The sequence below is a fragment of the Microtus pennsylvanicus genome, chromosome 1 (assembly GCF_037038515.1).
Source record: "Microtus pennsylvanicus isolate mMicPen1 chromosome 1, mMicPen1.hap1, whole genome shotgun sequence".
Lineage (NCBI taxonomy): Eukaryota > Metazoa > Chordata > Mammalia > Rodentia > Cricetidae > Microtus > Microtus pennsylvanicus.
The window spans coordinates 63,485,770-63,557,020 of NC_134579.1; the positions used below are offsets into that span (position 1 = coordinate 63,485,770).

General features: G+C 49.0%; 1 protein-coding gene and 1 non-coding gene across 4 annotated transcripts; both read right to left on the reverse strand.

The window, feature by feature from the left end:
- Positions 1 to 4,531: 4,531 nt before the first annotated feature.
- LOC142842883 (U12 minor spliceosomal RNA) lies at positions 4,532 to 4,680 on the reverse strand. Its single transcript, XR_012909529.1, has one exon. It is a non-coding gene; the product is annotated as a U12 minor spliceosomal RNA (small nuclear RNA).
- Positions 4,681 to 10,938: 6,258 nt separating this feature from the next.
- Positions 10,939 to 49,689, reverse strand: Bdh1 (3-hydroxybutyrate dehydrogenase 1). Of its 3 annotated transcripts, none has more exons than XM_075967362.1 (7): positions 49,550 to 49,689; positions 36,279 to 36,401; positions 24,920 to 24,992; positions 23,853 to 23,963; positions 21,111 to 21,252; positions 14,702 to 14,854; positions 10,939 to 13,141 (listed from the first exon to the last, which is right to left on the reverse strand). In XM_075967362.1, the coding sequence occupies exons 2-7, from the start codon at positions 36,359 to 36,361 to the stop codon at positions 12,672 to 12,674; spliced, it is 1,032 nt and encodes a 343-aa protein (XP_075823477.1). In that variant the 5' UTR covers positions 36,362 to 36,401; positions 49,550 to 49,689; the 3' UTR covers positions 10,939 to 12,671. The 3 variants fall into 3 exon arrangements, with proteins under 3 accessions (XP_075823477.1, XP_075823468.1, XP_075823485.1); XM_075967353.1 differs by lacking the exon at positions 49,550 to 49,689 and adding an exon at positions 45,239 to 45,445; XM_075967370.1 differs by lacking the exon at positions 49,550 to 49,689 and adding an exon at positions 43,999 to 44,129.
- Positions 49,690 to 71,251: the final 21,562 nt, after the last annotated feature.

Genomic DNA, 71,251 nt, shown 5'->3' on the forward strand with positions numbered 1-71,251 from the left:
AAATAGCTATCATATAGAGGCCCCAGAACTGCAGCTGGTTCATGGCCTTGTGCCTCCTGGTACTTGTTGTGCTTTTCCTAAAGAATCTGCACACTGGTCATCTGTTTGAGAGCTTTCCCACTTCCAGCGGTGCACACTAAGGCATAAGGCATGAGAGGAAATCGCGGGAGTCAGAGTGCACCCACCATGCTTCCCGATGCCTCAGAGAGGACGTCAGAGCAGGAAAGACAGTCAGGCCATCGTGTCTCCTGCGTGGTCTCAGACATCAATGGGCCACAGGGAAAAACCTCACAGCGTGGTTCCCACGGTGTCTCAACTCCCAGAGCTGATCCCCAGGCCTGTGGTGAAGACCCAGGTTTGTGTGTATTTCCAGGTGAGCCTTACTTATATGGCTTGTTCAGGATTAGTGACCTTTCATCCTTCATCACTTCCCACTGAAGAGGAAACTGAGACTTCAAAAGAAATATTCTTCTGACCAAAGACTCCCGTGCCCTGCTCCACCCCAGCCGAGAAGCGGTTGCCTAGCCCGACACTAATTCAGGCTTCTTGGACTCCCGCTTTTCTTGAATGTCTGGGGCTGCTGGCAGCACAAAGAATATTTTTTCCCAAGCCATAATGTGACTTTTTGTATCTGTGATGGTTGATTTTTATTGTTGTTGTTGAACTTGACGCAAACTGGAGTCATCTGGAAAGAGGGAACCTCAGTTGAAATTGCCTCAATCAGATTGGCTTGCGGGCATTTTAGTTAATGATTGATGTGGGAGGGCCCAGCCCACTCTGGACAATATCATCTCTTGGAAGTTGGTCCTGGGTGATAGAAGAAAGCAGACTGAGCTAGGTATAGTGTAGTGTGCTGTTAATTCCAGCACTCAGGAGACAGAGGCAGGTCTCTGTGAGTTTGACACCAGCCTGGTCTACAGAAAGACTTCCAGGATGGTCAGAGCTATATAGGAAGATCCTGTCTTGAAAAAAAAAGGAAGAAAAGGAAAGAAAGAAAGAAAGAAAGAAAGAAAGAAAGAAAGAAAGAAAGAAAGAAAGAAAGTAGGCGGGCTGGAGAGATGGCTCAGAGGTTAAGAGCATTGCCTGTTCTTCCAAAGGTCCTGAGTTCAATTCCCAGCAACCACATGGTGGCTCACAACCATCTGTAATGGGGTCTGGTGCCCCCTTCTGGCCTGCAGGCATACACACAGACAGAATATTGTATACATAACAAATAAATAAACATTTTTAAAAAAAGAAAGAAAGAAAGCAGGCTGAGCAAGCCACAAGGAACAAGCCAGTAAACAGTGTTCCTCCATGATCTCTCATTCAGTTTCTGCCTCCAGGTTCCTGCCTTTAGGTCCTGTCCTGGCTTCCTTCTATGATGGGCTGTGATGTGGAAGGAAGCAAATAATTTTCTTCCCAGGGTGTTTGGTCATGGTGTTCATTGCATCAACACGAAACACACTAGACCTGTGGCTGAACAGGGCATTCCTTTTCCTGGTTGTAAGAGGACAGCTTGTCACAGGGACTCCAAGAACTGAGGATGGCCATGCCACTCTTGACTGGGCCACAGAGGCTCTGTTGTTTTTTTTTTTTTAAATATTTATTTACTTATTATGTATACAATGTTCTGTCTGTGAGTATGCTTGCAGGCCAGAAGAGGGCACCAGACCTCATTACAGATGGTTGTGAGCCACCATGTGGTTGCTGGGAATTGAACTCAGGACCTCTGGAAGAGCAGGCAATGCTCTTAACTGCTGAGCCATCTCTCCAGCCCAGAAATAAATTGAGCCCCGCACGTGGGCACCTCTCACTATTTTTTTTTTTTTTGGTTTTTCGAGACAAGGTTTCTCTGTAGCTTTTGGTTCCTGTCCTGGAACTAGCTCTTGTAGTCCAGGCTGGCCTTGAACTCACAGAGATCCGCCCGCCTCTGCCTCCCGAGTGCTGGGATTAAAGGCGTGCGCCACCACCGCCGGCTCTCAGAGGCTCTGTTTAATTACTCTGTTTAAATCATGTGCTGACACCTGGCCCAAGCCCCTTCCTCTCTTTGAGCACGTTCTCCCGTCTGTAAAGAGAAGAGGGTAATTCCATGGTAGGTGAGCTGTGTTGAACGAGCAGGTGCAGGAGTCGGCGGTGGGGGCTTGTCACTCTTGCAAGTTCCTTACCAATTTCTCATGGGTGTCAGGGCAAGAAAGGCCTGCAAAGGCCTGAAATGGTCCCAACTCCAGGAGGCAGGAGAGCTCTGAAGACTGACTTAACCCTAGCTGGGGCTGTTTCAAGGGAGATGCCTCCCCCTTTTGATTTCCCATCTCCCTCCCTCGGCTGCAGATGGAGGAGAGAAGATGTGTCTGACCTGGGAATCGGAATCGAGGTGGTTAAATCTAACAATGAACTTTTAGTAGGAGACTCATAAAAATTCTGACACAGAAGTTCCTTTATTATACAGACTGTTTTGGCTATCCTGGGCTTGGGAGTACAATCTTGTACATCTGCTTGGGAAATCAGTATGGTGGTTTCTCAGAAAATAGGGAATCAATCTACCTCAAGACCCAGCAATACCACTCTTGGGTATATGCCCAAAGGATGCACCCTCACACCACAAGGACATCTGTTCAACTATGTTCATAGCAGCATTATTCATAATAGCCAGAACCTGGAAACAACCTAGACGCCCCTCAACTAAAGAATGGATAAAGAAAATGTGGCACGTTTATACAATGAAGTAGTACTCAGCAGTAAAAACAGTGACATCTTGAAATTTGTAGGCAAATGGACAGAACGAGAAAAAGCCATCCTGAGTGAGGTAACCCAGACCTACAAAGACAACAAAGACAAATATAATGTGTACTCACTCGTCTCAAAGTCCAAATCAGGAGCAGAAGGAGAGAGAGTACGAGCATGGAACTCAGGACCGCGAGGGGTGCACCCACATACTGAGACAATGGGGATGTTCTTTCGGGAACTCACCAAGGCCAGCTGGCCTGGGTCTGAAAAAGCACGGGATAAAACCGGACTCGCTGAACATAGCGGACAATGAGGACTACTGAGAACTCAAGAACAATGGCAGTGGGTTTTTGATCCTACTGCACATACTGGCTTTGTGGGAGCCTAGGCAGTTTGGATGCTCACCTTACTAGACCTGGATGGAGGTGGGTGGTCCTTGGACTTCCCACAGGGCAGGGAACCCTGATTGCTTTATGGGCTGATGAGGGAAGGGGACTTGATTGGGGGAGGGGGAGGGAAATGGAAGGAGGTGGCGGGGAAGAGACAGAAATCTTTAATAAATAAATAAACGGAAAAAAATAAATAAAAAAAATTAAAAAAAAAGAAAATAGACATAAAATAAAGAAAACCAGCCGAAAGACCACAATCTCAGAGAACCTAGGTAACAAAGAGGACCCTAAGAGAGACATTCATGGGTCTACCTAGGCAGGGGGAAAAAAGGACAAGATCTCCTGAGTAAATTGAGAGGGGGGCAGGGGGAAGGTGGAAGGAAAGAGGGATGGGGGAAAAGGGTGGGAGGGAAATGTATAGCACATTTAAAACAATTTAAAAACTAAAAAAAAAAAAGAATTCTGATGCAGTTGTGAAGTCATTTAGGCCAACGTTTTTTAAACAGCTCCTCCTCACTCCTTCCCCTCCTTTCCCTCCCCTTCCTCCCCTCATTCTTTTTAAAGTGGAACCCTTTCTTCCACAAGACCTCAGTATAAGTGAATTTCTTACCAAGCACTTGGGACCAGTCACAGAAGAGTCACTGATTGATTGTGTGCACAGGCAACCAAGGCTCAAAGAAGAGACAGTCGGACCATGACCACAGTCACACAGTAAATCATGACTGAGACAAATGGGAAAACACACTTCAAAGGAGGGCGCGCGTGCTTGTGTATGTGTGTATATACAAAACCCTGTGCCTCAGAGATGGGGAGGTTGCTTCATGTAGAGTTCATTTACACTCCCTAAGGACAGGCTCCCTCCCTGTGGGGCACAGGTAGGAAATGGGGACAACTTGTGGCATTGTTGAATCTCAGCAGGCTTCACTGGAAATGAGATGTCATGAGGACACCACAGGGTGTTTTCTAGGCAGGAACCTGTAGCTGAAGAGCAGAGTGCGTGAAATTGAAGCTCTGGGAGTTCCTCCTGGCTGGCTGGGCCTGAGGCTTCCTCCATGGCTGCTCAGAGCACCCTACCGGGGCAGCCAGATGGTGACAGCAGCCAAAGGAGAGGCTGTCTATCCTCACAGAAGGCTGCAAGTGGCCCCTGACACTTGTGCACAAGCACTTGCGTGACCTCTAAACTCAAAAGAGACACTTGGGCGCTCCAGTGAGCTTCCTGCCAGGTCCCTGAACGCTCTCACAGCATACACAAGAGGGCAAAGGGCCGGGATGCGGCCAAGACTTTTTCTCTCCTTCCATTACTATGCTGGCTAACCCCCCTACACACACACATAGTAGATAAACAAGATTTATTTGGAAGACAACCCCTGCCAAAACAGTCAATGTTGTCGTGAACAGTTTGTCAACTTTCTGACTCTCTTTAGAATGTAGGGGGTTGTGCAGACCACCACACCCAGGCATCCCACAAAGTAGGCAGGTCGCCTTGGGGGGCAACCTTTACCTGCTCAAAACTTCTTCTCACATTAGCAGTGAGGATTCGGGCATCACTCCGGATTGTTGTTTTCCTTACTCATAATACTTGCTAGTTTTCTATCAATGTGACACAAGCTAAAACCATCTGAGAGGAGGGAATATCAGTTAAGAAAATGCCTCCATAGCAGAGACAGGTGGATCTCTGTGAGTTCGAGACCAGCCTGGTCTACAGAGTGAGTTCCAGGACAGCCTCCAAAGCTACAGAGAAACCCTGTCTCAAGCCTCACCCCTTCCCCCCAAAAAAAAAGAAAAAGAGAAAAGAAGAAAGAAAATGCCTCCATAGAATGGGGCTGTAGGCAAGCCTGTAGGGCATTTTCTTATTAGTGATTGGAGTGGGAGAGCCCAGGCTATTGTGGGTTGGGCCATCCTAGGTTGGTGATCCTGGGTTCTATAAGAAAGGAGGTTTGGCAAGCAAGCCAGACAGCTTCTGCATCAGCTCCTGCCTCCAAGATCCTCCCCTGTTTGAGTTCCCTGTTTCTGTGATGGACTACATGTGGAAGCATAAGCTGAATAGAACCTTTCTTCTCCAACTTGCTTTTTGGTCATGATGTTTCATCACAGTAATTGAAACCTTAACTTTGTTATAGTAAGGCCGCTTGTTGGTCCTGGCTGCTTAGCCCTGAAATAAGCACACAGAAACTGTATTAATTAAAACACTGCTTGGCCCATTAGCTCTAGCTTCTTATTGGATAACACTTATATCTTAATTTATCCCATCTTCATTAATCTGTGTATTGCCACATGGCTGTGGCTTACCAGGTAAAATTCCAGCGTCTGGCTCTGGCAGGGCTACATGGCTTCTCTCCTGACTCCACCTCCTTTCTCCCAGCATTCAGTTTAGTTTTCCCTGCCTTGCTATAGGTCCAAAGCTGTTTCTTTATCAATCAATGGTAATCACAGCATACAGAGGGAAACCACACATTGTAACTTTTCTGAGGGAGTCACCTCAGTAACCAGTGTCTCACATCATCAAGCTCAGGACGAGCTGGGAGGACAAGTGTGCCTCCCGTTTGTCTGGTCAAGGGTTAGGGGACATAGAGGAGCAGGAACAGCCTCTCAGAGCAGTCCTCTGTAGGTGCCCATGGCTCCTGCTCACAGTAAGTTCAGGGGTCCAGCTGCTGTGGAGATCCTGGGTGAGTGAGCTTGGGACCTGGGACAGAGGGCAGGAGCTGTACCATCCTGGCCCCAAGGAGCCAAATTCTCTATGTTCCCCAATCTCCTTTTTTGTGTTGTTGTTGTTGACCTATGGAGTTTTTCACCTAGAAAACATGCAGGATTTTCCCCAACAGCTGTGGTGGTTCTCACAGAGTCCATTTCAAACCCAGGACAAGATGCCACTGTCCTTCTCTGTTCAGAGATGTGAAGTTCTGGGTGAGAATAGCTCCCATAGGCTCAAAGATTTGAATGCCCCGTCCCTGGATAGTGGAATTGTTTGGGAAGGATTAGGAGGTGTGGCCTTGTTGGAGGAGGTGTGTCATTGGAGGTGGGGCTCTGACATTTCCAAAGCCCACACCTGGCCTATTGTCTCCCTCTCTGCCTGACGCCATCAGATCAGGACATAAGGGTCTCCGCTACTTTCCCAGCGCTGTCCCGGCTCCCACCATAATGACCATGGAGGAAGCCTCTAAAGCTGTAGAAAAGCCTTCAGTTAATTTCTTTCTTAAGAGTGGCCTTGATCATGGTGTCTCCTACAGCAACAGAACCGTGACTGAGACAAGAGCCTACATTGCTGCCCCTTCCCTGTCAAACCCAGGAACTCTGAGGGATCTCAGAAAGTTCCAGTGTCTAGGCACTGAGAGTTTCAGTGAGCTGCCCTCGAGCACGAGAGGTGTTTCTGGGACACAAAGGGTGGAGCAAGGGCTGGGGTTGAATGTCACCTCCATCCCACCCAAACACACTGCTGGGATCTTTTTTTGTTTTTGTTTTCAAGACAGGGTTCCTCTGTGTACTGACTCATTGGAACCCACTCTGTAGACCAGGTTGGCCTCGAACTCACAAAGCCGCCTGCCTCTGCCTCCTGAGTGCTGAGATCAAAGGCGTGCGCCACCACTGCCTGGCTGCCCCGCTTGGATTTCACTGCAGCAGCATGTTACAGCATCTCTTCTCCTCCAGCCTTCTGTTTTCCAGCTGTGCTTTGGAGTTACCTTGAAGAATTAAAGTCCTGGGCCCACTCTAGCTCCCGACTCTAGGTGTCTTTGTGTGTTTTGTGGTGCTGGGATTTCCCAGGGTTTCCTGTATACTAGGCGTGTGCTCCATCACTGAGCCACATTCCCTGGCCGATCATGACTTTGATTTTCCCCTCTGCTGTATGAACCAGTGTCCCGAGAGATTGCTACACAATTGTTCTTGGAGCCAGGGCCTGGATGGCTTTGGAGATCCTACTTAAACCAGTCTTTGCGTATCTCACCCCACCTATTCCTGGTGCTGCAGTTCTTCCAGACTCCCCAAATTACTGTGCTTTTTCTTTAAAGATGCTGCCTCCCCAAGTTTCAGCACTTGACCTGTCAGATCCGGCCTCTGGAAATCCAGCTTCCCACAGTGGAACACCTACAGCCTGCTTGCCTTCCCCTCCCCGGTACTTCTACACACTGAGCACCCAACAGTTTAGAAAGTGGTGTGGTCTGTCCACCCCATCCCCCACCACGTCAGCCAGCGTGGCTGGGAATAACATCTCACCCTAGATCTCCTGCAGTCAGAGGACAGGTAGCTCTTAATTCTACCCCCTCCACACAGAGTATTGGAGAGACACAGGAAGGGGCCTGTTCTTTGTCCCCTTTCCTTGAAGATGCCCTTGCTGCTCCGTAAATCTCGCTTTTTCTCCTTTAGCATCCTGCTGCTCTTTGCTTCACTTTTCTTCCCTTGCTTTGGAGCCCAGGCTGGCCTTGAGTTCCTGATTGTCTTTCTGCTGGGAAGGCCGGGACGCAGCACAGAGCCTGGCTTCCATCTTTGTTTTTCCTCCCAAGTACTAACAAGGTCTCACTCTGCTTAACTTCCCAGATCAGGCGAGATTGGGGGCATATTCAGGACGATATGGCTGTAGGTCTGTCTTTGTTGCTTATGGTGGGTCCTGCACCACGTCGGACAACTTCGGCCAGACATTCTGAACCAAATATTTTCGGTGGAACACAGCAAAAGGAGGAAAGAGGGGGCTGCAGAGCCACGCATCCCTTACGTGAAGACTACAGCTGAAACCGAGGAAGACGGCCAGTCTGCTCTACTTCTGAGGAGCCCAGTGCGGCTACTCCAGGAGCTGTAATTAAGTTCACCTCTAATTGGATAAGCGAGACCAGCCTGACATGTGAGAGAGTAATTAATTCTCACTGGGGGCAGGACAAAGTCGCTGGGCAGCGGCATCTCCGGAATCCTCATTCATATTCTCTTTCTCCTCCTCCCTCCATCTCTCCCTCCTTCTGATACATGTCCAAGAATGGGAAGGCAGAATGGCCCCAGCCCTGCCTTAGAATCTTTCCTGTCTTTACTCTCTGCCCCTTCGCATCAAGGGCATGGTCATTCGACAATACCTTGGACATGGCAAATGACAAAGAAGGCCGGGCTTCCCCTCTGCTCCGCCTTCTGCAAACTGTGGGCTGGGAAGAGGCTGGCTTTAATGCTACCACATCGCCCACTGTTCCATCTCTGACTTAAGTCTAGCTCAGATCTCGGGTCCCGATGGAGACTACGGGAAGAGGAGGGAGTCCCGGAGACAGAAACTTGAATGCTGCGTTTGCCTTGGCACACTGACTATGATCTCCCATAAATCACATAACCTCCCTGAGGCTCTGGTTTCTTATCTGCAAAATGGGCATAATGTTCCCCATCACTAATAACCAACCCGCTTACCGTGGAAGGAGATGAGAGACGACAGTTGTGAGGGCTCGTGCGAGCAAGCGGCTGTTAGCACCTAGCCAGAGGTGAAAAGTTCTTGGACGCCTGAAGGCAACTCGGCCGGCCTTCCTGCCCGGAACGTGTCATCTGTGTCGTCTGTCCGTGAGGGACGGGGTAACCGCGGCTGAACTCTCCCGTTCACATAGCCAGGGGTATGGGAGCCTTGTCAAAAGAGGGACCTGAGCTCTTGAACTTAACTTAGCCACTACCAAATATCAAGAGGATTGAGATGTCAATTGTTCTGTGGAGGTCTGGGTCAGAGCCAAAGTCATGTGCCCAAGACTTGAGGCTAGACAGTAGAGGCAGGGTTGACTCCGCCTTTGGCTAAATCTTCTAGAATCAAGGAAAGATCCCGGGTACTGAGTCCTCTGTCACTAGCGAGGTTCAAGCTCCAAGGCAGCCTCTGTTAGCCCTTGGCCAAACTACGGTCCCTGGTCTCCATCCTAGATGCTCACACTACGCTTCTGAAGCTGTCACTCACAAATCTCCATCCTCCAAGGACTGTGCAGACCAGAAAGGCTTTGTATGCCTTGGGTAATCTCCACAGCACTCCTGGTGCCTTCATCTCTCTTTGTTCGTGCTCTTTAAACCAAACCAATCCTGTCTGTCCCAAGCCCTGCTCCCATGTCTCTCAAGTCCCTAGGGGTGTGGACTCAAGCGTTTCTAGAACCTGTCCTCTGAAATGCCCACTGGGCACAGTATCGGCCTGCCGCAAGGTGGCTGAAGGATTCCTCTAGCATCGCCTCCCAGGGAGCCCTGCTTAGAATGCCTATGGAGTGGGGGTGGGGGCAGGGGGAGCTGGTTTGTGTGGCCGTGTTCTGGGATGGTTACTGTGCTTGAGCTTAGAGATTCCTCTTACTGTTACATAATCGAGGTATTTTTTTTCCCCTCCTTATTTTAGATCCTGGTACCATCTGTCCTGTTTTTCGTGCTTCGCTGACTCTGGGCTGGAGGTGAGCTCAGGCTTGGCCAGTTGGCTTTGTCCCTCACATGATGAGAGACTTGGGAAAGCCTGTTACCTTATCTGTAAAATGAGATCTTGACCCCGCCCTGTCTACCTGCCAGGGCAGCTGGAAGGATCAGCAGAGAGGTGTAACTGGCTGGGTAAGTGTGTCTGGCGCTGTACACAGGAGTCTGGTTGTTAACCTGGTTCTCCGAGCTGGGCGAAGGTGCTCACTCACCTGTCCTAGGAGAGTGCCCACAGATTTGCAGAGCAGGGTTGAAACACTGGAAGTGAACAGACCTCGCCACGGGAGGCTCAGACTCCCTGCCATAGGTGGCAGGGGCACAGCCCTAGCAGTTTGTGACAGGCAAGGCCAGGTGGTCTCGTCACCTGCTCCCGTGGCCTCTTGGCCTTGCGGTGGCCGTGGAATGTGAAGCTTGGCCCGCGTTGACTTAGCAGACAGAAAAGTCTTGCAAAAACCTCGTCCGTTTCCAGCCATCAAAGGTGGGTTCACGCTAGCTGCAGCAGGCCAGAGGTCCCAGCTGAAGTCCTAGGTGCAGGCTAAGCCCAACCTGAGTCCCATCTTTATCCTCCCCACCCCCACTCAAGGGTTTGTCCGAAATGCTTTCCTTCCTCTTGCCTGTGGAACTAACTGAGGTCCAAAGGCACAACCAAAGGTTTGGGCTGACGGAGCCAGCACACACTGCAAGCCCATCTCCCTACCATAAAGGCCATGGGAAGGAGCCCGTAAGACAAAGAATGCCAGGCTCTTGGCTATACTGGTCAGTTTGGCAGTTATAAAAACATGCCAGCAATTGAGGATTAAGCAATAAAATACGTGTTCACATAACTCTGGAGGCTGGACGTTCTGTCCCCACCCCCTGATGCTGGGCGAGTCACCCTCCTCTTTGGGGCCTGTTATATGACCTATAAAATGGGAATACCCTGTGATCTGCCCACCTCACCTGTCTCGTAAAGATCAAAGGCAGTCCTGTGTCCAAGCTGGATGGTACTTGCAACAAGGGAAAGGGGGGGGGGTTGAATTACCACTGAGATTATCTGGAGGGAAGGTACACTGGGGTTTTCTTTCTGAGACAGGGGTCTTACTGTGTAGTCCAGGCTGGCTTGGAATTTACTATGTAGACCAGGCTTATCTTGAGCTCACAGAGATCAGCTCGCTTCTTCTGCCTAAGGAGTGCTGGGATTAAAAGGGTGTGCGGCCATGCCTGGTAGCCTCAGGCTTTTCAGTTAGGAGAATACAGAGGAAAATGCAGGGCCAGCAAGACAGTCAGCATAATCCTAAGTAAAATAAATCACAAGAGCCTGACCAGGCAGTCCTCTTTCGCAGCTTAAGATGCCGGTGGCGATTCTCTGGCATTCAGCTTATTTCTACTCGGGACTCAAGTATGTGCCACTTCTAATCCCCTTCTAGTTCCCAGTGATGGATGGATGCAGACGTGCAACTCCAGGCCACTCTCCACGTGTTACAACCAATCTCTTTATTAAGCACGAAAACAAATTCTCCAAGATGTAAAAACGCCACCTGAAGGCTCCAGCTGGAAACAGTCACTGCAGTACAAAAGCGGCTTGCTGCCGTGGGCTCGCTGCTGGGAGGGAGCTCTCTGGACCCTGAGGCCCCGCCTCCCTCTTTCCTTCCCTCCCAGGCCCTATCTGTCTTGTCTGAAGACAGGGGCTGGAACTGGGTACCCCTGTTTGAATCCAGAGCGGACCAAAGCCCAAACGGCAAGCTGAATTTGCTCTCTGTGGAACCCTCTTAGCTTCAGCAAGGCTGCACCCGGCAGCCTGGTCTAGCTGCCTAGGTTCCTTTGCTCTCTCCTGGCACTGGGCTCCGGATTCAGGCCAGACAGCTGCTTAGGAGTGTAAGGATCACCGTTTCTAAAGGGGCTTTGCTTCTTTCTTTGTTCCCAGGCAGTGTCCAAGTGGGTGGTCAACCGCTCTTGGAGGACTTCAAGCTTGTGTGGAAGAAAAAAACGCCTGATCAGACTCTAGCCGAGGAGGCAAGGCTCCCTCTGGTGGCAGGTCGGGATTTTGCCGCAAAAGGCACTCCCTAGCTCACGGCTTGACACCACCAGGAAGAAGGCAGTACTTGGTTTGGATCCAAATACCCAGACCCTGATCAACTGCAGGGACAGGCAGCCGTCAAATTCAAACCTTCCTGATGGGCAACACTGACTGCCTAGCAGTGTCTCAGCGTAATTAAAAAATAATGTTTACAGTAGGAAGGAGAGGTGACCACCCTGAAGTCCTGTGGAGCAGGTGTCTGTGTGTGTGTGTGTGTGTCTGTATGCGCGAGTGCGCATGCACCGCATAAGCACATGAGACAGTAGGTACCCAGACCCATTGCTAGGGAGATGTCTCAGTGCCCAGCCTTGGCACTGCTAATCTGTCTACAGCCCCAAGGATAGCACCAATCCTGTCCAAGGCGAAACCAAACCATATTCCTAGGCAAAGAGCACCTCTGCCCAGACCCAACCTGAGTCTTCAAAGATGGTGGAGAAACCTCAGCTGGCAACCTCTAGATCTCCCATCCCTAGCCAGCTGAGAGTCAGTGGCTGCTGGCCACCAGTCGCACAGTGCCGTGGATGGGCAGAGAACACACAGTAGCACCTGGTGTGACTGTCTCAAGAGAAGACACTCTGCTGGTAAGAGGGTTCAAGGATCAATGGGTCCAAGGTGTCCCTGGAACACAATGTGATGAGTTTCACGGCAACGCCCAAGCACGAGCGGGACCACCTGGGTGCAATGGAAGGGGTATTTCATTGCACCCACGTGCCACGGAGCTGCAAATTCTTCCTGCACACAAGAAAAAAAAATCTGTTCTTTTTACTCGTGAAACTAGCTTAAGGATTAAATGGGATAAATATTTTGAACAGATGCTTTGGCTTAGAAATGATTTTGGATACTAGTCTAATAATCTGTTTTTAATAGAAAGATATTTCCCACAAATCTTCGTATAAAATCAACTTGAACTAGATAGAAGCACCATGTTGGCCTTGAGGCTTAGGGTCACCCACCTGTGACCCCCACATCTGTGAAGGCCTACCACCACGTGAACAAGTAAGGTTAATGCTAAGATAAGTCTTCCTACGACCGTGGATGTTCCACAGCGAGTCATCAAAAGGTAACCGTATGAACTCCCTCCCCTCAGCCTTCCCCCTCCCACCAGATCCCGGGCAGAGGACACTGGAGCCTCTTCAGTGTATGTAGATCTTGTCAGAGATGGCTCCCGGCAAGTGCGTCATGATCTGCATTCGCAGCCACCAGTAGTAGTCCATGGGGTGGTAGCGGGTGTAGGGGGTGGCGGCAGTCAGGGCGTGTGTGACAGCATCGATGACAGAGGAGGTGTCTGTGGAGCCGCTGTTGCAGTAGGTCTCCATCTTGGCGATCTTCTCATCGAAGTACTTCTTGCCGTAGTCTTTGCGGACGATCTCGGGAAGCTCGTCCCACATCTTCTTGGCGATGGCCTGGATACGCTCAGGGCTATACAGACTGGTGGCAGCGATGAAATTGCCGGGCTCCACCACACTGACCTTTACGCCCAAAGGGTGCATCTCGTAGCGCAGGCAGTCAGAGAAAGCCTCTACCCCGAACTTGGTGATGCAGTATGGCGAGCGGGCTGGGTTGGCCATGCGGCCCAGCATGCTGCTGATATTAACAACACGGCCTATAGAAGAAGACGGCAAACATCTGCTCAGGGGGCACTGCCCTGTGACGTAGTGGACCGGCGGGGACAGCTTTAGAACCGTCCGGAGGCAGGGGACCTTCTTGGGCCACCCAGCTAACCAGTATTCCCCAGCTTCCCCAAGGGTCCTGCTGTGCCAGGCAGGACCAGGAAAGGGGAACAAATGAGAAACAAGCCTGTGGACCAGGAGGGTGCAGTAGACTAGGCAACACACAACTGGCTGATGGCAGCCAAAGCCTGCCTGGCGGCAATACCGTGGGGTGAAAACACACTGGGCGCCCGTGGGACATGGAATGGCTACGTCTGTGTGGACCTGTAATCGACTCTAAGCAGGGTCTGATGCTGGTCAGGGAGAATAGGAAGCTAAAACTCTTTCTCCCCAGTCAGGTGCACAGAGAAGTAACGTGGCAAGTCCAGGTGGGTACTGACCGCTGGCACAGCTAGGGTTGGAGATAGAGCGCAGAAGACAGAGTGCCCAGAACGAGGTTGGCACAAGAGAGCCTAGAACACCCCAGAAGAGAGGAGGACCTGGGTTGGTGGGCTGTTCCCAACACCAGATCCAGAAAGAAGTGGGCTGGGGCAGGAGAAGGGGCCCGGTTTTTAAAGCTGATTTCAAGGTTGGACATTAGGTGACATTGTGGGACTCAGGCACAGAGAAAATGGTGCCCTCAAAAGCATTCAGTCACAGGCCCAGCATTAACTCCCCATAGGGTTGGGGTAGATCCCTCTCAGCCCAGGCTGACCTGGGTCAGCTTGCCTAAGGCGTGCTCCTAGGAACACCTGCCCGCCCCCCCGCCCCCCCCCCCCCAGTGTGAAGTCACTGAAAGGTTGAGCTTCCTTGCAAAGACTACAGACTGAACCCGTTCATGCCTATGCTGCCAAGACCTTGGGGCAGATCTAGGGATCTGGTACCTTTTGTCACAAGGGCTTGCTGTTCCAGGGGAAAAGTCAGATCTCATGACTTTATAGATGGTTTTGCTCACATTTGGCTATTTTATATGATTTGGGGATTGCGTCTCTTCTCCAAGTTTCTGGTCTTGTTTGAACTGAATAACACGTCTCATTTTTAAGCTACGGAACATGCTAATATTTGTTTAGCATTACACAGCGATGGAACAGCACGTAGAACAGCTGGTGCACATGTGCCGACTTCTGCAGAGTTGGTTCCTAGAGGACAAGCCTCGACGACCCATGAGCCCGGAGTGCACAGACAACTGAACTACCTTTCTTGTGTGTTTTTGAGACAGGGTCTCATTATGTATCACAGGCTGACTTTAACCTCAAGGTCTTCCTGCCTCGGTCACCCAAGTGCTGGGTTTACAGATGTCCACCACCATCCCAGCTCATCTGCTCCACTTCTGAAAGCCACAGACCCCTCTCCCCTGCCTGGCCAAGTACTTCTGCCTGGCTCTGAGATGCCCGAGTTCAGCCTCGCTGTGTTGGACGGTAGCTCTGGCAGGTCTGGGGTTTCCATTCTGAACGGGAATAAAAAGGACAGGTACAGGGAGGGGTGGGCAGGAAGACTCTCTCTTCCCAACTCACCTTTGGCTCTCCGGAGAAGGGGGAGGAAGGATTTTGTCGTGCGTACCGTGCCCCAGAGGTTCACTTCTGCCACCTCCTTATACGTCTCCATGCTGGTGAACTCCACCTCCCCAAATGTTGAAATGCCTGCATTGTTAACCAGGCCCCACATTCCTGCACACGAGAGGACACAGCCAGTCACCATATGGACTCAAACACAAACACTAGTCTGCCCCTCTCTGCTCTGATCTCTTTCTTCCACAACTCCCAGCCTCTCGCCCAAGGCTTCCAGGAAACAATTCTAGAGTCGGCCATCTCTTGAGTGAAAGGGAGAGAGAGAGCCAACACCCTGACTAAATAGACTGTCCCTATGGTAGAACATCCAGGCTTCATGTCAGTGCTGACAGAATCAGTTCTCAGCCCTTCCTGACTGAGCCTTGTAGGGTCTCCGCCTGTGTCTCCTTCCATTCCAGCTCTGTATGGTTCTTATCACCTTGACACGTATCTGGTCGTAGTAATTAAAAAGATGTCTCCATCAGATCGGCTTGTAAGCAATCTGTAGGGCGTTTTCTTGATTTGGAGGGGCCCACTATGGGTGCTCCAAATGCCTTCTTGCCAGGTGGTGTGGAAGAAAGCAATTGAACAACCCATGTAGGGCAAGCCAGGCAGTGGCACTCCTCCATGGCCTCTGCTTCTGTCTTGCCTTCAGGCCCTTGCTTTGAGTTTCTGCCCTGATTTCCTTCAGTGACGAACTATGATGTGAAAGTTTATACACCAAATAAACCCTCTCCCAATGTGCTTGTGGTCATGATGTCTATCACAGCAACAAAAGAGTGAAGGCGACAGGCATTTCTCCTCCACATGAACACCCTGCACCTATTTATCCAACTCAGCCATTGCTTCGAGGGCCCCTCTAGCCAGCAGTCAAGGAAATCTCAGGAACTTTCCAAGCCAAGCTCATAGAAGGGCACACAACCTCAAGGTCACCCATTAAGTTATGGGCTCTGCTGCCAAGCCTTGTTCATGGTCAGGCGCCACCCCACTCCACCTTGGGACTGTTAACAATCTTCTATTCTCTCAAGCTCCTCCTCTGAGCAGGCTGCTGTTTGCTGGTGGTCACACATTAAGGGACCTTGGCTCGGGAGTGTTTCAGTCAGTGTGTCTCTTCTCGCCCTCTCCTGAGACTGTGCGGTGATACAGGCTATGAGAAGATGCCTGTTCTCTCAAGCATTGACTGTTCCCTACGAGAGCAGCTAAGGGACAGCTGGCTTTTGTAGACTCAGACAATGTTGGTTCTGCAAAGTTCCTGGAGTTTGTCTGCTAACTATTTTTGCAGCAAGTCAAGGGAAACCAAAGCTGTCAAGGGAAAAGACAGATTTAAGTCTCATCATTAAGTCGGAGGCAGAGTTGAACCTGAGCCAAGGGAGCACAGCCTGTTTTCCAGGACTCGGTTCGAGTTTGGTTTTTTGGGTGTGAGCACTGGATGGGTCAGAGCCCCAGGGCAGAGTGGGGTCCTGCCTCTTTGGTGTGGAGATCCTCAGCATTTGGTCTCCTTATGGCTTATTCTTTTGCCTCTGAAGGCTCTGTGCTCCTTGCAGGGGCTTCAGCAGACAAGGTGCCTGCTCGCGGCCAGTGAGAATAAGGCCCGGACTCACTCTCCCAGGGCATCATGGGAATGAATGTGTAAATGACAGAGTAATTGGTCTCATGTTGCTTTCCTTCCGTCTTGCCCAAATTAAAGCTTAGTCAGCTGACCTCTGGTGCCTTCTCCTTCAATTACGGGGAATTAAGGGCATTTATTAAGGAGAGGAAATTGCTGGTTAACTAAGTGTCCAAAGAGCTCCCTCCTGCACCAGCTGCCTGCCGGGGCTTCCTGCCCTCAGCTCTCAGGCTGAAGTTGTGACCTTGAGGCACAGCCCACGTGGTCCAAGGCATCGCAGAAATCCACGGCTCCCAGGTCTGTCTTTTGACTTCCCCGAGGCTTCTCTCCTGGAGTCCAGAGGCTAGGCTAACCCCTGGCCTCTACCCATGCTGCCCCGCCCAGAACTGGCAGGCTTTTCTTCCTTTTGGGTACTTCTCCTTTGCCCCAGTTGCCGCCCTTCAACTCCGTCTCTATTAGGAATTCAAGACGTGTGTGTTGATGGCGGATGTCTACAAACCCTACATTTCCACATCCCAAGGAGCCTTCTTAACCATGTCACCTGATCTCCTTCCTTCTGCAGCCAGACTTCTGAGAACATCCTATCCTCTCAATCTGGTCACACCGCTCTGGACTACAACCTTCGTCTCCTGTTCACCACGTTCTCCTACAGCCGGCCGGAGAGGCCACCAAGTAAACCCTGACTCTGTCTCTATTCTCTTCTTAGACACTGTCTACCGATGGCCCTGGACACCAGCTTTCCCCTGGGTTTAGTAACCCTGGGCATCCCAGCGCTTTTCCTCTACCAGCCTCCACCCGTCGCAGACACACCCAGTGTCTCACGCTCAGCCTGACTCTCCTGAATGCTGACACAGTGTCTCCTTGTCTACTAGATGTTTATGGAACCTTCCAGCGGCTTTGTGTTTGATTCAGATGGGACGGTATCACATGACCAAAAATGCATGCGTGCATGCTCAACCTGAAAATGAAACAATTCTATCTGGCACTATTGTCCCATAAAGATGAATTAAACTCGACCTGTGAACGTCTACTGCATGATAGAGCTGGTGACTTGGCAGATATCAGTTAGCCTCAAAGCTCTCCAGAGTCTTTAGCCAAAGCTCCAACAGCGCCCCTGCCAGTCCAGAAGGCAGCTGCTCCCTGAGAAAGATCTCACCATTACCTCCATGTCCAGACAACTCCCATGGACCCCTAAGAGGAACAGCTCCAGAACTCCGCCTTACCGTCCCTTCTATCTGCGCTGCATGGCCCTAACTCACCCTGAGCACAGCGAACACACTCGCTCCTCTAGCTCCTTCACTTCTCCCCTCCGATGTGTCAGCCAGGGCTGGGAAGATGCCTGGTGGTTAGAATGACAGCCACCAGGCCCTGGAGAGGCACTATGATGATGTCACCTGACCCTCATAACTAAGCCACCAGTAGATGCTAAATCAGCCCATAGCTGAATGAGGTAACTGAAGCTCGGTGTCACCAGGACCAGGCGAGGAAGATGCAATTCGGGGACCTAGACGGAGGAGCCTTCAAGCTCAGCCCCACATAGCTGCTGGTTTCCTTTGCTGGGGCAGAGTCAATTCTGTTTCCTTCTGCATTAACTTAGGTCCTGGCTGACCTCTCTGCTGTGCTGTCGGTGAAGACCCAGGTCTCCCTGCCTCAATCTGTATCTTCCTTCTCTACAGGACGTGCAGCCAGGTTAGTCTTTCTCCTTGGGTCCTGTAGCTCTCAATCTGTGGGTAGCACACAAGGCCCTGGCAGACTTCTTCCCACCCCTACACATTCTGCCTCCCTCAGTATGAACAGCTCAGTTGCTCCTCTGGGAAGCCTGCCCCTTGTCACCACAGGGGTGAAGTCGAGACTAATGGGATCGGCTATATGTACTTTACCACTTCACAGATGAGCAAGTTGAGGCCCACGCAGGGCCTGGTTGACATCCAAGTCACATTTCTCTGGAGAGGTGGAGCCCTGGGGAAATCCAGTCCTCCCACTCTGATACCAAGAGACGGGTCTGATGTAAAGGATTCCCTGCCTACGGCATCAAGCCCCCGGGTTGTTTAACTGTTCTCGGAAGGTTTATCCCGAAGCCACTAGGTTGGTGTATAGTTCCAAGCTCCTCCTGCCAGATCAGAGCCCTCCAGGCACCAAGCATAGTCCCAGGCAAACAGCAAGGACTCAGTAAATGCTTACTCAATGGTACAGAATGACTCCGGGGTCAGGCCACACCCACAGCCCATCAACAGCTGTGTGTACGCTTTACTGGAGTTGGGAGGGCTGTTCACAGGCACAGATGTCCAGTCCCTCCGAGTCCTACAAAGCAGGGTAGGTGGGACTAGTGAAAGGTGGCTCTAAGGACACTTCAGCACCTCAGGTGACTTCTCAGACTCCAGGAGTGACTGTCCCATGCAGCCAGAGTGAAAACCAACCTCAAAATGTGCCCAAGATGGGAGTACACCTGTCCTTGTTTTAAACGTTGACTGCTGAGATGTACTGGGAGGGCGCCACCTGGAGGTCAAAGCCAGCACTGCATGTGGGAGCTGTTGCTGATTTACCAGGAAAAGGACCACAGGGCTCAAGGGGGCGAGCAGTGGGAGGTGGGGTGGATAACCGGCAGGGAAGAGGTAGTTGGGGAGAATGGGAAAGAGTGGGAGGCGGGGGGATCCGGCATGCAAATGCCATCTGACTGTTTTATTTTCTGGTTTTGAACCCAAGAGTTCCAAATTATTTCCCCCAAACTGCATTATGGTTACGGTGGGTCACGGCGACGGGAGGAGCCGAGGCTGTGGATCCCAGCTGTGCCCCATTACCATCAAGCCCCACGAGCTGTGATTCCAGACTGCCTGGTGCTGTGCCGTCCCCCTTCCTAGTCTGTGAAGGCAGCACCCTAGCTGCCCAGGGAGGCTGTGGGGACAAAGGGTGACAGGCTATGTGGCTGGCAATCATCCCACTGGGGCCCAGCCGGGGACACCAACCGCTGTTAATCATTAAACAGATTTCAGTGGGCCTGTAACACACTGGGCGCTCCGGGAGAACACAGGGCCCCAGAATGGCCTCCAGGAGGGTAGGGTGGCAGCACGGAGCTGCGGAGGGGACCCCAGTGACAGCCTCCCTAACGGACAGTCTCTCTCATGGCTAGCCGTGTGGCACAAGCTCTTCTCAGAGATGGCAGCGTTTTTCAGCCTGGCGATTTCGGTAATCTACACAGCACAGGTGCAGGTCCCCCGGCCCCCTTCACTGGACCCCACCCGGAAGCTGTGCAGCAGGGAGGTAACTGAGGCAGCCCCCCCTTTCCCTGGCCTGCCAAGGGGCTCAGATCAACAGCACAGGCTGATTCTTCCACAGGGCCTACTGTGTGGCCTAGCTCCTTGCTTTGGGGTCCACTTGAATGGTACCCCACCCCCTCTGAGCTGGAGAGCTGACCCCCTCACACTAAGGTCCTCCACCCAGGCTGAACTCAGGACACCGTGTGCTGAGGCAGCTCTGCAGGATTCGATCCTTGGCCCCTGGCTCTCCATACTTTATACTTCTTTGAGGTACTCCATCCAACCTCTGTGACATCCATCTCTCTCCTCCCTGGGTCCTAACTCCTTGTATCCCCTCTGGACACTCCCCCAGGGTGTCCCATGGGCACTTCCATGCCTTCTTACCTGTCCCTCATCTTTCTCCTGACTTTGAGGACACCAACTATGTAGGACAGACACCTCTTGCCTCTTTTTCATCCCCATATCCAAATCAACTCTGCCAGCTCTGTTCTCTCAGTGCCATTAGCGAGCTCCATCCAGTACCACTGGCGAGCTCCAGTACCACCAGCGAGCTCAGTACCATCGGCAAGCGCCAGCACCACCAGCGAGCTCAGTACCACCGGCGAGCTCCAGAACCACCGGCGAGCGCCAGTACCACGGGCGAGTGCCAGTACCACCGGCGAGCTCAGTACCACCAGCGAGCTCCAGAACCACGGGCGAGCTCAGTATCACCAGCGAGCTCCAGAACCACGGGCGAGCTCAGTACCACCGGCAAGCTCCAGTACCACCGGCGAGCGCCAGTACCACCATGTTTAGGCCTGTACCACCCACACTCCCCTTTAACCCATCTGTCCCCACTCTAATGCAGGCTTCAGAGGGAGCTTTGGAAGTCAAGCCAGGCCATTACCTCAAGACAATCCCTTCACTCTCCAGCACTTTCGGCCCAGAAGCCAGTCCCCTACCTCATCTGCTGCTGCCTCCAGTCTCAACCTTGTGCTGGGACCCTCTGTCACACCCAGCACACCATGGGCTGCTTCCCAGCACCGTTCATGCTCTGCCCCCCCCCCCCAGCATCACCTCCCTGGCTCTCGACCACACTACCCACTCCTCCCATACCTCTGACACTGGGCTCGGTCCCTTTCCTTGCTGTTCTGCCTCTCTTGATGCCCTGATCCCTGATGATGAACTCAGTCCGCCCACTGAACCCCAAGATCCTAAGGGACAGAGAGCGTTTGGGTATCTTTGTGTCCCCGTCACTCAGCCCAGAGTGGGCATTCAAAGAGCATTGGATGAACCGGCCTGAACTAGGAAGTCAATCTGTCACTCCACAGATTTCAAGCTTGCCTCTAGCCCTATTCCACTGCCCTATTACACAGGTATGTTTAATTTAATCCACTTCCTTATACTGAGCAGAAGGAAGAGTTTAAACAATAAAGAGAGGAACCTTTCTCCAGGAGGCCAGCAAACAGAGGGCAGTGTTGGGGAGGATCCCTGGAAGAGCGCCACATACCAACCCTGAGTCTCACGGCACCCTTACCCTTCTCAGGGTCCTTCAGGCCGGAGCGGATGGTCTCCACTGCTTTCTCTATCTCTTCGCTGTTGCAGACATTGAGCTGGACGGTTCTCAGGCGGTCACTCTTTAAACTGTCCAGCTCCTTGACCCCAGCATCACCTTTGTCCTGGGGGAGATAGGGCTGCGGTCACCGCTGTCCTTCCTACACTGGGCAGGTTCTGGACTTAGGACCCAGCCCAGGTAGGGACTGCCTCTAACCCCCTACAAAGCCTGAGGCTTACCCTGACACAAGACTAAGAAAGTTCATGGTAACGTTATTCAAAATAGCCAAACGCCAAGGCAAGTTTTATTAATATTCTGAATGAATGTTTATTTGATTTTTAAGTTTTAAAATGCAGTTTGGGGCTAGAAAGATGGCTCAGCAGTTAAGAGTACTTGCTGCTCTTGCAGAGGACTTGGTTTTGGTTGCCAGCACCTATATAGTGGCGCACAACCATCAACTAGAACTTCAGATCCGGGGAATCTGACACCCTCTTCTGGCCTCTGGAGGCACCAGGCACACATGTGATTTCCATATATGCAGGCAAAACATCCATACGTGGGCTGGAGATATGGCTGAGCAGTTAAGAGCCCTGGCTATTCTTCCAGAGGTGCTGAGCTCAGTTCCCAGCAGCCACATGGTGGCTCACAACCATCTACAGTGGGAGCTGATGCCCTCTTTTGGTATAAAGACGCAAATGGAGATAGAACACTCATTCATAAAATAAATACATCTTTTTTTAAAAAAATCCATATACAAAAAAATAAATCTCTGCCGGGCGGTGGTGGCGCACGCCTTTAATCCCAGCACTCGGGAGGCAGAGGCAGGCGGATCTCTGTGAGTTCGAGACAAGCCTGGTCTACAGAGCTAGTTCCAGGACAGGCTCCAAAACCACAGAGAAACCCTGTCTCGAAAAACCAAAAAAAAAAAAAAAAAAAAATCTCTAAAGATGTTATATAGTTTATCTGGGGTACAAATGAGCAAAGTACTGTAGCATATTCATATAATTAAGTAATATTCTGCAGAGAAAAATGAATTATAACAAATGCCACAATATAGATGGCTCTCAGAAACACGCTGAGGCCAGGTGTGTTGGTGCTGCATTCTTGTCAAGCCCCAAGTCGCCCAGGCCATGACTCCAGGCCGCCTGATGCTGCTGCCTCCCCACTTCCTGGTCTGTGAAGGCAACGCCCTGGCTGCCCAGGGAGGTCTTTCATCCCAGCACTCTGAAGGCAGAGACAAATGGATCTCTGTGAGCTCCTGGCCAGCCAGAGCTGCACAGTGAGACTCTGTCTAAACACAAACAAACACTGTGCTAGGTGAAAGACACACAGTAAAAAGACCCAGTGACTTTGAGTCCAATGTGAGATTCATCCAGAGAAGGCAGGTCTAGGGGGATGGAAATCAGTGGTTGTCCAGGGCTTGAGGTGTGTGTGTTGCGGGGGGCAGGGGGCGAATAACTGAAAAGAACCAAAAGGCAAAATACTGAGCCAAGGAACTATTCTCAAAGTGAACTGTGGAGGTGACACAAGTCTCCGAACTGGGGGACAGTCCCCTAGCTACATGTGCAGCCTCATGTTTTAATACCTCCCTTCGTGGCCCCTAAATGCTGCCTGATGTCCCAAAGCAGCTAGCTCTACACTTCCAAGACTGTCCCTTCTGTCTGTTAATCTCTTCCTTCTCTGCATCCCCACCCCCACCCTGGAACATTCTGGAAAGGGCTTGAGAATGCTTTCACTCTCGTTCTTCGACTGTGTTTGTGCATGGTGTCCTCTCACCACCGGACGGAGAGCTCCGTGGGAGTGCTGGCTAGTTTTATGTCAGTCTGGCCCAGGCAAGAGTTGTCTGAGAGGAGGGAATGCCAACTGAGAAAAAGTCTCCAAAAGATCAAGCTGTAGGCAAGCCCATAGACCATTTTCTTAATTAGTGATAGGTTTGGGAAGGCCCAGGTCATTGTGTGTGATACCACTCCTGGGCTGGGGTCTTGGGTGCTATAAAAAAGCAGGCTGAGCCGGGCGATGGTGGCGCACGCTTTTAATCCCAGCATTTGGGAGGCAGAGGCAGGTGGATTGCTGTGAGTTTGAGGCCAGCCTGGTCTACAAGAGCTAGTTCCAGGACAGGCTCCAAAGCCACAGAGAAACCCTGTCTCGAAAAACAAAAACAAAAAAAGTAGACTGACCAAGCCATGAGGAACAAGCCAGTAAGGAACACTCCTCCACAGCCTCTGCATCAGCTCCTGTCTTCAGGAGCTTGCCCTATTTGAGTTCCTGCCCTCGTTGCCTTCTACAAAGACGTGTGATATGGAAGTGTGGGCAAAAGAAACACTTTACTCCCCAACTTGCTTTTGGTCACAGTATTTATCACAGAAATAGTAACCCTAACTAAGATACTGGATCTTGGACCAGTCTTGTTCCACAACATCTAGCATAGCATCGGGCTCATCACCATCATCTAGTTGGGCCTATCAAGTGGATCGATGGCAGAGCAATGGATGGACAGACATAAGGATTGGTGATGGATGGATGCATGTATATTCTCATACATGCATGCAAAGAGCTACGTAGAACAAAAAAGACCGAAGTGGAAAAGATGTAGGCTATTTTAGCAACACATGTTAGAAAAGCACATGCGTGTGAACATGCACGCACATGTGTGCACGTGTGCACAAGCACACACACAGAATAACTGCTTGGACAATGGTAAAAAAAAAAACAGCCCAGTCTTACCTTCATTAAGCAGCCAGCAAATACAAGGAAACCTTTTGAGTGTAGATGTTTGGCCAAAGAGAACCCAAATCCGGAGTCGCAGCCTGTGATGAGGACAGCCTTGCCGCTCGCCTGTATTAGAGGGTTAGACCCGTTTTAGGAAGCCAGGACCCCACAGCAGAGTAACCAGCCCTCCCCAGCCCTCTTCACAGTAATATTAACGCATGCTGGGTGGCCAAGCCTCATCCTCCTAGCTGGCTCTCGCTGTCGGGAGAACTACAAGCACCACCGAGGTATGCTGGGAGTGGAACTCAGAATCACCCAGTCCCTGCTAGCAACGACTCCTGCTGGCAGGATCTCCGTGTCTTTATCTGCAGTCACCGCGATGCTTACTGTCCTCTTCCTCGGCATCAAAGCCAGGCTTATGCAGTGCTCTCTGGGAGCAAGGAACTGGCTATGGGTTCCATCATGACACATCCCCATCCCCAACCATAACCCCACAGATCAGTGGTTCTCAACCTTCCTAACGCTGCAACAGTTCCTCATGGTGACCCCAGCCATAAAATTAATTTTGTTTCCACTTCATAACTTTAATTTTGCTAGCTATGAATTATAATGCAAATATCTATGTTTTCCAATGGTCTAAAGTGACCCCTGTGAAAGGGTGGTATGACCCCAACCCCCCACAAGAGGTCATGACCCGCAGGTTGAGAACTGCTGCCCTGGAGTCACTGTGATGATTCCATGCCACCATAGAGGAAACAGAGTCACTTTCAAATGACAGGACTGGAGCACAGATGGGGCTGAGAGACCCCAGAGCCTCACGCTGAACCCCAGCTCTCTGCTTCCCGGCAGGTCTCCGACAAGCTCCCTGGCTGGGAGGGGTGGAGTGTGTGTGTTTACCACTCCCACATGCATGGGGAGAGGGTCTTCCTACTGACGGAGGACCTCAAGGAAGGATTAAGCGGAAATGTGGTTCAGAATGTCCTGAGCACTGTTCAGGCCCACGCAGAGGGTAACTTGAGGCCTAGGGTCCCCAGACGGCCCTCCTCGACCCAAGGACTCCCAGGGAGCTGGCTTCCACTCACCTCATTTGCCTCACTGGCATAAGTCCGACGGGTGGTTGCCGTGAAGGAGTCTGGGTAAAACAAGAGTGTGTGTCTGCAAGAAAACAGCAGCCGTGAACGCCAGGTTCCGGTTCCGCTCCAGACCCCACCCCTGGGCAGAAACTGCTTACAACACCCTCAACCACCAGCTAGGCTAAGGTGGCACTGATTTTCTCCCCATCCCAGGCTATGGGGACAGCACTGCTACTGCTTAGAGAACCTTCCCACCGGGAGACAGGCAGGTGGGCAGCGCACCAGCCAGCTCGGCTACTAGACAGGAGATGCCTTCCTGAGAAGAAAGCCAGCCTGATGGCTACTTTTCTTAGGAAGACATGCCAAAACTTGACTGACCCTTGGCCTACTCCAGTGATCCTCATTTTCTGCTTTCCACGGAGACACGGATGGTGGAGTGCTCCGGAGTAATCAAAGCGTGCATATGCTTTCAGAAACCAACTCTTTCAAAGCCTTGTGCAGGCTTAGCGGGTAAAGGTTATTGCTGCCAACCCTGACGGCCTGAGCTCATCACCAGAGTCCACATGAGGCTAGAAAAGAGGACTGATTGCTGCAAGCCGTCCTCTGACCTCCACACACACACACACACACACACATGCGCACACACATGCATGCACGATGTGGGATGCCCCTCTGTATGCTGTGAATATGTCTTATTACCTTTGGTTAATAAAGAAGCTGCTTTGGTCTATGGCAGGGCAGAATATAGCTAGGCAGGAAATCCAAGCAGAGAGACAGGGAGAAAGAAGGCAGAGTTGGGCAGATGCCAGCAGCCACTAGAGAAGCAAGATGTGAGATCACAAGCCTTGTGGTAAAATACAGAATAGTACAAAATTGGTTAATTTAAGTTGTAAGAGCTAGCTAACAATACACCTGAGCTAATAGGTCAAACAGTTGGTAATTAATATTAAGTCTCTGAGTGATTATTCAGGAACTGGCAGGCAGGAGAGAAACTTTCAGTTACACACACACACACACACACACACACACACTTTATTTTCAGTGTTTTAACTCTCCATGAGCTCAGTGCTGCTTTCCTAATCATTGTTTTTAAACTTTTTATTAGAGATAACTACAGATATACACACTGTTTAGAAACGATGCATAGAGCTGGGCTTGGTGGAGGCAGCTAACTGGGAAGATGAAACAGGAGGGTCACAAGTTCAAGGTCATCCTGGGCAACTTTGCGAGGCCCTTGTCATAACAAGTATAAAAATACGGCTGTGGATACAGTTCAGTGTTAGAGTGGTTTTCTATCACACACGCGAAACCCTGGATTTAATCCCCAGTACTAGGAAAGAGAAGGATGGGGAGAGGGAGAAGAGAGAAGGAAAAGGGGAGAGGGGAGAGAAGAGGGGGAAGGGATGGGGAGAGGGAAGAGAAAAGGAGAGAAAAGCAAGCAGAGAGATGTTGGGTACCTCTTGCCCAATGTCCATTAATGATGGACATTACACAACTGCAATGTCACAGCCAGGATGCTGATGAAGATACAGCAACCACGTGGAACATTTCCATTACCTCTTGCATCTTTCTCTCTGGCCTTTCCAGATCCACACCTAGCCCACCCCACCTCTTCAACCACTTCTCTACCACTACAACAACAGTGTTAAGCCAGGTGCCCAACTCTCAGGGTACAGGAAGACTTCTGGGAGTTCCAGGCCAGCCTGGACCACACAGTACAATTCTCTCTTAAAAACACAAAACAATAACAACAAAGAGAACCTTATAAAATGGATTATATGGTGGACAGCCTTCTGGGTCTGGCTTGCTACCCTCAGTGCTGCTCTCTGGAACTCATCCTGGAAATAAACTTCCCCTTTTGTGTCTAAGTCCCCCTATGACTGGGGCAATTGTATAACTAGTTACTTTCTGAAGGTCATCTGGGCTGCTTTCAGGTTGGATTTATTATGAATAAAGCTGCTATGAAGATTCCTGGGCAGGATTCTGTATAAACATATTTCTCTTGGATAAACTCCCAGGAGCGTAACCATTGGGTCCTATGGTCGGTGTGTGCTTGGTTTTTAAGGGACTGGGGAGCTGTTTACAGCTCCAGAGTAGTGGAAGCATACAGCATTTCCAGCAGAGATGTATGGGAGCCCGGTTTCTCCACATAATTCCCAGAATTTGATGATATCACTATTTTAATTTTTTTATTTATTTGTTATCATTGGTTTTTGAGACAGGGAGTCATGTAGTTCAGGCTTGTAGACCAGACTGACTCCAACTGTCCAGCATCCTCCTGTCTCAGCAGGTCAAGTGCTGGGATTACAGATAATGTTGCTTTATTTTACCCATGTCCAAAACTATACACAATTTTCTCACTGTGGCTTTAATTTGCATTTTTCTAATAGCTAAGAATGTTGATCATCTCTTCTATGTTTATCTGGTACCTGTCTCAGGTCAGACAGCTAAACAAGCACCACAGTATGGGTGGCTTACACACAAGGCAGTGGTTTATAAAGGGTGAAGACTTAACAGTTTTGAAAGCTGGGAAGCTCCAGCTCAAGGTATTGGCAGACACGAGAGCACACGTCCTAGATTTTTGTGACTTTGCTTGGTCGGAGTGGATAGGGGGTGTCTTAGACCTCTGTCACTGATGACGGCTTTGCTTCTACGACCCAACACTTCCGAAGACCTGACCTCCTCACACCAGCTGACGTGATCGCTTTTGACTGTCAACTTGACAGAATCTGGAAACAACCTACGAGATACACACTCTGTCTGTGAGGGCTTCCAAAGAGGATTTGGTCCGGGTGGGAGAGCTAGCCTCAGAGGGGTGGGGACTTCTAAAGTGGGGCTCGTATTGCAGAGGACTGAGGGAAACCAGTGCTGCTGGCCTGCGCTTGCATCCTCCTGAGGGGTGCACTCCACGGCCACGATCTGACTGCAGCTTCTTCTGCCTTCCAACGCAGACTGAGAACCAGCGGCGATGAAGGCATCTCCCAGGCCTCCAGTACTAGCTTCAGACCTCCAAGGCATCTAGCTTTAGGTTCTGAGCAGCTTCTGGGGTCCCAGCCTCTCCGATGTGGCCAGCCTCTAGTCTGTAAGCCAAGCTAACACACCCCTTTATAAGTCCTCCTATATTCCACATCACACCAGCAGTACGGGACGTCCTCCTGTATTCTAGAGGATCACATCACACCAGCAGTACGGGACGTCCTCCTGTATTCTAGAGGATCACATCACACCAGCAGTACGGGACGTCCTCCTGTATTCTAGAGGATCACATCACACCAGCAGTACGGGACGTCCTCCTGTATTCCTCTAGAGGATCACATCACACCAGCAGTACAGGACGTCCTCCTGTATTCTAGAGGATCACATCACACCAGCAGTACGGGACGTCCTCCTGTATTCTAGAGAACCACATCACACCAGCAGTACAGGACGTCCTCCTGTATTCTAGAGAACCACATCACACCAGCAGTACGGGATGTCCTCCTGTATTCCTCTAGAGAACCATATCACACCAGCAGTACGGGATGTCCTCCTGTATCCCTCTAGAGAACCACATCACACCAGCAGTACGTGACGTCCTCCTCCTCCTGTATTCTAGAGAACCACATCACACCAGCAGTACGGGACGTCCTCCTGTATTCCTCTAGAGAACCACATCACACCAGCAGTACGGGACATCCTCCTGTATTCTAGAGGATCACATCACACCAGCAGTACGGGACATCCTCCTGTATTCTAGAGGATCACATCACACCAGCAGTACGGGACGTCCTCCTGTATTCTAGAGGATCACATCACACCAGCAGTACGGGACGTCCTCCTGTATCCCTCTAGAGAACCACATCACACCAGCAGTGTGGGGAGCGGGATTTCAGCACACACATTTGGGAGCACACAAGCATTGAGACCAGAGCATGGCAGGCTCATCCTGCGCTTAGCCGCATTCTAGATAGACTTCTTTCACTGCTGAACCTTCAGCATCCGTTAAATGCTCTAGATGCCTTTGCTGCCCATGCAGCATAAAAGTCTCTTCTAATCTATAACATCCTCCTTTAAGTGTTTGTTTTGAGACAGGCTCATTATGTAGCCTTAAGTGACCTGGAACTTGCTATGTAAATAAGGCTAGCCTTAAACTCACAGAGATCTGCCTGCTTCTGCCTCCCACGTGGGGATTAAAAGTGTGCACTACCATACCTGCCCCCTCCTGCTCTCCTCTTAACAGGAACTACTGCAAGGAAATGTGTTTCATTTTAATGAAGTCTAATCAACCCACTTTTCCTCTTATGGGGCACATGTGACTCTTTGCCTAAATTTAACCTTTTATTTTTTTCTAAAAGTTTTTCATTTAAGCTCATGATTCTCCTGAGTTTATTCTTGCATGAGACAACACTTAGGTCAAAGGATTTGGTTTTGCTTATGAGATCCCAGCAGCACTGTTTGCAATGCTATCTTCTGAATCACTGTTGCCAAAAACCGGTCAAGCATATTGCGTGGCCTCTGTCTGACTGCTCTAATCTGTGTCAGTGACCTGTGTACCCTCACCTTATTTCTCTTTTTGAAAAATAAACTATTACTCTATTTCTTTTGCCTTTCCATGTAAATTTTAGAGTAACTTGTATAGTGTAACATGGACAGAACTTAATGAATGACATCTGAGGTCATCCTCTGGCCTCCGTTGTACCCACATTCACACCCACCTGTACCTACATAAATGTGTACACACATATGCACACACACGCACACACATGCATGTAAAGCAAATGAGTGAAGGAAATAAAGAGCTGTCCTTATATCCCTGGAACAAAACCATCTTTTTATGTTTCATAATTTAAAAAGATATTGTTGAATTCTACCTGCTAATAATTTAAGAGTATTCATAAAGGATTGGTCTGACCAGGCAGTGGTGGTACACACACCTTTAATCCCAACACGTGGGAGGCAGAGACAGGCAAATCTCTGAATTTGAGGTTAGCTTGGTCTACAGAGAAAGTTCCAGAAAAGCCAGGGCTACACGGAGAAGCCTCTCTCTCTCTCTCTCTCTCTCTCTCTCTCTCTCTCTCTCTCTCTCTCTCTCTCTCTCCACACACATTGATATTGATCTGTAGCTTCCCTTCCCCGCTTTTTGGTACTGTTTTTGTCTGGCTTGAAGATTGGGGTAATATTAGCTTCATAAATACTTCCATGACTTCATAAAGTCAGAGAAAGCTCAGCCCAGCCCCAGGCCTCCATTGCTGCTTCCCTGGCTGGGAGAGGGAGAGGGCGGTGGTTTCCTTGCTGCTTTGCACACATGAGGGGACATATGATCTCATTACTGATGGGCATGGAGAGTCTCCTCCCATGACTCTGCTTCCTTCCTCCAGAGCAGACACGGTTACCTGAAAATGACAGTCCTGGTCTCTACTTGACTTCCTCTGACTCTCTGGGGTCCTCACCTCCCCGACACACCCTGCCCATTGGGATGAAGTCTAGACTCTGCTGTCTGCTGACCCTCGCTAGCAAACACAGGCTGAGGCCACAGATGTGAGAAGAGCAATCGTGGGCTAATGTTATTTCCCTTGCCAGGGCTGGTTGGTCCTACAGCTGGAGAAAATGGCTTCGGTTGGGATGGTCTGTGTCTGGCTCACCGGTGTTTCCAGGCCACCAGCTTCCTCAGCTCCGAGTCTGGGATACATCAAACAAACAGAAACCCCAAGGCTGTCATTCCTTGGGCCTGAGGTTCTCGCCTCATCTGCTTTCTGTCCACCGGAACGGCCTGCTTGCTTTGTAGAAGATCCAGAAATTGTCACTGTGCTTAGCAAGGGACACGGGCAGGGGAAAAGCATATGCACCCCATCTTTCTGGAAACGGAAGTTCTCTTCTGAAGTGACTGTTGAACCAGCAGCGGCAGGAGGAGGCCAGGGCAGATGAGTGACTATTTTCTGACCTTTGAACTTCGGTACCATATTCATATATTACCTATTTAAATCGAAGCATTAAAATGTATTACCAGTGGTAGCTTGCTTGTCCAAGATGCTTCAGGCCCTAGGTTCCGTCTCTGGGTCCCTATACCTAAAAACCGTGTTATTCACCATTCTTAAGGTGGTGGGTCACTAGACGGAAACAAGGTTGACTTGGAAAATCTGCCTGGGTGATGCTCTGTGCTTTATTGAGTTAAGCTCTCATGTGTAGATGGTTTCAAGCGAGAACAGCAAGGTCAGTTTACCAGAGCTAGCTCAAATGACGTCACCCAAAGAGAAGCACCGTGTGTCCGTGATCCCCAGCGTGACTCTACAAAAACAAACCAGAACCGGAAAGGTGTTTCTAGTGGAACTGAAGTGTGCTTATCTTCTTAAGGGTCCTTAGTACTGTACAGCATTTCTAAATACGTGACATTTTATTTATTGATTACTAGCATTATGACTGGATGTGTGTATGTGCACGCGCGTGCGTGTGCACGGCATGGCACACTCTGCGCAGTCAGTCCTCTCCTACACGGGTTCCGGGGATCAAACTGAGATCACCAGGCTAGCAGGGCAAGTGTCCTACCCATGGAGCCATCTCAGTGGCCCATGGGTGACATCTTAAAAAGTAACAGAAAAGTCACAAGTAAGATAAAGGCTTAGGTCAGAAGTTTGCTGCCAGATTTGTCCGTGACCCACCCTCCCATTCTCAAATCTATCCGGATACAAACGTGGCCATGGCCAAGAAGAATGTGACACCGGGCTCCGCCACCCACACCCAGCTGTTGGTGGTGTATACTTACATTCCCAGAGAACTCACAGCCCCAAACCCTCTGGACCTAACCCTCAAAGGCAGAGCCCTACAGAGTGGTGGTGGTTCAGCCTATGACCAGCAGGGGTCCTGCTGGGCTCTGCCAGGGCTCTCTGCCACCGCCTCTCACCACTGCCAGCCGTGCCTCATCTGCTCTGATTTCAATTGTCTCTGTCCTTCCAGGGTTCCTACATGCCTGTGGCATCCCTGGCCTAGGGCTGTTTCTCACTGTGAAGGGGCTCTTGTTCACGACCTGTTAAAGCAGAATCCCCAGGGCGAGGCAGAAGGAAGCACGCACTCCATGCCAAGGTCTGTGGCAGACACCACTGCTCATCTGAACCCTTGCATCAGGAAACTCCAGGCCACGTAGAAGAGACCGTTCAGAGTAGCGGGGGTATCCATTCTGACTCTTGCCCTGTCTTTTTGGTCAGACTTCCTAACTGTGCTATTGCTCCCATCATGAACCAGAGCTGGTCACCAGTAACTCAGCTTCCCACCAAGGGAGCCACGAGTCAGTGTAGCGGGGCTGCATCCAGGAAGATTAGGTTGAGAAGGCAGGGTGACCCAAGTCCAGTCTCACAATGACCTCTGGGGGAAACAAATTCAGTCAGGAATCTCCAGGGTCACACGGCTGCCAAAAGCGGGCATGCAAACCCAGGGTGGACTTAAAAGAACCAGGCGAAAACGCCAGCACTCACTTCTACACGGCTGGACCGGAGCTAGGGGCTGTTATGTTTCCTATCTGCCAGGGCAGATCACGAGCGTGGGTTATAGGTGCTAGCGTCCAGGGTGGTGCACACTGGCTACCTAGCTGCCAGAGGTACCAGTGGTGTCCGGCACAGACACTCCTAAAACCAAAGGCTAATGAGGCCTTTAAATGGAGCAGTTTGTCAGGTGTCTCGGCAGGGGCGGGAACCCGCCACCCCTTGCGAAGTTTGCACCTGGATGTGTCCGTGAGACTCCTGTTGAGGAGTGACCGGTGGTGGCTGTGCTGTCTGGGTGTCACAGGCCAAGGAAAGACCACTCAGGAGGGAACCACACAGGTGGAATAAAAGGTGACAAGCAGATGGGTACCGGGTGACACGGTGTCCAGAGAGGTGACAGTGTGAATTCTGAGGTGGACTCACAACAAAGGGTGGCCTTTACAGGAGAAAAACGTTCCACCCACTATGAAGAAGGACTGTGTGCCGAGCTGTCCAAAGACATGAGGCTTGCTGGGAGAGGTAATGACCTTCCCATCAATGGACACATTCAACTGCACCAAGACGGAAGGTCACACATCAAGGACGCTAGGATTCACCCTCAGGGATAACTGGAGCATGAAGCCCTTCGTGACTGAGGCCCAAGGGAACTGTTCAGGCTGGTAATTTTCCCTATGACCTTGTGTCTGATCCTCGGCACAGGTCACCCCCATGCTAGCCCCCCTTTGCATCTGCTCTCCTTCTGGACCTCCATGATGTCCCACCCTGGGAATGTAATTCACTCTGATTCAGCTCTGCCCCAACACACTTTGAAATAACTCTTCCCTTACCCATACAGTCAAGAACGTCCCTGTAGGAGGTTTTGTTTCCTCCTCAATAAACCAAGTGCAACTAACAACCCACTCCCCTTGAAGGATAAATGTTTGGTAGAAATATTTTAATTTCCTTTGGGGTTGTTTTGATATAAGAAAATTTCAGAACTCTCTAAATGCCACTTTGGAGACAGGTTGTTCTATTTTGTGTTTTATGTGCTTGAATATTTTGCTTGTGTGCAGTGCCTACTTAGGCCAGAAGAGGGCGCTATATCATCTCTAGCTGGAGCTAGACTGTCAGGCACAGACTCGTGGATGCTCCCCTGGGAGCATCTGGGTGGTTTGGAAGAGCAACTAATTCTCTTAAGCACTGAGCCGTCTTTCTAGGCCCTGTTTTTTTGTTTTGTTCTCTCTCTCTTTCTCTCTCTCCCTCCCCCCCCCCCGTGTGTGTGTGTGTGTGTGTGTGTGTGTGTGTGTGTGTGTTAATGAATCGCTTTAACAAACAGGCAGGCAAATACAGTTACTGCAGTTTCACTATATCCCTCAGCAAGGCCCTAGTACAGCCTGGAGATTCTGCTGACCTGTAATTTCTATAGATTCTCGAGGGAAACTGGGCAGGAGGGGGATCCACAGGACCGAATTGCTGGGTCCCCAAGGCCTGGAGAATGGGGTATCCTAGCCTGCTGGGAATAGAGCATCTAAAAGACAAGCATGTCTAGAAGCCTGGGTGGAAGCCATTTCCCCGGGCGGCAGGCATGGTCTGAAGAGGGAACACAGCTCTTCCTGAAATGTTCAGCACTTCTGCCATAGATGAAAGTGAGTTCTCCTTGGGCAAGGGTTGCGCTTGCATGCAACAAAGCAGGAACCATGCAGTCCTGACAGGAAATTGGACAGAAGCGGCCATCTAAGACGGGCAATGTGTGCCCATGCAAACAGTGGCGTGGTTCCTGCCAGATTCCCAGGCAATTTTCTGCTTAAGCCATTGACACGGAATTTCTGATGTTGTAACATTCAAGGACTTGAACAAATAAAAAACAAATTAGAATGGATTAAAAATAAAGAGGGCAGAAAGACACTTCTCTCTAAAGTCTGTCACACGCCGACAACGGAGAGCTGAAGTCCTGTTTGTAGCTGAGCCTCTTGCTCTGGGTCCCATACAAATGGGTTTCAGAAGAGATCCGCAGCTAACTACTGGGCTGTGCTCCCGGAGCACAACGGAAGAGAGGGAGGAGCGATAACATGAACGAAGGCGTCAAGACCACGAACCTGAGCTAGTGGGAGCTTATTGACCCACATTGATAACTGGGGAACCTGCGTAGGACTGAACTAGGCAACCTGAGTGCAGGGGACAATGGTGGGGCTTGGGCACTCTGTGGAGCCACAGGCAGTGGGGACCAGGATCTAACCCTAAAGCATGAACTGACTTTGTGGAGACCTTTCTCTATGGAGAGACACCTTGCTCAACCTAAGCACGGTGTGTGTGTGTGTGTGTGTGTGTGTGTGTGTGTATACGTGCTTGGTCCAGCCTCAATGAGGTGATGGGACAGATTTAGTTGATTTTCCAAGGGAGGACTTACCCTCTCTGAGGAGCGGGTGGAGGGAAGGTGGGGTGAGTGGGAGGGGGGGGGGAGACTGGGATTAGTATGTAAAAAAATAAATTTTTAAAAGGAGAAAATTCTCAATATCTGTTCTATCTTTTTAAGGCTTATTTATTTATTTATTTATTTATTTATTTATTTATTTATTATGCATGCAGCACTTTGCCTGCATGTATGCCTGCAGGCCAGAAGAGGGCATCAGATCTCATTAAAGATGATTGTGAGCTGCCATGTGGTTGCTGGGAATTAAACTCAGGACCTCTGGAGGAGCACCTAGTGCGCTTAACCGCTAAGCCATCTCTCCAGCCCTCAATGTCTGTTCTAAAGACATGTATGAGCATAGGAAAGACCAAGCATCTTGCTATAGAGACTTAGCATTTAACTTGACTATTGACTCACTTTCCTCAAATATCACCAGGAGAAGTGTGTCTTCTTTTGTAGCAGCAGAGCTATGGAATTCCCCCTGGAACAGGCCAGATCTGCTGAGTGTGGCGACACACACCTAGACCCGGCGTGCACAGGCTAAAGAGGGAAGATCCTTGAAGCAAGGCATTGGAAACCAGCCTGGGCTACATGGTAAGATGTGTCTCCAAAATCCCAAATATTTGTTTGTTTAGTCTCCTTATTTCATAATTCTTCTAAATCACACAGCAGTTCAGGGATGCCTAGGGTATTCTCTTAAAGTGTAAACGTAAACAAACAAACAAAAAAAATAAAAACCCCCAAAGAATTGGTCACAAGGACTCTTGAAGCTTCTTGCCAAACATGCTAATCTGTATTTAACCACAACACCACAATGGCACACACACACAAACCCTACACCCGGACAGACATTCTTCAGAATAGCTGGCGAGTGGCCCTTCAGTATCAAGATCATGACTAAGGTGACGAAGACTTGCTGCTGATGAGAGCAGACTGAGGAGACGCATCAACTAAATGCAATGGTGGTGGCAGGGGCTAAATTATCGACTGTATAAAAGATCCCATCAGTGGGTCACTCAGCGAAGGCTAGACAAGGTCTGCAGCTTGGTTATCAGCATCCTTTCCATGGCACAACGATTTTATATGATGCAAATGGCTAAGGAAGTTGAGTGCGGAGGAAGCTGGGTGTCCTTTGTTTTTGCAATTTTTAGGAAATTTTGAAAGTGTTTCAAATAAGGTGTTTATTTCTTCATTTTTGCAGCCACTGGGGACCATGTGTATACCAGGTTAGTGCTCTACCCTGTGCTACAACCCCAGCACATCAAAGGGGTTTACAAGACAGGAGCTCTCTGCCCTGGGGCTCTACCCCAGCACATCAAAGGGGTTTACAAGACAGGAGCTCTCTGCCCTGGGGCTCTACCCCAGCACATCAAAGGGTTTACAAGGCAGGAGCTCTCTGCCCTGGGAGTCCTGGGAAGGCCTGGCTTCTGAGCACTCCCTGAGGGCCGGCAGGTGTTGAGCACAGTCAGGACCCACCTGGGAAAAGCACAGTCCTCAAGGCCATCTACCTCTTCCTTTAGTGGCTTACCTTGTCACATTGTTTCTGTCACAGACACTTAGAGTTTTTCCTGGGAGCTGCGACAGGGGTCTGAGACGGGCGGCCAGCATCATGTCAGCAAGTAGGAGGGCGATCTGCTTTCTTCTGGTGGTTCTGAAACACAAAAATGCATGCTCAACCGCTTGCCCTCAGACGTTTAGTCAGGAAATTCCACTTTCTGACAAGGCACTGCTCAAGCTAAAGCTTCAGGAGATGGAAAATGGGAAGCCAGGGTGTACCAACATAGGACAACCATGGATGGGTGGTCACCTATGCGTGACAGACAACATTGAACTAGACCAGTGATCCTCCAGGCAGGCTGTACAGAAACTACCAGGTGACCTGACTTGGGGGACATAACCAGGGAATATCTAACCTTGTGACAAGGCAAAATGACCTCATCTGTAAAGTTCATGCTCAAGAACTGTGCAATTGAGTTTTGTTGTTGTTGTTGTTGTTTTTCGAGACAGACCCTCTCTGTATAGCCCTGGTTGTCCTGGAATCACTCTGTAGAGCGGGCTGGCCTTGAACTCACAGAGATCTGCCTGCCTCTGCCTCCCGAGTGCTAGAATTAACGGTGTGTGCCACCACTGCCACAAAAGGTATAATGTTCTAAGTCATTTTAGAATTTTGTGTTGGCTCACATCTGTAGCTGTCCTCAGCTGTATGTGACCTGCAGGCCACAGGTCTGACACACCTGTTGGGGAGTCCTCTGGGAGAGCAGCCACCGGCTGGGGCCGGTCTAACTCAGAAAGCCCTCCCTTGTCCAGGTTTCTGACATCTCGTGAAATATCCATCTGTGGTGATGGAAACCAGCCTTCACCTACAGCGCATCTCCATCCTCTGCGGGTGGCGTGTGCCGTCCCACACCCTGCTCGCACCACAGCGTGTCTCCATACTCTGCGGGTGGCGCGTGCCGTCCCACACCCTGCTCGCACCACAGCGTGTCTCCATACTCTGCGGGTGGCGCATAACGTCCCACACCAATGTCACCCACAGCGCGTCTCCATCCTTGGTGGGTGGCACGTGCTGTCCCACAACATGCACCACTTGGCTCAGGACTCCACCTCCCTCTCACCCCAGCAAACTGGAGGCTCTGAATTAAGGTGAGACTCCTCACATTAAAACACACATATAAAATCCAGACAGGGTAGGACACGCCTGTACTACTTAGCACTTGTAAGCACTTGCTAGGCTGAGGCAGGAGGATTGCAACTTGGAAGTCAGCCTCGACTATAAGGCAAGTTCCCCACCAGCCTGGGCTATAAGACTGCAAAACAAACAAACAAACATCATCGACAACAAAACCTGCACACAGAACAAACAAAGACCACACATATACCCCCTCATCCTTATCCATTTTAGGTTAAGTCAAACTACTACAACTACGTCATACGTCACTTGGTGTCGCCTAAGGCCTCCCCAGCACCGTGGTGATTAAATGTCACGTATACAAACCAGACCCAGACAGGCTTACGCTATGGCGACCGGGCTTGCACTATGGCGACCAAAGCAATGCTCATCACAGGGGCAGCTGAGGCCGTTTTGCTGCTTTAATCTTCAGACAATGAAGAGAAGCAGAGGTCTCCTCAGCTTGCGCTATGCTTCCATTAGTGCCTGTGGCTCAGCATGTGTGTTAGCGCCTGCTCTGGCTAACGGTGACAATGTCTGGCAGAAGGGCTAGGAGGGGACAGTGACAGCTTCTGGCCAAAGGAGGAGAGGCTGGGAGGTTCCACATGGCTGGAGCCCAGGTGATCAGACCTGGATGCGGATGTCTTTCTTCCTGGCCTCTCCTTTGTGAAACGGGCTGTAGATTGCCACATCTTGTTAATAATAAGATCCCAGCAGGGAGAAATCTCTCCCTAGCCCGCCCCAAACACAACTGATGGTCAGCCATGAGGCCAGTACATCAGTCAATTTTCTATGACAATTAATAAAGTACCTGATACCGAGTATATATAAAAGCCAACAGGTTCATTTTTGACCCACATTTTTATTCCAAACTTAAAGGTGTACGTCTAGTTACTGACTTCCAGCTGGCAGAGTCCTAGGTTGTTACGATACATCAAGACATCATAAGTCAGTAGTCAGTAGCAGGAACTAACTCCACATCTTCTGTCTTTCCTTCCTTCCTTCCTTCCTTCCTTCCTTCCTTCCTTCCTTCCTTCCTTCCCATCCTCCTTCCTTCCATTCTTCCCATCCTCCTTCCTTCCCTTTGAGACAGGGTCTCACTATGTAGTCTTGGCTGGCCTGGAACTAAGATGTAGACCAAGCTGGCCTCAAACTCATAAAGATCTGCCTGCCTCTATGAATGCTGGGGTTAAAGGCACACACCACCACACCTGGCACACAGACCTTTTATAGGGCCATCAAGATTCAACTAGGGAGCTCCACCCTGATGGCATTAGCTAATCTGGATCAGCTCCCAAAGGCCCTTCTTCTGAGGGCAAAAAAAAAAAATAGTTCACTTATGATCTGGAGAGGTGGCTCAGGGGTTAAGACCACTGGCTGCTCTTTCAGAGGACCCAGGTTCAATTCCCAGCACCCACATGGCCAGCTCTCAATCATCTCTAACACCAGTTCTAAAGAATCCCACTCTCTCTTCTGGTGCCAGGAATGCATGTGGTGCAGAGGCTTGCATGCAGGCAAAGACGCCCATACACAAAGGGAAAAAAAAGTTAGAAAACAAAAAGTTTACTAATTTTCATAGTGAATAAGGACAGCCGGTTAAATTTCTACCCTTCAAACTTTACAATTCGAGTTAAGACTCAGACCATATCTAGATCATGGGAGCCTTATGCTAGTCAACAGGCCTGCCTAGACAATGCTCAAGGGGCAGGCAGAGGTGCTTAGCTGCTGAATTCCCAGGTAGGCAGACAGGGCCCCTTTGACTTGTGTTACTTCTGATTTTGAACTTGACGGTGGTTCTTCTGTACTCTCCTTTCTATGAGTCACTCCCATTCTGAGAGCTTTCGGCTAGAAAGATCTAACAGCAGGAGGCAAATCCTGCTTTGGTCTCACTTACCTATGCCTGCTCTGCGGGCCTCTAACCGCCTTTCTACACAATCAATTTGCTCACTTTCCAACGTTGTCTCTTGCATGTCTGGGAGGCAGCTCTCTCCAGTCTCAGAGCCCTTGGCCATTGCTCTCCCTCTTCCTGGGTGGCTGAGGCTGGGAGGGCTCTTCTGTCCCTTCAGGCTTTGGAGTGGCTGCTCTTCATTACCTATTGTGATTTGAATATGGTTGCCTTCTAGAAAACTCATGTTGAAATGGAAGGGAGAAAAGGCTAGAGATGGAACCTAGACCTTCACACATTTAAGCCAATGACCTACTGAGCTATTCCCCAAGTCACTAAGACTAATATCTGACTGTCACTGGGGCAATGACACATGGGGTAATTAGAAACTGGAAACAGTGGAAGGAGGGCCAGGCGTTCAAAATCACCTTCAGCTACAGAGAAAACTCAAGGCCACCTTGAGTCTCATGAGATTATATAAGAAAACAAGACCAAAACAGAAACTAGAGGTGACTAGAAGCCAGGTGTGGTCGTACCGACAGTCTCAACACTTGGGAAACTGAGGCAGGAGGAACACACATAGAGCAAGCCGCCTGGGCTTCACATGGAGCTCTTCCTATCTTTACACAACAAAAAAGTGTTTAGTAATTAGGGACAATTAGTGCTGGTCCCCGGGAGACGTCACTCTCCGGGGCTGGATGAGTTACCCTAAGAGCAGGCTGTCTGGAGCAACCCTTCTGCTACGTTCCGCCACGTTCAAACCAGCTCCCACCTCACCCCGCCTCTGCTGTGCTATAAAAGGCATGGCGTCCTCACTGGAAGCTGAGCATCTGCCCTGTGCTTTGGACTTCTCAGAAGCACAGTCGAACTGAACCTCTTGTCTTGAAAAGTATCAGCCTCAGGTATTCTGTTAGAGCCCCAGAACCATGCGAAGTCATCCCCCCTTTTTAGAGAGCTCCCAAGCGATGCACAGCATGACCCTGTAGGCCCATTGTCTTTGATGCCCGAGCTACCCTGCTTATTAACTTAATCTCCCTCTAAGAGACAAAACCTCATGGGACCAGAGGACCTGCCCATCCTCTTGGCCTCTTTCAGTAACCATCAGTGCCCAGGACAACCAGAGGAGGCACCAAGCACATCTCTGTTGAGTCTGAAAGGAGATTAACCAAGGAGTAACCTTCCTTGTGGATAGGAAGGCAGCATGCGGTCCATACTGAACTCCCTGTGGCAGGTCCCTGCAGGCGGCAGCACAACAGAGCCCAACTTGGCCCCTGTGGAAGACCCAAGCCAGAAACTTCATTCTCTACAGGAAGCCACGTGCTGAACATGGCTGAACACACACATCTCCACCTCCTCCCACCACAACCGAGGCCTGCTCACTGCTCCTGGCTGAACACACACATCTCCACCTCCTCCCACCACAACCGAGGCCTGCTCACTGCTCCTGGGTGACTTCAAATGCTCGTCTGCAATTAAAGACCTTCCCCAGCCCTTGGCTCAATGCCTGCACAAGAAAAATGTCTCAGTAGAGTCTCCAAATAGAGGGTTGCTTTCAACTTAGTTTTCCTTAGAGTCAGCAAAATGGGAAGTGTTATAGTCAAAATAGCTTAAAGCACATAAAAACTCAGGCCTTTGAATTATGCCCATTTACAATACGGTCTCTCATACACAGAGTGGAAGGCGGGGCCTCATACTAAGCAAGTGCTTTGCTGCTGAAATACACCCCCAGCCTGGCCTAGGTTTATGGAACACAGAGCTATCATGGCACACCTAAGGACTTTCCCCCAGTTGCTGTTGCTGTCTTAATGCCACCGGCTGGATTTCACTCTCTGTAAAAGAACAGGAAGTTCTCTGCCTTCAGGTTTGGGAACAGAAATGGTGACAGGAAGCAGGTGGTTCCAGAAAAAGGAAGATCTCGTAAGGGCTGGGCTCTGTTGGCCTTGAAACTCAAGCACCACTGTAAAAGCGCACAAGGGTCTGACTGGGGGGACCAAATCCATAGGTACAAAATAAAGATGCTAGCAAAACTTGGGTCTCCTCTCATGAGCACCCCTTCAGATATCAATGCATAATCTGTGGGAAGTCCAAGATGAACCCCATTTCTCCTCCCATCAAAGCAGTCCAAATCAGGAGCTTGGTATGGTAGTGCCTATAATCCCAGCACTCAGGAGGCAGAGGCAGGCAGATCTCTGTGACTTTGAGGCCAGCCTGGTCTATGGAGCAAGTTCCAGGACAGCCAGAGCTACACAGAGAAATCCTGTCTCGAAAAACTAAAAAATAAAAAAGTAAAAGCCTTTGTTCAAAGAGATGCTCACCAGTCCTTTGAGAGAGAGTCTGAACAGGAAGCCTCATAGGGTTACACAGGAACGTTAGATGGTACCCACACACCAGACTTCCAGCACAAATGCAGACATAACACACAACAAATCTCAACGGAGTGAATAAAGCCAAGGATTTAGCTGCACAGCCCGGTTCTGCAGAGACACACCTAACATGGGCACCTCAATCTGCCCAGGAGACTGTGGTCACAGATGATTCCCTGAAAGGTAGTCACTGCAGTGTGTCTATTTTGTCAACCCCCTCTTCTCCCACTTGGTCCAGCCCACAGGATTCTGTCTCACAGCTGTTGCTGCACAGGGGGTTCCCCTGACCCTGGATGACTTAGATGACCCCTAGGAATGGATGAAAATCAGCCTCTATGAGCTGGACCCCTAACACCTGCTGAGGGTAGGCAGTCAAAGGTGGATCCGACAGAACACTATCATTAATTTATCTGTCTTACGTTCATTGTTGACCTTATAATGGCAAGGTGACACTTGCCTCCCGTACTCCATCACTTATCTGTGTTTTCCCAAGAGAAGATGCTACCAGAAATGTCAAAATCACTATAAACTACAATAGCCAGACTAAGAGAACATTCTATGCCCAGGAGACCAGGGCTTGCTTGTCAAGGGCAAGATCACTAATGCTTTCAGGGCTCCAGCCCTGGTCTGCTCTTACCATAAGGCGAGCTTTTATAGCTGTGTTATTCACTTGCTGTCAACACACTAAGGTTTATTTCCAGCTCAGCCTTTGCCCCAAACTCCAGGCTTCGGTATACAACTGTCCCTTTGAAGGTTTGATTGGGTATGCCAGGTTTAATTTGTCCCAAGTGTGCCTGTGTTCTGATTTCCTGCACATTCCACAGCCCAGCGGTTGGCAAATCTTACTGACGTCCCCTCCATGAGCTAGTTAGGATCCACCACCATCTAAGCCTTTGTCCCTCCTTGCCTGCAGTATTGCAACGGCTTCCCAAGTAGGCTCTTTGAGCCCCTCAAGGACCCCATGCAGGATGTAGTCCTGCAAAACAGACATCATACCACTTCACTCTTGCATCTCATTCCCCTAACAATTAAAGCCCAGATTGGTAAAGACTGCCCAAAACCCTACCTGACCTTGGCCCCATCGTCCTTTTAACCTCATCTCTGTCCACTGTGTCTCTGTCATGGTGGCCTTCTTGCTGTCACTGGAACATCTGGTGCACTGTAGCTTCAGGGTCATGCCTTTCTTGTCCCTCTGCCTGGAGACGCTTCATAAAACATCTACATCTACAGAGCTCCGTCACCTCAGTCCTTCACACCCCACCCTGGTAATTTCTCTGTCCGCTTCCTGCTTCCCTTTTTTGCTTTTCTTCTTGGCCCCTTGCTACAACCTTCTACACATTCTTTCTATCTTATCTGCATCTTCGAGACCCAAAGCTGAGTGAATTAGGGGGTTTTAGGGCAGGCGTGGTGGTCAGGAGGGATACCAGTCCTTTTCTGTCGCTTTGTTCTGCACACCACATAGTTTAACCAGGGCCATCTGGCTGACCACTGCACTGGAACTGTCCATCGGAGCCTGGTGAGGTCTTCAGCGAGCACTCAGTTTTAGCCCATGACTCTCCCTGTCCCTAAGTCAATAGTAAATACTTCAGTCGTGAGGGGTGGGGGCCCCTGAGCCCCTCCTCCATCCACGCCTGACCTTTGAGGAGCTGATTTTGTAGGCCACCTGTGAAGGCATCCATAGCATCTGTGTTCTTACCAGTGCTCACTAAATCATCTGCTATACCATCTCTCTTCATTCCTGTGCCTCCCTTATCCTATACCAAATCGGATCTACTTCACACCTAACAAGTAAAACCTCCTCCAAGCTACCTTTCTTAATTGCCTATAGCAAAAATCAGCCTCCCAACAGCTACGCAGGAAGTTGAGGCAGGGTGGGGGTGGGGTGGGGTCAAGACCTTCCTGGATTATATGAAGTCCTAGGTCAGCCCAGGTAACTGAGTGGAACATTATCTGAAAATAATAGAAATCAGGTTAAAGATATAGCTCAATGGTAAACACCTATTGCATGAAGCCTTGGCTTCAACCCTCTTCACAGGAAAAAAAAAACACCAAACAAACAAACAATAAAACCTCTCCCTCTTTCCCCAGTCTCCCTTCGGACTTCTGTAATTTTAATCACCGAGTGGGGTATACTGGAGATATTTCTGTTCCCAACTACTCACAAGCCCTAGCTAACCATCGGTCCCACCTGCACTGTGAACACCCCACGAACAGGATTCAGATGGTGAATCACTGACTTCTAGGTTTCCTCTCGAGATGCGTTGTTCAGAAAGCATGAACAATAAATAAATGTCTCCGTTTGGCTGCCTGGCCGGCTAGGGTGTTTATGTACCGTGCTTCAGGACGAATCTGATGTCGAAAGAAAGGCGTCTGCTGCGTCACAAAGGATCCTGGCAAGAGGAAGCCTCTGCAACTCTTCCAAGTGGGAACCTCTGGGCTAGACAGTGACTCTGCATCTACTGACTTATGGGCCGACTTTGGCTCACTGGCTGGAAAAACACGCGATGGGTATTATGCCGCCGCCTCCTGGAAGGGGCAGCCACAGGGAGAGGGAAAATGACGTTGGGGCCCCACCCAGATGCACGAACCCACGGGATCTCGGCGCCCTCCCGCACGCAAGGGGTGTGGTGGAGTCGCACAGGCGCCTCCCCCTCCACGCCGCGCCCCCGACGTGGCTGTGGACCTCACAGCCAATCCCAGAGCCACGGTCCCTTCCAGCCGGCATGAGGGCGAGGACCAAGGGGGCTCGGCCAAAGCCGCGCTCCTATTGGCTGAGGCGGCACCACCTAGACAAAGCCACACTGTCCTCCAGACGCGGCGCTGGGGTGGCTTAGGGCCTGGTCCTGCCAGGGTCCCCGCAGCTCTGCCATCCCTAGCCGACCCCCAAGGTGCCGCCACCTTGCCTGGACCTCCTCCTCCCCCAGCACCGAAGTCAATACGGTCTCCACTAACCCCGGCTCCGTTCACTCTCAAGCCTCACCGTTGTCCAGCATCCTTTCTGGGCGCAGCAGGCACGGAGGAGAAGCTGCCAAACCCCGAGAACAGAGCCTAGTGGAGGTCATGGAAGGAGGGGGTGAACGTAGGGCAAGGTCGGGAGAAGGGTCGGGATCGCGCAGAGCCTACAGCCGAGGCTAGAAGATTGGAAGAAAGGGGCTACGAAGTGACCTTGGGCCAGTTCCTTCCATTCCTGGGGTCTCAGTTCCCGTCTGTGAAATTGCGCGGGCAGTGAACAGTGAGTGCCAAGAATTTCACGTAGGGGCCACGAGGCCGCGTAATCAACCTCGGGCCTCCCGTTGCGAAAATAAAGCACCTTGTTCCTGGAGGCGCGCACGGAGGAAGCGGGAAGCAGCTAGAGGGTGGAGGGTGCAGACGACCGGGGGCCGAGACAGGGAGATCGATGGATCCATCTCTGGTTCCTCTTTGGCCGCAGAGCTGCCTAGAGGACACTATGTCCCTTCCCCACCCGCATTCCAAGGACCCGGCACAGGAGCCACGCCAGGCCAAACCAAACCGGGCAGATGGCGCTGGCGTGCGTGCACGCCCCAGTGACTGCGATGAAGACCCTCCTCTTACCCAAAGCGACCCGGTAGGGGGCTCCAAGACGAGGGCTGGGCTGGTGCGCAGTCTCAACCTGGTGCTGTGCAGGTGCTCCCGCTTCTGGCTTGGAATTGGCGCCCTGCTCCTGTTTCCCAAGATACTCTCCTGAATCCCCTAAAACCGGCCTTCTGCCTCCGACACCCGGATGTGCCTTACACACTCCGGTGCTTGCGTTAGGGCTGCGCCGGGCGGGGCCCGACAACAGACAGCGCGGAGGCGGGGAGAGCTTGGGCGCAGCCTCCTTGGCCCTCCTTATCCCGGCCTGGCTCTGCTCCAGTAGAGGGTGCCCCCAGTCTCTAGGCACCCCGGAGATAACTTGTTCATCCCAATATAAGCCGGGTACAGATCCCTACTACCATCTGATCTTTCCTTCCTGGACCCTGGTTGGAGCAGGAAGGCAAAAGGTGAGAGAAGGCGACCGCCCTCTCCCCGCGCCCCCAAACCAGGGGAGAAAGTGCAGCTTCCAGGAAGTGAAGAAATCCCGCGAAGGACAAGACTCCTTCCAGGTTTTTCGTGTGTTTGCTGTCTTTAAAGCTCACCGGAGCTAAAAGATTAGTTGGTTGACTTTTAAATGTCATTTAACCAAATGACATATAACATTTTTCTTCTGAGATTCTTGAACGTATCGCAACGTCCCAAGGTTTCACCAATAGGACATATCTGCCTGTGGTCTCCAGGGGCAGTCAGCTACCCCACTACCACGAGATACCTGTTTCCAGGATGAGAAACAGGCTGAGAGAAGATACCAGGCTGTTAGTGATGGAGCTATGTTTAGAAAAATTACATAACGACTGCTCAGAAAGGGACTAGGAAGGTGAACGTCCGTCCGAGGGAAGTACCGGGGCGATTGTGGGGGGTGGGGCGAGGCTTTAAAGAAACCTGCCATCTCTGTCCCTGAATTTTGAGGGCTGAGGCTGTGTTTCTTTTTTATGCCCCGCTTCTGGCACCCAGAGAACTGAAAACCAAGAGTCCTGAAAAGCCTTGGTTTGCTGTGCTCTTTTCACAGACTCAAACCAGACTCAGAATGGCGCTCAGTAGATGGTGCCATAGCCCATAAAAACAAATCCCTATACGTAAATCAGGCGTGGCGGTACATGTCTTTAATCCCAGCACTCGGAGAGCCGGGCAGATCTACAAAGTGAGTTCCAGGGTTCCAGGGGAAACCTGTCTCAAAACAACCAAAAACCTATAAAACACCTATAATAAAATCATTATGGAATGAGTTACACTTTGAGGGTTGTGTCATGCTGGAAGAGAGTTAATCTTCCCATCTAGGAGAACAGTAAATTCTAACTTGGTACTTGGGGCTGAGAATTATGTATAAAGATTTATAGAAGACTTACTAGTTGACCTCTTTGACATTAGCTTAGACACCCTTAGCGGCTGATTTCCAGTCTTTCCAGCCCAGCTTTGCTGGTGTAACCTGAGAAGCCCCCACCTCAGCTGTACCTGTACCTCCTGACTTTAATGTGTCCCATTGTCACAGCACTCCGGGACTGCTGGAGCAACCCACTGCTCTCCGATACTGGGTAAACCTGCCAGCATAAAAGAGCCAACGCCTTCTGGGATGTTTCTCTGACCAATATCACCCCCTTGAGACACATCTGGCCCTCATTATCCCTTTAGCAGTACTGAAGTGAGCCTAGCGTACGTCCTGAAATGATAATATGGAGTCGGTGGTAGTGAGCCATGTGACCAACTCACTAGCACATCCTTTCCCACTCCATCCTCCCCACATGACTACAGCAGTCACGTCTGAAATGATTCCCAATGGTGGCCCGGGTGAGTGTCCTGTTTTGCTGTGCAAATGACATACAGAGCGATCCTCTCCCCAGAGGGAAAGCCATGCATTGTCTGCCAGACACTCTCAGACCACGTGCGTCAGTTACTGACCTCGATTACTGAATTCCAAACCACAGAGCACCTCTAAGATGTTGGTACCCATGGGCAGAACACCAGCACCCTGCCATCTAGTATGCAGGGCCATCCCATGCCTTTCAGAATCTCTGGGGGCTTGGCCAAGTCATCCCTCCTAAGAATGTATAGAAAGGTAAGCCGTGAGCTCTTGCTAGACTTTGTATGCAGAAACTACCTTCATCCCAAGGAAACTGCTTGACCCTCAAAACTGGGGTCTAAATTAAATGGAAACACAGTGTAGTTAATGTGTCTTATCGATGGGGTGTATTCCCTGTGCGATTTTCTCATACATACATATATATATATAATGACAGGGTCTCACCCTGCCTGGAAGACTGGCCTGCCTCTGCCTCTCGAGTGCTGGAATTAAAGGCGTGCGCCACCACACCTGACTCTTCTTGTTCCTTTTAAACATAAAAAAAAAAAATTCCCTGTATGGCAGTGAGCCACGTGATTAGTGAAAATGCTCTTTTGTCACCCCGTTAATCACGTAAACGGGGTTTGCTCCCCAGATAAGCCATCTGTATACACATCCTCTTTAGGGTCTGCTTGGGGTGGGGGGCAAGTGGGTACACAGGTGAAGAAAATGGCAGCTCTGAAGAGGCATTCTAGCCCCATGTCAGGCCTCTTTCTAAAGACTGCTCCCAAACCTGCTAATGAAGAACTGGTTTGTTGGGTTTGAGATTTCACACCTTCATTTCCCAAATGTCCTGCCCTCGAGGGCATCACTAACAACTCAGAGACAGGCAGGAAATGGGGACTCCCAGGAGAAAGCCATCGAGTAGGCAAGAGAGGTGAGTAGAGGCGGCTCCATCTCTAGTCATTCTGTCTTCCAATCTGGGAGCTGGAGAAAAGGCTTGGCTGTGAATGTGAGCACACGAAGCAGAAACTGTGGGAACCAGGTCACTCTAGACAAGACATGTGCCAAGAGTCCAGCTTCCCGCCGCACTTCGGCCCAGAAGCAGGGCCTGGGACCAGGCTCCTTAGCAGCTGTGCACCTCACCTGAACCCCCAGAGGGCGCTGTTGCAAATAACCAACTAGGTTTGGGAGGGGAAAAAAATCTCTGCCTTTTAGGAATTGAGATGTGCGCGTGAACTGAGTCATCGGGATCCCTACCGTAAATCTTCTGAAAGAGGGACAGAGACATGCAGTGAGAGCAGGGAGTGCGGCGCTTGGGAGAAGTTTTAGAGAAGAATTGGCTTTCCGAAAGATAAAAACTCAGGAAAACTGCAACACCTAAGTCCCCTGCTGAATCGGGTTCTCGTCATCTCACACTTTGACCAGGCCGGTTTAGTTAACATCCCTCCCCTTTCTGGACCCTGCCCAACTCAGACTGCACCTGGCCCCGGGTGCCTCTGCTCCCTGCTGGTAGTGGAGAGCGCAGCATCTGATTAGTGTAGACTAAATCGGCCTTTATCCCCGCCCCCGCCCCCTCCTAAATCCCGCACAATCTGCAATTCTGCGATGAAATCGGACGGGGCTAAAAAACAATGGTGCCATCTGCTACCTAAGATCCCACAGACTTTCTGTTTTGATGCAACTGGGTTTTTCTTTTAATCTGGAGGCCTGGGGAGGTGGCACCAGGGGGTGAGCAAAAGCCAAAGCCATGCAAACGGGATAACCGAATTCAACACCCTCCCTGCCCCCCATCACCCCAACCTACATAAGAAGTCAAATGTGGCTGCATATCTTCAGTCCCAGCACTCCTATCAAGATGGATGGCTATGATCCAATTTATGAGGCACTTGGAATAGGGACTCCTTTCTACAGCAAGTTCTCCATAGTTGCTTGGGTACATAGAAATGTCTCACAGTGATTCTGATATAGTGGCCAATTCTGGTACTACCTAACCTAACTGACCATATTAACTTCTTTTGTTTCTCTTGAGACAAGATCTTATTGTATCTCACTGTATACAGGCTGCCCTTGAACTCACAATCTTCCTGCTTCGGCCTTCTGATTTCAGGAACTACAGGTGTGTATAATACCATACTTGGCCCATATAAACCTTAAATTATAGTACATGGGACCTGATTCTCAATGTTTAAATCTGATTTTCTATACTTCTAAGTCTATTTTTTTAAAGAATATTGAATATACTACAACAAATTTTAAAACCAAGGTACAAATTTATATGCTTATTTCAATTAATTTTTTTCAGTGAGCACACATCCCTTTCATTTCTGCTGTTGGCACCCAAGTTGGAACCTAATTTTTCCATCTATCAAACTGCATAGTTACTGAGTCTTTAGGAGTAGCCGGGACCTCTTTCTAAAAGCCTGTTTACTTGTCTTGAACCTGCTAAGCATCCCTGGAGACACAGGGGCATTTCCTTCCACAGGCAACTCTCGGGTCCACCTTCTCTTACCTTAGCAAGCTTCTGCAACACTGCCAGCACAGGGAGTCGTCCCCAGACTGCGACCAGCCAGATGCCCAGAGTCCTCTGACTTCCCAGCAGGGTATAATAACTGCCCAGCAAAATCTCTTCCAGACTTAATGTGTTTCCTTTAGTTGGGAATGAAAGTTCCCGCACGAGCGTGACAGGAAAGCCGCCTACTGATAAAATACGGTATCAAGCAAGCTTCTGGATAGACGTCTACGTGTTTGCTATTGAACGGGCAAAGTTCGGTTTTGTTACCATTTGTTTTAAGTTTAAACTGTCTGTGAATTTGACCCTCTGGCAAGCAGAGGATCAAGGGTTGATACTGCCGCTAAGGGAAATACTGTAAAGAAGAAAAAAAAGATGGCAAAGGCCATCCTGGCTCTTTCTGAAGCTCACCCTGCCAGGCAGGCAATTGTGGACACAAGTTAGTTCAGGAACTAGCTGAAGAGAATGGGGACTAGCCAGGGTACCCTGAAGCATAAGCAGGTAACACGACTTGAGGAAGAGTTTTGAAAGTTTCAGGAGCTTTGCAGGGGATGCCTGGAATTCTGAGAATCCCTTGGGGGCAGCTCTTAGTATTGCCATCTACGATTCAAGTGGTTAAACTCAATGGAAAAGTAAGTGGGGTTAAATTAGTGACCCGCATTGGTCTCTTCAGAAAACAAGGTTTGGTCACTTAACCTGGAGAGAAATGAGACGGCTGACATGCTTCCTGGGGCCGAAGGGAAGACAGACCTGGTAGTGGATGAGAGCCATAAATGTGACCAGTTGCTAAGTCTGTAGTTGGCATGAATATTTATTCCTTGTTTCCTTATAACTATGTTTATGTGTACAGTGATCCCTTGGTTCCCTTCTCTTTATTATCCTTTCGTCATGTAACATAAGATGTGTTGACACTCCAGTCCCAAGTCAACACATCGTAAGCTCGCATAGGGCTCTTGCCGAGGATCAGAGATTGGTTCCCAGCCTGCATGTCTGGTAACTCACAACAGTAATGCCAGCTTCGGAGGATCTGATGCCCTCTTCTGGCCTCCGAGGGCACTCCCACTCATGGGCCACCCCACTACCTGCCTCCCCTCACCCACAATTCAAAATAAAAAATAGGGCCAGTTATAGTGGTACACACATTTAATCCCAACACTCAGAAGGCAGAGGCTGGTGGATCTCTGTGAGTTCCAGGCCAGCCTGGTCTATATAGTGAGACCAAAAATTAAATAAATAAGTAAGTAAATAAATAAACAAATATCTTAGAAAATACCGTGTTGATTTTAGTCTCCTAATAGTTAAGGACTTTTAACTATTACCAAGTGGCCTCCTATACAGAGTGAACTTGTTGAGATGTCTCAGACACGTGATACAAATCCTTAAAAATTTCTCCGTTGGACTGAGGGTGCTGCTCAGTGAGAGAGGGCTTATCCAGAACATCTGAGGGTTGAGTTCAATCTCCAACAATGGAAAAATAAATAAATAACCTTCTTGGGCCCAGTAAGATGGCTCAGTAGGTAAGGCCACTTGCCACCAAGCACAGCAGCCTGAGTTTAGTACCTGGAATCTGCATAGTGCGGGGGAGAGGACCGACTCCCCCGCAAGCTGTTTTCTGACTTCACACATGTACTCTAATGTGCGCATACACACACAAATAATAAATACATGTTTTAAAATTTCTCCCCTGTATGGGCCATTTCAAGTTCAAACCATATTTGTCTTTGAGGGGGATACATGGGAAGCCCATTCTTGATATTGGTAGTTGAATGAGATTTGTAGTATTATGTGTGCACATAATATACATTTTATATGCATGAACAACCCTACTAAAATACCCACTCAAAGTGGTCTGGCTCCCCAGTTGGACCCTGAGACAAACTTGAAACAGATTCTTCTCTGGAATTGTCACTCTTTTGAGAGTGGCAGTAAAGGAACGTATTCTGGGGCCTGGAAGATAGGCCAAAGGTAGGAGGGTTGGTCTCAAGCCAAGTCCAGACGTGGCAGTGTTCACTTTACACCCTGTCTATGCCCTGAAGTCTCTGCGGTCACTGCCCTCCAGGTCCTCGCTGACTGTGGAGGGGACAAACACAGGAGCTTGCTCTTGAGCTCCCATACTTTCTGTGTCCTAACTCACCAATGCAACTGTTCCTCTTTCCCATATTTTCCATCTCTCCTTTCCGGACACTGCTAAAATCCTCAGCCTGCTTGCTCTAACGCTCTGGACTTTCTCTCACCACCACCCCCCCCTTGCCTGTCCTGTCCTTCTCTCACCTCTCCCCCCTCCCCCTCCCCTGCCTGTCCCGTCCCTCTCTTTCCTCTCTACCCCCTGCATCTGCTCACAGGCTGCCACTGCCAAGCCTCACCCTTTCTTTGCTTCCCACTCACAAGGCCTAACTTCTCTTCCTCACGTCTATCACCATCCTCCGGCAACTGTCCAAGCCTGCCGTTTCCACTGTCAAACACCAATAATATTGGCCTGTACTTTCTCCAGAGTCCCTTTGAAGATTCTTTCATCTGTAGAAGAGTCTTGTGTCCTTAGTAACAAGGCAATGGAAGAAGGAGCTATTCTTCAGGTGGAGGCCCAGGAGTGGGTCAACAGAAACAGGGGTCACTGTAGTGCCCGAATACAGACAACAGGTGACCTTTCCTCCAGCTCATTATTTTGAAAAGAAATTTAGGTGAGTGATAGAGCTTCGTGGTAGAGCATGTGCTTAGCATGTACTTAAAAGTTGCTTGCGTGTGTGTGTGTGTGTGTGTGTGTGTGTGTGTGTGTGTGTATGTATGTCTTCCTCAGGAGCTTTCTACCTTGTGTTTTGACACAGAGCCCCTACTGGCTTGGAACTCACCAAGGGGGCTAGACAGGCTGTCCAGCGGTCCCCAGGGACCCACTTGTCTCCATGTCCCCATCGCCGAGGTAACAAGCATGCACAACCACACTCAGCTTTTTCATATGGTTTCTGGGATCACTCAGGCCACGGAACGTGCCTTACTGACTGTGCTGTCTCCCCAGACCCCACAAAGTTCACTTTACGTAAAAGATGAAAGAGGAGCATAACGAACCCTCTGCCACCTGTAATTGAGAGCCACCACCAGTCCTTAGCAATTTGCCACACATACTTTAACTCTGTAAGCATAGATACCCACACACAGTATATGTATGTACAGGTACGTGGATATATGCATATTGTTGAATCATTCGGAACTCGTTGCAGAAACGACCCATCATTTTCTCAAGATTCCATTCCATGAGCGTGACATGCTTAGCTGGCATGATTCTTCAGATCCCTTAGTCTAGACTGTGAGTACTCCATTGTGTTAGTTTCATTTCTCGTCATTGACAAAAATTCCTTCTGGAAGCAACTTCAGGGAGGTGGGATTTGCTTTGTCACACAGCTTAGGGGATTTTGTTCTCTCTCTCTCTCTCTCTCTCTCTCTCTCTCTCTCTCTCTCTCTCTGTCTGTCTCCTCTTCTCCTTCTCTCCCTTCCCTTCCATACTTCCATAACCCACTAAATAAATATCCAACCTCACCCTGCATGGTGCCCTATCTGTCTGTCTCTTGCCTGCCGCTGTGTGTCTCCCTGCCTGGGACCAGCCATCTTCAGAGACCTGCATCAGCATGTTCTTGTGGCATGCCCATCTCTCTGTCTCTCCTTGTGGCCTGCTGCAGCCACTAGGGAAACTGTGCCGTCCCTGCCTGGGACTGGCTGCTCTTGGGACTGGCTTTCTTGGGACCCGCTGCCAGCTGTCTGCCACCACATGGCCTGCTGCCACCACCTGGGGACCTGCAGTGTTTTTGCCGCTGCAGCCGCTGGGGACCCGGGGATCCTGCAGCATTCTTTATTAATTATTAATTCAGTTCACCCAGGTTAGGTTTGTTGTGTAGGATCACTACCTGCATGGTTCTGAGGTGTAGTTTGGGGGGGGCAGTATGTTTCTTATGTGACGAAGGAGCTCCAGTTTCTCCTGAGGTCTGAAGAGGAAGGTACTCAGGAGGAGATGAGAAATCCAGGCAAACGTGTCCTGTGCTTGTTGACTGTTGTTCAGAGGCCAGCAGAGGCAGAGTAATGACTCAGCAGGTTAGAACACTTGCTGCTCTTCCAGAGCAGATTTTAGCTCACAGCACCCAGACAGGGTGGCTCACAATGACTTTTAACTGTAGTTCCAAGGTATCCAGTGCCTTCTTCAGGCCTTCATGGGTGCCGGCACCTACCTGTGCACACACATTAAACACATAGATTAAAATAAATCTTTAAAAAAGCTTCAAGATGCCAAGAAACAAGCCTCACTCAAATGGCCAGGTTTCAGCTCCTGGATGAGATGTTTTGAACCCTTTCCCAAGCCCTCTCCCCCAGGCTACAACGTATTTTTAGCTAGCATTAAGAGGGAAAGACAATCTCAAATAAAAAGAATGATTGTTTTAGTGTTCTTTCCCTTCCCTTCATTGTCAAATCTGCATGAACCATTTTACTCAGAAATTGCTTCCCTCTGTCCTTCTTCCTGCTCCCATTTGCAGGCAGGAATTTTATCCCACTAGCCAGCTCCCAAATAACCACATGGAGACATATTATTGGCTATAAGTGTTCTTCTGATAGCTTAGGCTTATTACTGACTAGCTCTTATAACTTAAATTAATCCGTATTTCTTATCTATACTCTATCATGTGGTGCTACCTTTTTTTCAGCACAGCATGTTCACCTCCTGCTTCCTCTGCACGTGACTGCCAACTCCACCCACCTTCTTCCCAGCATTCTCTCAGTCTGACTCTCCCACCTAACCCCTTTCTGCCTAGCTATTCGCCAGTTGGTTCTTTATTAGACCAATGAGAGCAAAACATATTCACCGTGTAAAAAAGGATTATCCTGTCCCACAGCACCCCTTGACTCCACATACCTAGGTGCCTGGTCTAGTCCTCGGGAACCAGCACTTCAGGGGAAGATAGCCAAGGCAGGCAAGGGCCAGGTCGCCAGGAGGTAGCTGTTGGGACCATCATCTTGGGCAGCTCAGAAGGGGATTTGGGGTCATAGTCAAAGGCAATCGCTTGAAAAGGCCCCGACTCCAGAGGAGGATGCCAACTGTGAGCTGGAAGTGGGCTGTAGCCCAGGCTAGTAGGCATGTTAGGAGGGCCTAGCAGAAACATGAGAGTCTGAAGAGAGACTGAGGACCTCTGTCCTGAATTTTATGTGCCTGTAATGGCATCTGTCTAACTAAAGCCATGCCAGCTAGACTGGGTGATGGATGTGTTCTGTTTGTGTTGGTTTGTTTTGAGACAGGATTCCATGTAGCCTGTGCTGGAGGCAGACTCACCATGTAGCTCAGATAATAGGATTAAGGTGTGTGCCATCATGCTAAGTTAAGTGCATCCTTACGATTACAAAATTATACCAGCAGCATGTATCTATGCAGAGGTCTGCCAAGCTAAAGCATCTCTAGGTTACCCCATTTAATATGGTAGCTGGTCACTTCTTTAGGCAGACTGAAGGCTCTAGGAAGCTCTCCTCACTTAGAAAAATTATTATTGTTTATTTATGTGCACATGTGTGTGTATGTGTGTCTGTATATGTGCATGCATCTGAGGTTAGGGCCATCCCCTGGTGCTGGAGCTACAAGCAGTTGTAAGCTGCCTGAAGTGAGTGCTGGAAATTGAACTCGGGTCCTCTGCAAGAACAACACAAGTTCTTAACCCCTGAGCAATCTCTCCAGCCCCTCTCCTTGCTTCTTTATCCCTACTGTTTCACCAGGCGCAGCAGTCTGTCTTCAGAGCAGGAGGATGGCTAACCTCTCTCACCATTATATTCACTTTCTCCAGTCTCTTGGTCGGATCTGGAGTGGTGAAGGACAAAAGGCGCAAGCTGAGACTTTAGTAGATCAATTAGACAAGAGCCAAGAAAAGCCAGAGGTACTAGGGGTGGCGAGTTGGAAATGGAAGACTACCGGATTGAGTAGCCCAGGTTTCCAGCAGTGGCAGAACCAGAGGGGCAATGTGGGAAGACGAGGCTGTGATGGTCTCCGGTGTTTGCTGACATTCAGGGCATGGCAGATCATCCCCAGAGGGTTTATCTTGAATCACTATCCACTTGCCTCATTATGTGAGACCTCAGGCCATGAGAAATTGAAACCTATACTCTGAGGAAGACCATATTCTGGCAAGTAGAGGCAGCCTCAAGAGATTGCTGCCCTGAATCCCCACAAAATGGCAAAGTTACACCCACAATCAAGAGGCTTTCAGTTGGACGGCAAAGTCAAGTCATGTCTCAGAGGGTACCAAAGAGAAAAGCCACCTCCAGACACTACAGTGTTGAGGCCTAAGTCAAGAAAAAAAGTATTAATAAGTCAAAATAACTCTTACTATATATCTTTCATTAGTAATCCATAATATTTAGAAAAATTTAGCATAAAACTATTAAAATAATAATGGAGCTCAGTAAGTGGGTTGACTACAGGACAAAATTAAAAACTTTCCCAGTTATAAAACATATAATAAATCATAATGCAACGGTGACAAAAATTATAAAGTATCTGGGGATAAGAAAACATATGGCTCTGTCCCCTGCAGCCATGTGCTATTGGCATGGTCAACTCCACTGTGTTCTTCGGTATTGTGGTGTTTCCTTTGTGATGTTTGCGGGCAGAGTTCCAAAGGCAGCACAAGTTTTCTGCCCTGAGCTCTGGAGACAAAGGATTTGGTTACAAGGGTTCTTCCTTTCACAGGATCATTCCAGGCTTCTTTTGCCAGGGCAGCAACTTCACACTCTATGGTGACACTGGTGGCAAGTCCATCTAAGGGAAGAAATATAAGGATAGTAACTTCATCCTGAAGCATCCAGGTTCTGGTATCTTGTCTGTGGAAAATGCTGGACCAAACACAAAAGGTTGCTCATTTTTTGCCTACACTGCTAAGCCTAAGTGATTGGATGGTAAGCCTGGGTCTTTGGGAGAATGAACCTGGGCAGGAGCATTGTCATGAAGCACTTTGGGTCCAGAAATAGCAAGAGTATCAAGAAGGTCACCATTGCTAAGCATAGGCATCTCTAATTCTTCTGACATGTGTGTCTCAAGCAGCAGACCATTCTTCAGGAGCTCAGGGGAGTGCCCTTCATCTCTTCTGCTCACATTACCCATCATCTTTGAGCTCTCATTGCATTTCTTTAGGGTCCATATTTTCCTTATTCCCTCCAAGTCTATGTAAATTGCAGCGTTAAGTTTATGATTATAAATAAAAACTAAACGAAAAAGAAAATGTGTCAGGAGCCATCTCCCCCTAAAAATCATTACAGGAACCATCACCCTGAGGAGTTTGCAGAGAGCCCCACACCCTAACAATTGTTTTATTGGCAGAGCCTACCCCATACCCAATTATCTGCTAATAGAGAGCTATCTGTTAGCAGAACCCGCCTCACATTCCAAACTATCTAGAGAACTAGGTGTGTCAACTTGTAAACTCCTGGCCGAGGAATCGTGACCTGACCGATCATAACCTCCTGGCCTACGTGACTGGCGTGGACCACGCGGCAAGAGCCCATGCCCCTGCCCCCCAAATCCCTCATCCTATATAAGCTGTAACCATGACTCTAATAAACGAAGGCTTCCACAAATCTGCCTGGCCTTCTTCTTTCCCGCCCACATCTTCCAGATAGCGCCTCTCTGGGACCCTGAAATAACTGACCCTGCTAGGCAGGTTACACCCCTAGACTGAGTGACCCGCCAGGCGGTCTACAAAAATGTAGAGTTTTTATAATGAAAACTGTCTTTATTGAGTGACATAATAGATGTATTGAAGAATAAGGTGATATACTGCCCTAGAAAGGAAGCCAACATTATGAAAGATTTTTCCCTAACCTACTTATCTAGAATTAAGTGCAACCTGGAGAGATAAAGAAGAGAAATTTGACCAGTTGGTTCCAAAGGGGAAAACAAGCAAAATTAAGCAGGGGTGGAAGAAGAAACAGAGCCTATGAGCCTAGCGGGAAAATGGTGCTCTTCGGGTTCAGTGGGAGACCCTGCCTCAAGGGAATACAGTGGAGAGTAATAGAAAGGAGGGTGCCCAAATCCTCCTCTGATCTCCATTGATGCACACTCCCTATATGCCCAAGTATACACCTATGCATATCACTCATACATAACACAACACACACACACAAATAAAAAGTAAACTGGAGAATGATAGAGGAAGACAATTGATATCAACCCCTGGCCTACACAGGAACATACATACATGAGTGTACAACACACAGAGGCTCTGGATTTGGTTCCCAGAACCATGCACACACATAAAATTTTAAACTTTTATACCAAATCATTGGCTAGGAGAAAACATTTGCAGCATATATAAAAGATAAGGGATAATTCACTGAATTCGAAGTTCCTCCATTATGAGTCATGAGAAGACAAGGAATCTTATTGAAAACAGCTTCATAAGGGGTAGAGAAATTACAGAAAAGAAAAAAATGAGAGGCTAACAAACTTCAGAAAAATATATTCAATTGCCATGGTAAATCATTTTTAAAATGCAAACTGACATTTCCCCCCCCGACCAGATCATGGAAAACTAAAAAACACTGGAGAGAGAGTGGAGAGGTGGCATCCTTACACAGCTAGAGAGAGAGAGAGAGTGAGGAGGTGGCACCTCACACAGCTGGAGAGAGAGTGAAGAGGTGGCACCCTCACACAGTTGGCAAGAGTGAAACCCGCAATCGCCATCTAAAGTAAAATTGGCAGCAAGCGCAGCTCTTGTGGGCTCAGCAATTCTGTTCTAGGACACCAGCCCATAAAACACTAATGCTTTAACAGCCGTGTGTGCAGGTGGGTGTGTAAAGCAACATTGTTTAGAGTAAAAAGCTGTAAATAATCCAGGGATGGAATGCTTAAACTGGTTATGGTCCATCCACACCCCAACTCCACCTGCCCAGTGCAGAGACTTTTCTGGGGCCACCTACGTGTAGCCCAGCCATCCCTTTGCAGGGCTCTTGTTAGAAACCTGCCTCCCTGGCCCTCAGCAGGCCTCTCAGAGCCTTTATAAAGTTTGTAACTAGCATTGTGATAGAGACCTGTGGTGGCCTGAAAGAAAGTGACCTCCAGAGGGAGTGGCGCTATGAGGAGGTGTGGCCTTATTGGAGGAGGTGTGTCATCGCGGAGACCAGCTTTGAGATCTCACATATGCTCAGGCTATGCTCAGAGTCTGAGACCACTTTCTGTTGCCAAGATGTTGTCAAGATATGAGAACTCTCAGCTCCTTCTCTAGCACCATGGCTGCCTTGCTTCCCGCCATGATGATAATGGACTAAACCTCTGAACTGTAAGCCAGCCACCTCAATTAAATATTGTCCCTTATAAGAGTTGCAATAGAAACCCTAAGACAAGAGCCAATCTAAAGATGTAACGTAGGCCCAGAGGCCATGTTTCTCGCCCCGTGCATGGAAACAAACTCCTGACTGAGCTGCCAGGAGAACAGAGAGTGGCGAGGACCTGCAGAGAGGACGTGGGACTCCCACCCTGACTCCGCAGTCCCTGGTCTCAGCCAGCTGCCTTCTCACCCATCTTTATGCTCAGGTCGCCTTCTTGCCTGAACCCGTCCACGCTGGCATTCGATCTTTTATGATCAAACAAGTCCAGACTAAGATGTCCGCTATGGGGCACTGTGCAGCCGTCGAAAAGACTGACGTCACAAGTGTGTAGGGGCGAGGAAGGACCCCCAAGAGACACTTGGGGTGAAAATGTGTGAAGCTACAGAACAGTCAATGAGGAGTGGCCCAGTGCTGTGGCTGTTAAAACTGTCTAATTTTAATTTTAAAAATATTTTATTTTCTTTTGGTAGTGTTGGGGGGTCATATGTGCCAAGCAAGTATTCTCCTGCTAATTTATACCTCTACTTCCACATTTTGTTTCTAGTTTTAAGGGAAAAAATGATATACTATCCAAAATTATAAGCTTTTAAACATGAAAAGGATGAGTAATATTGGGCGCCGAGTTTCCAGCAGCTGTTATTTCTGAACAGGCGACAGACGACGTCACGTTATCTATGCTTTAAGAAATATTATTGGTGCTTGGCCTCAGGCATACTAAGCCTGTGATCTGCAGCCGAGCTGAACCACTGGCTCCTCTTTTCTTCTTTCAGTGAGCTTTCAGTTTGAAGTAATTTTACATTTGTAGGAAATTTACAGAGCTAGGGCTTGGGGATGTGACCAGTCGGTAGAGTGCTTGCCTAGCATGCAGGACGGCCAGCTTCTGTCCCCAGCACTGCATCAGGTCTGGTGTGGCGGCATACCCCTGACACCTGCAGGCGAAGGGATGAGTATTGAAAGTTCAAGGCTATGCTTGACGTGGCAGCAACTTTAAGACCAGCCTGTAATACAGGAGCCCCTATCTTAAACAAACAATGGGAGAAAGGAAGGCAGGAAGGAGGGAGGGAGGGAAGGAGAGAGGAGGGGAGGAAGATGGAGAGAGAAAAAGAGAAAGATTGCATAGAGTCCCCACAAACTCCTTACTCAGCTTCTCATGGCGACATTCTGTATTCATCAAAGGTGGGACACTAACTCTGGCCCGCCACTTGTAACTAAATCCCAGGCTTAGGGGTCATCAGTTTTCTCTCCGATCTTTCTTTCTTGTCCCTGGATCTCCTCTAGGATACCACACTGCCTTTAGCGGTCATGCCTTCCAGAGTTTTCTGTCTGTGACCATTTCTCAGGCTTGCTTTGGTCTTTCAGATTGGGATAGTTGTAAAAATACCCATCAGGTGGCTCTTCTGATGTCTTCATGGCCAGACGGCAACATCTTCTCTTTTTTCTTTTCGTGGCAAGGAGAAAGGAATATCATAGATGAATACTTTTGCATCCTGTCATTGCAAGGGTGCACATTATCATCACAGCTGATGGTGCCGACATTGACCTCTTGCATAAAGAGTGCATCTGTCAGGGTAGGCATTGAACACCCTTCCCCATTTCCCCTCTTCCTCATCTCCCCTTCTCCCTCCCTCCCTTCCTGTTTCTCCCTTCTTTCTTTTCAGGGCTGAGGATCAAAGTCAAGCTCTTGAATGCAGGAAAGAACTCTATGCTAACCTATACCAGCCCAGAAGTTTCTGTTTTAAACACTGGAAGCAAGTCAGTGTCCAGCCACTTACAAAAGTCGGGGAGGGGGGCTGGGCTCTGCTTCTTGGTGGATTACTTTTTAATTAAAAATAGATTTGAGGGCTGGTGAGATGGCTCTGTAGGCAAGGGTGCTTGCCTCCAAGTCTAATGATCTGAGTTTGATCTCTGGAAACCATGATGTGGAAGAAAAGAATCTGCCTGCTCTCCTCTGACCTCCATAGTAGAGCTGTGGTGTGCGCGCTTGTGTGTGTATGTGTGTGTGTGTGCGTGTGTGTGTGTGTTTCATTACACACATAGTAATGAAAAAGAGATTTGAAGGACTTTTGAAGGCCGGCTCTTGCTCAATACATTTTAAAATTCTAACATTCAGCCGGGCGGTGGTGGCGCACGCCTTTAATCCCAGCACTCGGGAGGCAGAGGCAGGCGGATCTCTGTGAGTTCGAGACCAGCCTGGTCTACAAGAGCTAGTTCCAGGACAGGCTCCAAAGCCACAGAGAAACCCTGTCTCGAAAAACCAAAAAAAAAAAAAAAAAAAAAAAAAAGTAAAATTCTAACATTCATACACATATATACTCTTTTAACAAATCTGCATTGAGTAACTCAGTGAGGTGAAGGGGTTCTAGTTACGGATCTTAGGTGCTGAAAATAGAACAAAATTCATATTTATGAAACACAGACTTGTTGCCAGTATTGAATACACAGCAGATGGAGAAACCACTACAAACAAACAAAACCCCTCAAGCCCAGAGTTCTAAAGAGCTAAGAAATGGGACCTAAAGTGAGATGAGATGAAGAGGACCCAGGCCCCAAGCAGAAGGAAGGTCAGAAGCAGAGAGCGGAGCAGTCTGGAGAGGTGGCCAGGGCCTCCACAGATTGTCAGGTTCCGGCACTTATCTTAACAGGAAGCTGGAATTATTGGAAGGGCTTGCAAACCAACCAGACAGCATCTGAGGAGATAGTCTCGCAACCCAGGACCGCAGTGGGCACTTTTGTGGCTATTTGTTACACATATCTATGAAAACATAGCTACAGTGAGCAGATATGCAGCCCCTGCCCTTCAGCACCCTTCCACCCACCAAGACCCAGAGCTCGGAGGAGTTTATCCCTGGAATTAAGACTTCCCTTAGATACTGCTCTGTCCCCACTGACACCCTCAGGCTCCATTACACTCCCAGCCCGTCCTAGGCACAGACCTTACCCCTAATTACAATCTAATTAATCTAACAGGACAGAATTGTCCTGAGAGTAAATCAAAGAGTCTGCCCAGATCTTAGCCAAAGCCAGAGCTAACTGAAGACATTTTTCACCCAGGAGCCAACAGGCAGCCCTAAGGTGACGGCTGTGTGGCCACACAAGGAATATAATGGATCCTGTGATTTTTGTTTTTAGGGTCAAAGCTGGGGTGTTATCAGCCCCAACAAGCTACCAGCCCCCAATGAGCCAGATAAATGACAGTGACAAGCAGCGAGAGATCCATTCAGCATGGCCACATGATGGTGATGATGATGGTGATGATGATGATGATGATGATGATGATGGTGGTGGTGATGGTGATGATGATGATGATGATGATGGTGATGGTGATGAAGATGGTGATGGTGATGATGATGATGGTGGTGGTGGTGATGATGGCGGTGATGGTGGTGGTGGTGGTGATGATGATGATGAAGATGGTGATGGTGATGATGATGATGGTGATGATGATGATGGTGGTGGTGGTGGTGGTGATGATGGTGATGATGATGATGGTGGTGATGATGATGATGATTATGATGATGATGGTGGTGGTGGTGATGATGATGATGGTGATGGTGATGATGATGATGATGGTGATGATGATGATGATGGTGGTGATGATGAAGATGGTGATGGTGATGATGATGGTGGTGGTGATGATGATGATGATGGTGATGGTGATGATGATGATGGTGGTGATGGTGATGATGATGGTGATGATGATGATGAAGATGGTGATGGTGATGATGAAGATGGTGATGGTGATGATGATGATGATGGTGATGATGGTGATGATGGTGGTGGTGATGATGATGATGATGGTGATGGTGATGATGATGATGGTGGTGATGGTGATGATGATGATGGTGGTGATGATGATGATGATGGTGATGGTGATGATGGTGATGAGCTATTGTGAGGATGTAGGAACTGAACCTGGACCATCTGCAAGAGCAGCAAGGGCTCTTAACCAGTGACTCATGTCTCCAGGCCCTCTAGACTAAGTTTTAAAAATCTTTTGAGTGGTTCAGATGGTAGAGTATCTTGCTGTGGGAGCGCCTTTAGCCCCTTCAGACAATAGCCTTTAAGATACTGGCCCACTTGGGCGTGGTCTCTTATACCATAAATGCAGCTGTAAAAACATGTGCTTGCTCTCTTGCTTCTGGTGATCACTTCTTTTTTTTAAAAAAAAGATTTATTTATTTATTTATTGTGTATACAACATTCTGCCTCCATGTATGCCCGCACGCTGGAGGAGGGCACCAGATCTCATTCCAGATGGCTGTGAACCACCATGTGGTTGCTGGGAATTGAACTCAGGACCTTTGGAAGAGCAGCCAGTGCTCTGAACCACTAAGCCATCTCTCCAGCCCCTCTGGTGATCACTTCTGGCTGCTAAATTCAGTTCTTGTTCCCCATTCATGCAGAGGACTGTGATCTGGAACAGTGATCTGAGTCTCCCCTAAATAAATAACCCTTTATTATATGTAATTCTGAACTAGTGTGAGACTTTTTTGTATCTTTCGCCATCAGTATTGCCTAGTATGCATAGGGCCTTGAGTTCAACTCCCAGTACCCCACAAACTAGGCATGTAGTACATGCCTATAATCCCAGACTCCAGCCCTCAGGGAGGCGGAAGCAGGGGGATAAGAGATTCAGCTATATTGTGAATTTGAGGCAAGCTAAGCTAGAGACCTTGTCAAAAAACCAAAACATAACAAACAAAACAACAACAATAACAACAAAAAGCCAAAAGAAAGAAAGCAGAAGAGCAGGCCTGGAGCTAAGAGACAAGAGCACATCCCTGTAAGAAGTGCTCTCTCTGTCTCTCTCTGTCTCTCTGTCTCTCTCTGTCTCTCTGTCTCTCTGTCTCTCTCTCATACACATGCACACACACACACACACACACACACACACACACACAGTGCTTCAAAGTCTTTGAGATACAGGTCAAAAGAATGCTCTGGAAAGGCAGGGAAACTCTTAAAGGCACAGGTCAGCTGATGACAGCAGGCCTTAATTGGCAGGGTGGGTTGAGAGGCGAGTCAGGCCTTTATGGCCTCTTCAGTGAGACATTTCTATACCTCTACTTACTGCCAAGCACCCGGTCCCTAGAACCACACAGCCTGTACCATTTACTACTGAGCTCTGCGTGCCCTCGAACACCGCTCATGGGACTTGTCTAGATGACACATCTGTCTGTCTGTTGGGTTATGTGGAACAGGGTTTCCTATATAGCTCAGGCTGGTCCTGAATTCCTGGGCTCAAGTGATTCTCTTCCTGCCCCTTCCAGGTAGCAGTACTTACAAGTGTGAGCCACAATGCTCAGCAGATCATAAATCTTGGTGCATCTGGAAGTCTATTCTGGTCTACCCTGCTCTGACCAGCTCCTGCCTGTCTGTGCTATTTGGTAGAACCTAGCCCATGCTTTAAAGCCAATGTTTAGTGACCTTAGTTGCCCGTTTCAGGGTAGCTATTCTCTACTAGCAGAATGTGTCAGCCAAAAGCTAACGGTGGACTTGCGGTCCTATGCTAGGAGCCAAAAGCTAACGGTGGACTTGCCGTCCTAGGCGAGGAACAAAAGCTAATGGTGGACTTGCCGACCTACGCTAGGAGCAAAAGCTAACGGTGGACTTGCCGACCTACTCTAGGAGCAAAAGCTAACGGTGGACTTGCCGACCTACACTAGGAGCCGAAAGCTAGTGGTGGAGTTGCCGACCTACGCTAGGAGCCGAAAGCTAATGGTGGGCTTGCCGACCTATGCTAGGAGCTAACGGTGGACTTGCCGACCTACGCTAGGAACCCTTGGGAATGCACCACCTCCTGCTCTTTCCGTTTCCACCATCTTGGTCTCCAACCATCCTGCTATCCTTCTCTTGGGCTCCACAAGTACAAATTTTCTCATTTCATCCAAAATGGAGCTTTGCCCAGTCCACAGAAATTCATTGCTCACTTGCCAATCTGCCAGCATTTCTTCAAATGCTAATGATACAGCCGGAAGAAGCACACAAAGCCGTGTTCCCTGCAACTAAAATTCTAGTGAGGGAGACAGAATAAACACAATAAGAAGGTAAGTATCGCAGCAAATTCTCTCCTTTAGAATTTATAAATTCTCTCAGGCGTGGTAGCGTACACCTTTAGGGAGGCAGAAGCAAGCAGAGCTCTGGGAGTTCGAGGCCAGCCTGGACAGCAAAGTGAGTTCCAGGACAGCCAGGACTGTTGCACAGAGAAACCAAAGGAAGAACTGTGAGTAAATTGCCAAAGATGAAAGGATGGCGGGGCGGTCTTAGATAAAGACTTGGTGTAGAAGGAGCAGAGGACCACACCTACACCTAGAGAGCAGGAGTAGATTCGATATCTAGTTTTAAGACGTTCTTCAATGAGAGACAATTAAAGTCCCAGTGCACACGAGGTACAGATCCTTGGAGAGGGCTCATATAAGTGAATGGAGGGGCCATGTGGGCCATGGGCCATGGAAATAAATAGATGAATAGAAGTGGGTTAATTTAAATGTTAAGAGTTAGTTAAGAATAAGCCTGAACTATAGATTAAGCATTCTGTAATTGATATTAAGCCTCTGAGTGATTTTTTTAGAAGTGATGTGGGGCAGGGCAGGACAGAGAAGCCTCTGTTTACAGGCTATGGTAGAGTTCAGTTTGAACATGTTAATTTGAAATACTAATACATCTGCAGGGAGAAGTCTAGAGTTCTACCTGGACGTGACCTGGGCAGGAAAGTAGTGTTTTAAAGCTGGATTACATTACCAAGGGAGGGACTAAAGATCTCTGGGAGGAGAGGCTAGCCTGGCCCACATAGCAAGTTCCAGGCCAACCAAAGTTGCATAGTGAGACCCTATCTCAAAAGAAAACCCAAACAAACAAAAAATTTAAATGATCTGTAAGTTTCTTGGGAGAGGGTAAATGGAACAGAACACACACACACACCATTTCACAGTACTAAATACTCAAGTTGAGATGTTTTCAACTCCTCAGACTTCTGTATCTGATCTTGGTAGGACTTGAAGACCCAGGTCCCAGCCAAAGGTTACAGCTGTCTTTGCCTCTCCTGAGTATACAACCCACCATGACCGAGCCACCTAGTCACCCCTTGGCTGCCTGGGGTCTATGAGTGAGTGTGTCTGTCACACACACTCAGGAGAATGAATCGGGAAAGAGGCACGGGTAGAAGTTGACTTGTGGCATTTCCAGAAGAAAATTCCAGAGTGGCAGACACCTAGGGCTTGGCTGAGTGATGGGTGGGTGCAGGCTCTGGGTATCCACACCCCCTTCACCTCACAGAGTCCCTTCCCTGTGGGAAGGACACACCCAGCCAAGGGAGTTTCAGACGTGCGTCCTGCAGCCTGGGACTCAGACCCAACGCTGGTCCTAGGTAGAAGAAAACCTGCATGTTTATATACTAGCAGTTTCAAATAAATGGAGGGAGGTGCACAGCAGTTTGGCTGCATCTTCCAAAATTAAGCCTTATAGTTCCGCTTTCAGAAATCTGTCATCTGATTTACTTGTAGAAATGCCCGGTGCTGGGTATATAATTACATTCCCTATAACATACTATTATATAAAAAAAGGCAGACGGTATAAATAGCTACCAAACGGCAAATGGGTAATTAACTAAATTACAGTACACTCGTGCACTGAAATATATCTCTGTAGCCACTACCCAGGCCGATGGGAAAGATCTGTAATGGACGCTTTTAAATAAGACAAGAAAACTGAAGATCTGGTATGGGATATGACCAATTGCAAGCCTATATAGCCACCTACATCTGCGTACATGTGTCCTCATGGTCACATTTGCTAAGAATTTTCTAGAAGTAATCACAAGAAACCTCTGTGTTATTACTTCTGGTTGGTAAGAGGAGACATTGAGGGACAGGATTTATCATCAAAGGACTCAGCATTTCTATAATTAAAATAACAAAAAAGTGCTCCGACAACAAGTACATCTGATAGCAGCCTGCCTTCAGGTTGGAGAGATGGCTCAGGGGTTAAGAGCACGTTCAGCTCTTCCACTACTGCTCTTCCACAGGAGCCAAGTTCGATCCCCAGGACCAGCATCAAGGCTGCTCCCAACCAATAGTCACTCCAGCTGTCTGGCTCCAACACATCTGGCCTCCGTGAGAACCTTCACTCGTGTGTACACACACGCACACACATACACACAGCACGCATGCACATGCATGCACACACACGCATGCACACACATATACACAAAATTTAAAGGGAGCTGGAGAGATGGCTCAGTGGTTAAGAGTACTTACTGCTCCTCAGAGGACGGGCATTCAAGTCCCAGGGCCCATATGGTAGCTCACAAATGTCTGTAACTCCAATTCCAGGGCGTCAAACACCTTTTTCTGGCTTCCATGGGCTATCAGGCACTCAGATGGTCTACAGACATGCATGCAAACAAAACACCTATGCACATAAAATAAATTTTAAAAGTTTTTAATTAAAAAAATAAATTGGGCATGATAGTGCTACTGTACATCTTTAATTCCAGCATGTGGGAAGCAAAGGCATGAGAATCTCTGTGAGGTCAAGGCCAGGCTGTCCTAAATAGTGAGTTCCAGGACAGCCAGGGTTACACAGAGAGACCCTGTCTCAAAAATTAAAAAAAAAATTAAATAAACTTTTTTGTTTTATTTAGAAATACAAGGAACTCAGGATTAAAATGTCATGCACTGAAGTACATTTCCTTCAAGGCGAGTTTGAGGAGGCTACCACCTGGACAGTGGGACATCAGGCCTCCAGACTGTCGGACTCTCACAGCCCTGGCTCAGGCCTGCAGTCTCTGGGTGGTAGCAGCCCCGTAGCTGTCCTGACCCATCCTAGTCTTGTGGGTGTAGGCAGTAGATCAGAGGATTTCTCTCTTCCTAGGGAAACAAGCCAAAGGTCAGGACTACCCAACCATGGGTAAATACCTACGTCCCCAATTTCGAGAGCTCCTAGAGATGACCTGCACCCTAGTTTAGCGTCTACCACAGCTGGCTCTTGTCTGTTTGTCCGGCAGCTCGCAGACCTCACAAACTAGACCGAATTCATTTCTGTGGTCCTGGTGCTTGGCACAGCTCCTGGCACACAGGTGATGTTGTACAACATCTGTTGATGTGACGTCAGTCTCGCTCCCCTGACCATCTCTGGGTGGCTTTACTCTTTGGGGTTTCGAACACTCAGCTCTCTGAAGGTGGTCTACCCTTGTGCAACATCCGCACTCTGCATTCGGGGAGACCCACCAGAAACAGGAATCTCTTCAGTTGCTTCCTTTTATTTATATTTGTTTATTTACTTATTTATTTTTGAGACACGATATCTCTGGGTAGCCCTGGTTGTCTTGGAGCTCACTCTGTAGAGGGGGCTGGTCTTGAACTCAGAGATCCACCTGCCTCTGCCTCCAGAGTGATGGGACGAAAGGCATGGACCACCACTGCCTGGCTATGTTGCTTCACTTAAAGTAGGATTCTAGTCTAGGAAATTTGGAAAAATGAAGCTCTCAGCCACTGCTCTAGAGCCTTGTCTGTCTTCCTACTGCCATAATGATTATGGGCTAATGTTCTAAAACTGTAACGTTCTGATCTATTGCCACAAGACTAGGATGGGTCAGGACAGCTACGGGGCTGCTACCACCCAGAGGCTGCAGGCCTGAGACAGGGCTGTGAGAGTCCGACAGTCTGGAGGCCTGATGTCCCAGTGTCCCGTTGTAAGCATTCAAGTGCTATGGTTTGATTGAGAGCTGTCCCTCACAGGCTCGTGGTTAGAACACTTGGTCTCTAACTATTTTAGGAGGTTGTGGGAACTCTGGAAGGTGGGTGGAGCTGAAAAGGTAAGTCACTGGGATGTACCTTTGAAAGTTATAGGGCTGAAGAGATGGCTCAGTGGTTAAGAGCATTGCCTGCTCTTCCAGAGGTCCTGAGTTCAATTCCCAGCAACCACATGGTGGCTCACAACCATCTGTAATGAGGTCTGGTGCCCTCTTCTGACCTACAGATATACATACACACAGGCAGAATATTGTATACATAATAAATAAATAAATATTTTAAAAAAAGAAAGTTACACCAGGTTGCCAGTCTGCTCTTCTCTCTGCTTCCTGTCCTTCACACCGTGAGAGGTTTTTTAACTCCTTCTGTGCCATATCAGATTGATGCCTCTGAAACTGTGAATCAAAATAACCCTTTTCTCCAATCAGTCTTAGATTTTGTATTTTGCCTCATTGATGCAAAAGTAACTCACTTGGAAAACTGATATCAGGAGAGGGGATGTGGCTAGCCTGACCGTGTCGTTCTGAGGGCTTTGGAGCTGCTTTGCCAGAAGAAAATGGAGATGCAAGTCAGAGAAGGCCTAGAATGTTCTAAGTGGAGCTTACTGAGTAATTCTGGTGGGAGCTAGGAAAACCAGGATGATAATGACAATGTGAACCATAGGGGCTGGAGAGATGGCTCACTGGTTAAGAGCACTGGCTGCTCTTCTAGGGGATCCAGCTTCCATTCCCAGCACCCACATGGTAGCTCACAGCTGTCTGTAACTCCAGTTCCAAGGGATTTGACACCTTCTTCTGATCTCTCCAGGCACAAGGCATATTGTCAAGCATAAATGTATATACAGGCATAACACCCATACACATAAAATAAGAACATGATTTTTAAAGTGTGAATGATAAAATATAGCTCATGAGGTTTTATAAGGAAATGGGGATTTCACTGGAAAATGGCCTAGAGGCATTCATACAACATTATGGCAAGGAATTTGCCCACATCTTGTCTATGGCCTGGAACATTGTGGGGTGCTGTCTTAGTTACTCTTCTATTGCTGTAAAGAGGCACCATGACCAAGGCCACTCCTATAGAGAAAACATTTAACTGGGGGGACTTGCTTACAGTTTTAGAAGGTTAGCCCATAATCATTATGGCAGTAAGAACACAGGCATGGCTCTGGAGCAGTGGCTGAGAGCTTTGCATCCTGGTCCCCAGGCAGCAGACATAAAGCAAAAGACTGGGCCTGGAAAGGACTTTTGAAACCTCAATGCCCACCCCTAATGAAACACCTCCACCAACAAGGCCACACCTCCTAATCCTTCCCCAACAGTTTCATTAACTGGGGACCAAGCATTCAAACATATGGGCCTATAGGATCCATTTTTATTCAAATCACCACAAAGGACAACTTTTAATATAATAGATAAGTAACTTGCCTGAGGAAATTTCAAGATAACATGGCATTCAGGTTGTGGCATAGATGTTGCTGCTGTTCATAACCAGGTTTACAGTAAGAATAAAAGCAGAGGGGGAAGATTTGGAAATGTGAAGTTTGGCTAGAGAAGGTACAGATTTAAATCTGTGAAAAAGAGGGTATGGTTGTTGATAAATAAGTCCTGGAAAGATGACTGATGGGTAAAAGTGCTTATTGCACAAGCGTGATGACCTGAGATCAACAATTGGATTTTACAGAGAAAGAAGAAAACTGATTCTTCCAAGTTATTTATCTTCTAATTACTACACATGAGCTGTGGCATGTGAGCATCTGTTCTCTCTCTCTCTCTCTCTCTCTCTCTCTCTCTCTCTCTCTCGCACACACAGACACACACACACAAAGAAGGAGGAGGAGAAGTGTAAACAGATGTTTCTTTCTTGCAGCTTTTCTCAAATAATCACTCAGAGGCCTTAATATTACTTATAAATGCTTGACCAATAGCTCAGGCTTATTACTAGCTAACTCTTATATTTAAATTAACCCATATTTCTTATCTATGCTTCATCATGTGGCTCTTGGCTTGCTACCTCATTTTCTACATGTCCTGCTTCCTTGGCAGCTGACTGGCATCTCCATCTCCAGACTCTGCCTTTCTTCCTCCCAGCATTCTCAGTTTCACATTCCCACCTCTACTTCCTGTCTGGCTACTGATCCATCAGCTTTTTATTAACCAATGAGAGTAATACATATTCACAATGTACAGAAGGGTTATTCCATAGCAGATGAGGAAGAAGAAAGGGAAACAAAACTACATGGTTTCCACTGTGGTTCTAGGAAAGATGTCTTAAAGATATCTCTGGAGTTTACTTATTGTAATCTGAAGGGTGTAAAATTAGAAACTTAATTTAAAACCTTTTCCTTGAGAAGAAAAAGCCATTGGCGACCTGTTTTACAGGAGGCTGCTTAAGGGAATAACAAAAAGAGACAGGTTGATTCCTAGCAGCAGCGCTCTGTTTTCCCCAAAGAAGACAGAAGACAAATGGGCATAAAACAACGTTCATCCACACTTTATTTCAACTGCCAAGTGCTGGCCACTGGGAAAAAACTGCCTTTCATCTAAACTGAAGATCACCAGAAAATGGACAGAATCGCTGGAATTAACAGCCTAGCTGCTCGGGT

Bases quoted from the DNA above. Each gene is read 5' to 3' on its own strand.
- Bdh1 (XM_075967362.1), bottom strand. From the start codon at position 36,361: ATGATGCTGGCCGCCCGTCTCAGACCCCTGTCGCAGCTCCCAGGAAAA. The intron at 14,855-21,110 runs GTAAGGGTGCCG...TCTCGTGTGCAG, and splicing joins CCTGAAGGACCCTGAGAAGG to GAATGTGGGGCCTGGTTAAC. The intron at 13,142-14,701 runs GTGAGTTGGGAA...CTTCTTCTATAG, and splicing joins CCTTCTCCGGAGAGCCAAAG to GCCGTGTTGTTAATATCAGC.